The sequence below is a fragment of the Pristiophorus japonicus genome, chromosome 17, assembly GCF_044704955.1.
Source record: "Pristiophorus japonicus isolate sPriJap1 chromosome 17, sPriJap1.hap1, whole genome shotgun sequence".
NCBI classification, from domain to species: domain Eukaryota; kingdom Metazoa; phylum Chordata; class Chondrichthyes; family Pristiophoridae; genus Pristiophorus; species Pristiophorus japonicus.
The window spans coordinates 58,068,625-58,140,713 of NC_091993.1; the positions used below are offsets into that span (position 1 = coordinate 58,068,625).

Sequence of the window (72,089 nt, forward strand, 5' to 3'; positions counted from 1 at the left end):
TCCCTCTATACCCACTCCCTCTATACCCCACTCCCTCTATACACCACTCCCCCTGTACCCTACTCTCTCTGTACCCCACTTCCCGTATACCCACTCCCTCTTTACCCCACTCCCCCTATACCCACTCACTCTATACCCCACTCACTCTATACCCACTCCCCATATACCCCACTCCCTCTATACCCCACTCCCCTAAACCCCACTTCCCCTATATCCCACTCCCCCTCTTTACCCCACTCCCCCTATACCCCACTCCCCTATACCCACCTCCCCTATAGCCTACTCCCCTATTGCCCACTCCCTCTATACCCCACTCCCCCTCCCCTATACCCCACCCCCTATACCCCACTCCCCCTATTCCCCACTTCCCATCCCCTATACTCCACTCCCCCTATATTCCACTCCCCCTATACCCCACTCCCCCTATACCCCACTCCCCCTATACACCACTCCCTCTATACTCCACTCCCCATATACCCCACTCCCCCTATACCCCACTCCCCATATACCCCACTCCCCATATTCCCCACTCCCCCTTTACACCACTCCACTATACCCCACTCCCTCTATACCCCACTCCCCCTCCCCTATACCCCACTCCTCTATACCTCACTCCCCCTATACGCCACTCCATCTATACCCCACTCCCCCAATACCCCACTCCCTCTATACCCTATACCGCCTATATCCCACTCCCCCTATACCCCACTACCCCTCCCCTATACCCACTCCTCTATACCCTGCTTCCCCTATACCCCACTCCCCCTATACCCCACTCCCCTAAACCCCACTTCCCCTATATCCCACTCCCCCCCCTTTACCCCACTCCCCCTATACCCCACTCCCCTATACCCACCTCCCCCTATAGCCCACTCCCCTATTGCAGACTCCCTCTATACCCCACTCCCCCTCCCCTATACCCCACCCCCTATACCCCACTCCCCCTATTCCCCACTTCCCACCCCCTATACTCCACTCCCCCTATATTCCACTCCCCCTATACCCCACTCCCCCTATACCCCACTCCCCCTATACACCACTCCCTCTATACTCCACTCCCCATATACCCCACTCCCCCTATACCCCACTCCCCATATACCCCACTCCCCATATTCCCCACTCCCCCTTTACACCACTCCCTCTATACCCCATTCCCTCTATACCCCACTCCCCCTATACCCACTCCTCTCTGCCCCACTCCTTCTCTACCCACTCCCTCTATAGCCACTCCGTCTATACCCTACTCTCTCTATACCCTACTCCCTCTGTACCCCACTCCCCCTATACACACTCACTCTATACCCCACTTCCCCTTCACTGGAGTTCAGAAGAATGAGAGGGGACCTCATAGAAACGTTTAAAATTCTGACGGGTTTAGACAGGTTAGATGCAGGAAGAATGTTCCCTATGTTGGGGAAGTCCAGAACCAGGGGTCACAGTCTAAGGATAAGGGGTAAGCCATTTAGGACCGAGATGAGGAGAAACTTCTTCACCCAGAGAGTGGTGAACCTGTGGAATTCTCTACCACAGAAAGTAGTTGAGGCCAATTCACTAAATATATTCAAAAGGGAGTTAGATGAAGTCTTTGCTGCTAGGGGGATCAAGGGATATGGCGAGAAAGCAGGAATGGGGTACTGAAGTTGCATGTTCAGCCATGAACTCATTGAATGGCGGTGCAGGCTAGAAGGGCCGAATGGCCTACTCCTGCACCTATTTTTTATGTTTCTATGTTTACCCACTCCCTCTATACCCTACTTCCTCTATACCCCACTCCCTCTATACCCACTCCCTCTATACCCTACTCCCTCTATACCACTCCCTCTAAACCCCACTCCCCTATCCCCACTCCCTCTATACCCCACTCTCTCTATACCCCACTCCCTCAATACCCACTCCCTCTATACCCCACTCCCCCTCTACCCACTCCCTCTATACCCCACTCCCCGTATACCCACTCCCTCTTTACCCCACTCCCCCTATACCCACTCACTCTATACCCCACTCACTCTATACCCACTCCCCATATACCCCACTCCCTCTATACCCCACTACCTCAATACCCACTCCCTCTATACCCGACTCCCCCTATACCAACTCCCTCTATACCCCACTCCCCCATACCCACTCACTCTATACCCCACTCCCCCTTTACCGACTCCCTCTCAACCCCACCCACTCCCTCTATACCCTACTCCCCCTATACCCCACTCCCCCTATACCCCACTCCCCCTATACCCCACTCTCTCTATACCCCACTCTCTCTATACCCACTCCCTCTATACCCCACTCCCTCGATACTCCACTCCCCCTATACCCCACTCCCTCTATACCTCACTCCCTCTATACCCACTCCCTCTATACCCTACTCCCTCTATACCCCACTCCCTCTATACCCCACTCCTTCTATACCCACTCCATCTAGACCCCACTCCCTCTATACCTATTCCCTCTATACCCCACTCCCCCTATACCCACTCCCTCTCTACACCATTCCCTGTGATCCAAAAGAAAAAAACACCACCCATCATTGTCCCGCCAGCTGCTCATAGGATAAGTGATGATATTAGGAAGGAAATAACGAAATAACGAAAGACTTGCACCTGCATAGTGTCTTGCAATACCTCAGGGCATCCCAAAGCCATTTACAGCCAATGAAATACATTTGAAGTGCAGTCAGTGTTGTAATGTAGTAAATGTGGCCGGCAATTTGCGCACAGCAAGCTCCCACAAACAGCAATGTGATAATGACCAGATAATCTGTTTTTTTGAGTAATGTTGATAAAGAGATAAATATTGTCCAGCGCACTGGATAGAATTCCCTTGCTCTTCTTCGAATAGTGCCATCGGTTCTTTTACACCCACCTGAGAGAGCAGACGGGGCCTCGGTTTAACGTCTCAGCTGAAAGACGGCACCTCCAACAGTGCAGCACTCCCTCAATACTGGCACTGGAGTGTCAGCCTATATGTTTGCTGAATTCTCTGGAGTGGGACTTGAATCCACGATCGTTAGTCAGAGGAAGGAGGGCTACCATTGAACCGTGCACAGCTGACACGTAGCCCACTACTTAGAAATTATTGTGGCTTCATCTAGTTTCTGAAAAATCAAACCCTTATCTTTCCAAACACAGATTGGCGCATCACATCAGAAAGACAACATGAGGATTAAACTATTTTGTAATGTCCATCTTGACTGAGCTATAGGTGCTTCCAATTTACAAGCAGGCGAGAGTTGTTTACGATCGTGTAGTAGTGAAGTGAGCTATGAATTGTGGCTGCTTTTGAGTATCACTGTCCCTGTTACTGTTGTAAACACACAGCAATTATCGGCACTCTTTGAAAAGAATCAATTTCCTTTACAGTTTCCATCTGGAGTTTTGTAAAAGCCATCTAGATTTGGAACCTCTTGAGGAAATAATCCTGTGCAGACTAAACAAAACAATCTTTTCAGAGTCAAATAGATGTTTACAAACTCAAGGCCCTGTGGCAGAGCAGTAGCAGCGAGCATTCTGGACCCACAGTGTCGTTCTGGCCCGCCAGGCAGACTTTATTTACCAGTTAAGTGGATCTGCTGAGTATTATGTATGTAAACTTTACTATTGTGTAAGACTTGCCACCATGAGACGCAACTGTGGGAGACCCAAGGATCACCTGCACACCCTGGGCAAGCAGGTATAAAAGGCAGTCTACCATGCTGCTTCCTCACTCTGGAGTTACATTAAAAAGACCAAGGTCACAACAGTTTGAGCTTACAGTATACAGTCTTGTGGAGTTATTCTCAACATTACAATTGGCGACGAGTAACAGATCACGAACGTTCACGCGGTTATGGTTGCCATTGATATTCGTGAGAGATTTGTTGAGGGTGATGATTGGGAAGCCTTCATTGAGCGTCTTGACCAGTACTTCACGGCCAATGAGCTGGGTACAGAAGATACCGCGGTCAAGCACAGGGTGATTCTCCTCACCGTTTGTGGGTTCTGGATCTATGGCCTCGTCAAAAATCTGCTAGCGACGACGAAACCAACGGACAAGACATGTGCAGAGTTGTGTACGCTGGTTCAGGAACACTTCAAGCCGAAGGAGAGCATCTTAATGGCCAGGTATCGCTTTTACACACACCATCGCTCCGAGGGCCAGAACGTGGCGAGCTATGTCGCCGACCTAAGACGCCTTGCAGGACCGTGCGAATTTGCTGGATTTTGGGGGAAATGTTGCGGGACTTTTTCGTGCTTGGAATCGGCCATGAGGTCATTCTTCGCAAACTGCTGTCTGCCGAATCCCCAGATCAGAGCAAGGCCATCACGATAGCTCAGGCTTTCATGTCCATGAACGATATCGCTAAGCAGACATTATTGCAGCATCGGAACTCACCGGCAAGTACTGTACATAAAATAACACCTTCAGCAGGCAGAACTGTACATGGCAGGGCCTACACACTTGCAGAGGCCAGACCTAGGATGACTCAGAGTCCGCCGTGGGGCATGAATGCGAATCCATTAACAGCATGTTGGCGCTGCGGGGGCCCATCAATGTCGATTCAAGCACTACGTGTGCAAGGGCTGTGGAACAATGGGGCACCTCCAGCAAATGTGCATATGTGCTGCAACTCACCACATGGCACAGTTGGCAGAAGATGACCAATCCGGCATGGATCACACTGAACGAGTAAGAGAGGAAACTCAACCCGAGGCTGAAGAGGAAGTGTGTGGGGTACACACCTTCACCACCAAAAGCCCTCTGATAATGTTGAAAGTCAAATTAAACGGCATTCCAGTTTCTATGGAATTGGACATGGGGGCGAGTCGGTCAATTATGAGCCAGAAGACTTTTGAGAAACTGTGGGGCAACAAGGCACAAAGGCCAAAACTAAGCCCGATCCACACCAAGCTGTGCACTTAAACCAAAGAGCTCATACCAGTCATTGGCAGCGCGGCAGTGAAGGTATCGTACGATGGAGCTGTGCATGATTTATCTCTATGGATTGTACCAGGCGATGGCCCAACGCTGCTCGGCAGAGGCTGGCTAGGAAAGATCCGATGGAACTGGGACGACATCAAAGCACTGTCTTCGGTGGATGATGCCTCATGCGCCCAAGTGCTAAACAAATTCCAGCTGTTAATCGAGCCAGGCATCGGCAACTTCACAGACGCCAAAGTGCAGATCCATCGAGTCCCTGATGCACGGTCCGTTCATCACAAGGCCTGAGCGGTTCCATATATGATGCGAGAGAAAGTCGAGATCGCGCTGGACAGACTTCAATGAGAGGGGATCATATCGGCAGTCTAGTTCAACGAGTGGGCCAGTCCGATTGTTCCGGTTTTGAAAAGCGATAGGACGGTCAGAATCTGCGGGGACTACAAGTTAATGATCAACCGAGTCTCGTTACAGGACCAGTATCTGCTACCCAAAGCGGATGGCCTGTTCGCAACACTAGCAGGGGGAAGTCGTTCACCAAGCTGGATCTAACCTCTGCTTACATGACACAGGAGCTGGCTGAACCTTCGAAAAAATTGACGTGCATTAACATGCACAAAGACTGTTCATATACCACAGGTGCCCTTTTGGGATTCGCTCAGCTGCGGCCATCTTCCAGAGGAACATGGAGAGTCTGCTGAAATCGGTCCTGCGCACCGTGGTGTTTCAAGACGACATCCTGATCACTGGTCGAAACAATTGCTCAACCTGGAAGAGGTTCCAAAGCGACTGGACAAAGTGGGACTCAGGCTGAAACACTCCAAGTGTGTTTTATTGGCGCCAGAGGTTGAATCTTTGGGAAGAAAGATTGCGGCGGACGGCATCAGACCCACGGACTCCAAGACGGAGGCCATCAAGAATGCATCCAGACCACAGAATGTGATGGAGCTGCGTTCGTTCCTGGAACTCCTCAACTATTTTGGTAAATTTCTACCGGGGTTGAGCACTTTGCTGGAACCTTTGCATTTATTGCTACACAAGGGTGACGACTGGGTTTGAGGTAAATCTCAAGAGACAGCCTTTAATAAGGCCAGAAACCTGCTATGTTCGAACAAGTTACTTGTATTGTATGACCCATGTCAACATTTAATACTACCTTGTGATGCATCTTCGTACGGGGTCAGTTGTGTGTTATAGCAAGCCAATGTGTCAGGCAAACTGAAACTGGTTGCATATGCATCCAGAAGTTTATCTAAGGCTGAAAGAGCCTACAGTATGGTTGAGAAAGAAGCATTAGCATGCGTATACGGGTTTAAGAAAATACACCAATACCTATTTGGACTCCGATTCGAGCTCGAAACCGACCACAAACCGTTAATTTCGCTGTTCTCAAAAAGCAAAGGTGTTAACACCAATGCTTCGTCCCGTATCCAAAGATGGGCACTAACATTATCTGCGTATGATTATGTAATCCACCACAGACCAGGCACTGAGAACTGTGCTGATGCCCTTAGTCGGCTACCATTGCCCACCACCGGGGTGGAAGTGGCACAACCCGCAAACTTGCTTCTTGTAATGGATGTTTTTGAGAGCGAGGGGTCACCTGTCACGGCTCGCCAGATCATACCTGGACTAACCAGGACCCTGTGCTATCACTAGTAAAAAGATGTGTCCTTAATGGAAGCTGGTCGGCTGTCCCCGGGGAAATGCAAGGTGAAATTAAGCCATTTTACCGACGCAAGGAAGAAATGTCCATCCAATCGGATTGTCTTCTATGGGGGAATCGCGTGGTTTTGCCAAAAAAGGACATGGAAACATTTTTACGCGACCTACACAGTACCCACCCAGACATAGTCACGATGAAGGCTATCGCCAGGTCACACGTTTGGTGGCCTGGTATTGACTCGGAATTGGAGTCATGCGTACACCAATGTAACACTTGCTCACAGTTGAGCAATGTACCAAGGGAGGCCCCACTGAGTCTGTGGTCATGGCCCTCCAAATCGTGGTCCAGGGTCCACGTAGATTTCGCTGGCCCCTTTCTAGGAAAGATGTTCCTTGTAGCAGTGGACGCTTACTCTAAATGGATTGAATGTATAATAATATCATCATGTACATCCACTGCTACCATTGAAAGCCTCTGGGCCATGTTTGCCACCCATGGTTTGCCCGACGTCCTTGTTAGTGACAATGGACCATGTTTCACCAGCTCGGAATTCAATGAGTTCATGACCCGCAATGGCATCAAACATGTCAGGTCTTCCCCGTTTAAGCCCGCATCCAATGGTCAAGTGGAACGGGCAGTCCAAACCATCAAGCAGAGCTTGAAACGCGTGACAGACGGTTCCCTATAGACCCGGTTATCTCGGATTCTGCTCAGCTACTGCACGCAGCCCCACTCGCTTACCGGGGTTCCCCAGCAGAATTGTTAATGAAGAGAGCACTCAAAACCAGGCTCTCCTTAGTCCACCCGGATCTCAATGATTATGTAGAAACCCGGTGTCACCGACATAACATATACCACGATCGCGCGGCTGTATCACGTGACATTGAAGTTAATGACCCCGTGTTTGTTCTTAATTACGGTCATGGTTCCAAATGTGTTGCTGGCACTGTGTTAGCTAAGGAGGGGAATAGAGTGTTTGTTGTCAAACTTTTGAACGGACAAACATGCAGAAAATACTTGGATCAGACCAAACTGCGGTTCACTGACAACCACGAACAGTTTAAAGAGAACATTACCATCAATGATCCACCCACACACACCCAACCAGCAATCGACCTTGCGGTCAACCACGAGGATGAACCCACCATGCCCGACAGTCCGATCAGACCAGCCGCGTTGCAGTGCAGCAATGATCCGACCGACTCACCCAGGCCAGGACTTTAACTCAGGCGATCAACCCGGGAACGCAGAGCCCCGGATCGCCTCAACTTGTAAATAACTTGTATCTAAGACTTTGGGGGGAGGGGTGGAGTGATGTTATGTATGAAAACTTTACTAGTGTGGAAGACTTGCCACCAGGGGGCACATCTGTGGGAGACCCAAGGGTCACCTGCACACCCCGAACTACCATGCTGCTTCCTCACTCTGGAATTACATTAAAAAGACCAAGGTCAACAGTTTGAGCTTACAGTATACAGTCTTATGGAATTATTCTGAACATAACACTGAGCATGCAATCAATTGTACCATTAACTGAGCAAACTCCCTGATAAAGTGCAACATCCCCACTGACACCTGGGAGTCCCTGGCCATAGACTGCCCTAAGTGCATGAAGTGCATCTGGGAGGGAGCTGAGCACCTCGAGTCTCGTCGCTGACAGCATGCAGAAAACAAGTGCAGGAGCGTGCGGCAAACCTGTCCCACCCACCCCTTTCCTCAACCACTGTCTGTCCGACATGTGACAGGGACTGTGGTTCTCGTATTGGACTGTTCAGCCACCTAAGGACTCATGTTAAGAGTGGAAGCAAGTCTTCCTCGATTGCGAGGGACTGCCTATGATGACGATGAGCTGAGCATGATTTCAGCAAGGAAATCTCCCCACTACCAGCGTCTCTCCACAGTTGCTCCTCCCGATCTCTGTAACCTTCTCCAGCCCTACAGCCCTCCAAGATCTCTGCGCCCCTCCAACTCTGGCCTCTCACATGCCCTGACTTCCTCCACTCCATATTGCTGGCCGTGCCTTCATCCATCTAGGTGCTAAGCTCTCGATTTCCCTCCCTTCAAAACCCTCCTTAAAACCTACCTTTGACCAACCTGTCCTAATGCCTCCTCCTTTGGCCTGGTGTCAATGTTTGTCTGATAACGCTCCTGTGAAGCACCTTGGATGTTTTACTAAGTTAAAGGCGCTATATAAATGCAAGCTGCTGTTGTTGGGAAACCCTCTTACTTCCATCGAATCATTTACCTGATGGAATGTGTTGGCGAGGTTCTCCCCACTGAATACAGTCCGTATGATTAATTGGTGCGATTGTCTCTGTCGTGGGGGTGATGGAGATGCTGCAAACACACCTGGCCTGATACAAACTGGGCCCTCATTGACTCTCTGCATCAGACAATGAAAGGATGACGTTACATGACCAATAATGACAAGGGCAGCAGGCTCATGGGAACACCATCACCTCCGAGTTACACACCATCCTGACTTGGAAATATATCAGCCGCTCCTGCATCGTCGCTGGGTCACAATCCTGGAACTCCCTCCCTAACAGCACTGTGGGAGCACCTTCACCTCACGGACTGCAGCGGTTCAAGAAGGCGGCTCACCACCACCTTCTCAAGGGCAATGGGGGATGGGCAATAAATACTGGCCTTGGCAGCGATGCCCACATCCCAAGAACTAATGTTTTAAAACATACTGAAGGTGAGTTCCTGGGGCCAAGAGTACCTGTGAGTGGGAATTTTTATTTTCTGTGGGCAGGAAGTCGTACACTGCTGCGGGACTTAAAGGCAAAGCTTGAGGCACTCATCCAATGTCTGTACGGAGTGGTGGTGTTGGAGAGTGCCCTGTTTGAAACACTATGACAAGAAGCGAGATGCAGTGCCGAGAATGAGTGAAGGCTTAGCGCATCTTGCAGCATTGTCACAGAAAGGTTACTGACCTCAGCAGGGCAGCAATACCACATTACTTTATAGTAACACTGAGCATGTAAGGTACATCGTCATACCTCTGCTTCCCATTAATGCCCTGACACATCGAGCACATTTTGCAGCAGCCATGTGCCTAAGCTTCTTCTCTCATCCCCTTTTAAATGCATTTTACCTTGTATCTAATGCAGCTGCATGATGCATGTAGAGGTAACCACACATGTCTATCCCTGCATTACTGTATGGTGGGTGTTAGGGTCATTGTATTATGGGTATTACAGTAGTTGTATTGTGGGTATGACAGGACTTGGTTAGACTGTACCCCTACATGATCCTCCTCCGTTTCATAATGCATTAGAACAGGCTGGTGTGTTGTGGTGGCGGGACAGACTCGAGGGGCTGAATGCCCTACTCCTGTTCCTCTGTTCCTAGAATAAACACTTCACTAGACTGCGGCTTAGGCCTCAAACTGTTAAGCAGAGAATGCTGTTACAGCATTCCCATCCCATTCCCCACTCCCAGCCACACTTACAGGTGTCAGCTGTGGCTCAGTGGGTAGCACACTCACCTTGAGGTTGGGGATGGCATCAAACAGGAAATTAGGGATGAGTGCAATAAGAGTTATCATGGGTGACTTTAATCTACATATAGATTGGGCTAAACAAACTGGTAGCAATACAGTGGAGGAGGATTTCCTGGAGTGTATAAGGGATGGTTTTCTTGACCAATAGTCGAGGAACCAACTAGAGATATGGCCATCCTAGACTGGGTGATGTGTAACGAGAGAGGATTAATTAGCAATCTTGTTGTGCGAGGCCCCTTGGGGAAGAGTGATCATAATATGGTAGAATTCTTTATTAAGATGGAGAGTGACACAGTTAATTCAGAGACTAGGTTCCTGAACTTGAGGAAAGGTAACTTCGATGGTATGAGACGTGAATTGGCTAGGACAGACTGACAAATGATACTTAAAGGGTGGACGGTGGCTAGGCAATGGCAAACATTTAAAGATCACATGGATGAACTTCAACAATTGTACTTCCCTGACTGGCATAAAAATAAAACGTGGAAGGTGGCTCAACTGTGGCTTACAAGGGAAATTAGGGATAGTGTTAAATCCAAGGAAGAGGCATATAAATTGGCCAAAAAATGCAGCAAACCTGAGGACTGGGAGAAATTTAGAATTCAGCAGAGGAGGACAAAGGGTTTAATTAGGAGGGGGAAAATAGAGTATGAGAGTAAGCTTGCAAGGAACATAAAAGTTTCTACAGATACGTGAAAAGAAAAAGATTAGTGAAGACAAATATGGGTCCCTTACAGTCAGAATCAGATGAATTTATAATGCGGAACAAAGAAATGTCAAACCAATTGAACAAATACTTTGGTTCTGTCGTCACTAAGGAAGACACAAATAACCTTCTGGAAACTCTAGGGGACCGAGGGTCTAGTGAGAAGGAGGAACTAAAGGAAATCCTCATTAGTCAGCAAATTGTGTTAGGAAAATTGATGGGATTGAAGGCCGATAAATCCCCAGGGCCTGATAGTCTGCATCCCAGAGAACTTAAGGAAGTAGCCCTAGAAATAGTGGATGCTTTGGTGGTCATTTTCCAACATCCTATAGACTCTGGATCAGTTCCTATGGACTAGAGGGTAGCTAGTGCAACACCACTTTTTAAAAAAGGAGGGAGAGAGAAAACGGGTAATTATAGATCAGTTAGCCTGACATCAGTGGCATGGAAAATGATGGAATCAATTTTTAAAGATGAAATAGCAGTGCATTTGGAAAGCAGTGACAGGATCGGTCCAAGTCAGCATGTATTATGAAAGGAAAATCATGCTTGACAAATCTTCTAGAATTTTTTGAGGATGTAACTAGTAGAGTGGACAAGGGAGAACCAGTGGATGTGGTGTATTTAGACTTTCAAAAGGCTTTTGACAAGGTCCCACACAAGAGATTGGTGTGCAAAATTAAAGCACATGGTATTGGGGGTAATGTACTGATGCGGATAGAGAACTGGTTGGCAGACAGGAAGCAGAGAGTTGGGATTAACGGGTCCTTTTCAGAATGGCAGGCAGTGACTAGTGGGGAACCGCAAGGTTCAGTGCTGGGACCCCAGCTATTTACAATATACATTAATGATTTAGACGAAGGAATTGAATGTAATATCTCCAAGTTTGCAGATGATACGAAGCTGGGTGGCAGTGTGAGCTGTGAGGAGGATGCTAAGAGGCTGCAGGGGGACTTGGACAGGTTAGGTGAATGGGCAAATGCATGGCAGATGCTGCATAATGTAGATAAATGTGAGGTTATCCACTTTGGTGGTAAAAACAGAAAGGCAGATTATTACCTGAATGGTGACAGATTAGTAAAAGGGGAGGTGCAACGAGACCTGGGTGTCATGGTGCATCAGTCATTGAAAGTTGGCATGCTGGTACAGCAGGCAGTGAAGAAGGCAAATGGCATGTTGGCCTTCATAGCGAGGGGATTTGAGTATAGGAGCAGGGAGGTCTTACTGCAGTTGTACAGGGCCTTGGTGAGGCCACACCTTGAATATTATGTTCAGTTTTGGTCTTCTAATCTGAGGAAGGACATGCTTGCTATTGAGGGAGTGCAGCGAAGGTTCACCAGACTGATTCCTGGGATGGCAGGACTGACATATGAAGAAAGACTGGATCGACTAGGCTTCTATTCACTGAAATTTAGAAGAATGAGAGGGGATCTCATAGAAACATATAAAATTCTGACGGGATGGGACAGGTTAGATGCAGGAAGAATTTTCCAGATGTTGGGGAAGTCCAGAACCAGGGGTCACAGTCTAAGGATAAGGGGTAAGCCATGTAGGACTGAGATAAGGGGAAACTTCTTCACTCAGAGAATTGTGAACCTGTGGAATTCTCTACCACAGAAAGTTGTTGAGGCTAATTCATTAGGTATATTCAAAAGGGCGGTAGATGTGGCCCTTACGGCTAAAGGGATCAAGGGGTATGGAGAGAAAGCAGGAATGGGATACTGAAGTTGCATGATCAGTCATGATCATATTGAATGGTGGTGCAGGCTCGAAGGGCCAAATGGCCTACTCCTGCACCTATTTTCTATGTTTCTATGTTTCTAAAAGGTTGTGGGTTCAAGTTCCACTCCAGGGACTTGAGTACATAAACCTAGGCTGACACTCTAGTGCAGTGCTGAGGGAGCGCTGCACTGTCGGAGGGGCAGTGCTGAGGGAGCGCCGCATTGTCGATGGTGCTGTCTTTCGGATGAGATGTTAAACCGAGGCCCCGTCGGCCCTCTCAGGTGGACGCAAAAGATCCCATGACACTATTTCGGAGAAGAGTAGGGGGAGTTATCCCCGGTGTCCTGGGGACAATATTTACCCCTCAACCAACATAACAAAAACAGATTATCTGGACATTATCACATTGCTGTGTGTGGGAGCTTGCTGTGCACACATTGGCTACTGCGTTTCCCACATTACAACAGTGACTGCACTCCAAAAGTTCTTTATTGGCAGTAAAGTGGCTTTGAGAGGTCCGGTGGTCGTGAAAGGCGCTATATAAATGCAAGTCTTTCTTTCTTTACATCACTCCTGCTAGCTTTGGACAGGGAGACAGTGCAGGGAAATGCTGGAGCTAAAACTGGCCTCATGCCGTGGAGTTGGGGTTGCCAATTGGTTGTATTTCTGGAGGTTTCACCACATGACCTCCCATCTCGAACTGGCCCACCCGATAAAACAGCCTTCCCCATCTCCAAACAAAGTGGGTCAAACGTTAAATAACTATTGGCCAGGACACCGGGGAGCGCTCCCCTGCTCTTCCAATAGTGTCATAAGATCTTTGTCCATGTGAGAGGACAGGCAGCGTCTCGCTTTAATATCTGATCAAAAAGAAAGCCCCTCCGACAGTGCAGCACTTCCCCTCTGCCAGTGCAGTACTCCCTCAGTACTGCCCCTCTGACAGTGCAGCGCTCCCTCACTACTGCCCCTCCGACAGTGCGGCGCTCCCTCAGTACTGCCCCTCCGACAGTGCGGCGCTCCCTCAGTACTGCCCTTCCAACAGTGCGGCTCTCCCTCAGTACTGCCCCTCCGACAGTATGGAGCTCCCTCAGTATTGCCCCTCCGACAGTATGGAGCTCCCTCAGTATTGCCCCTCCGACAGTGCAGCACTCCCTCAGTACTGCCTCTCCGAAAGTGTGGCGCTCCCTCAGTACTGCCCCTCCGACAGTGCGGCGCTCCCCACTACTGCCCCTCCCTCAGTACTGCACCTCTAGCGCCTCGCAGATCATGATGTCATAAAGTGCTCCGTGCCCCGTTACCGCCCCGGGTGTGAAATTGCCTCCTGCCCCATCGCCGGGCGTGAACAACGGCAGCAAGGGGAGGCGTTGTCGGCTCGGCTGGCCGCTGGGGGAGCACTAATTAAAGGCAATGGTTTTCAGGTAGGCCAAACTTTATTATTGGCCCCAGTCTGGTGCCCGCTGAAAGTGTTTGCTGTTTATTGCTGCGCGATGTCCCAGCTCCCCCCAGTGTGAGAGTGTTGGGGGCTGTAATGGCAGTCGCACAGGTCGCCTGGCAACACAGAGCTTCCAACAGTGGGTTGTGCAGCATCACTGGTCCTGCCCTTTCAGCAAGGGACGCAGCCTCTGATACCGTTAGCAATGTGCTCCACATTGTTCCGTGTCTGCCGCTACCGCCCCGCTCTCCATCTTTAGCGCCCCCAACACAAGTGGTCCGCACTTGATTTAACGCCTCGCTCCCCTCCTGGAGCGCTAAAGCTGTATTTCCCGGCAGGGGAGAATCATTAACGTCTGGCACTACTATTTCTATATTTGAAAAAGTTAATGCCCCAACTGGGGTGCCCGGAATTTCTGACCCGAGATCTTATCAAAATATTTGGTCCATTTAGCTTCAGAACATCCAACGTATTGTGTTTCATTGTTGAGATTTTTTTGAGTGAAGTGAAGCCTCTTACATTTTCAATTCCCTGCACACAACTGACACCTTGTCCAAGGGTAGGAATCCGATGGGCAAAGCAGTTCCTATTCATTCCCTGTGTGTAAAAGTTCCGGTTTGAACCAGAACATGGAAAGATAAAATTTGAGCATGCTGCATTGCCCCGTAATCTCGATTTAGTGCTCAGCTCACGTAACGCAAGCAGTTAACTGCCAAGTTGCGCCCAAGGACAGGAGAACATTTCAGTCTTTGATATCTCCAGGATACAGTGTATCCCTGAGTGTAGTGTTCTCTTGGTGAGATTGAGGCCCTGATTCAATGATTACGATGGGGTGTGGTGTCGTAGCCAGCAATGATAATCCAAGCAGCATCCAGGTCCAACTATAACAATTCCCGGTGAACTTGCAAAGGGTTTATCTCAAAGATGGGTTTGCATTTCTTTCAGCTGAGCAAAGTCACAGAAGAAAAAATCCTCCAAGTGACTAATTTATGTGCACAATCTTGAAATCTGCCTCAAGCTCTCGGCAAGAGGTTGAACAAGGATTCTTCATTCCCAAGGGGTCATCCACTCCAAAATCTGAGTGGGCTCAGGCTTCTAAAAGCTCGTTAATACTTAGCCCAGGTCCCGGTGGTTATGGGAGGAACACAAGAATGATATAAATCTGGAATAAATCTCAGTGGAGTCAATATGCATTCTGAGCTCTCCACAACGATATTATTCCTTGCTTAAAAATAATCAAAGAAGGCTCCGAACTTCTGGGCATTTGAAGAATCTGCATAGGAAATGAGCAAGTAACAATTCCTTGAGGGCCCCAGCACTCTCTGCCCAATGCCCAGTGCTGTGGCTCATGTGATAACATGCTGACCTCGGAGTCATATGGTTGTGGGCTGGAGTTCCACTCGAGAGATTTGACCTCAAAAATCTAGTGCTGAGGGAGCGCTGCACTGTTGGAGGTGCTGCCTTTCAGATGTGACGTTAAACCGAGGTCCCGTCTGCTCTCGTAGGAGCACCACATAGGGGGGGTAGGGAAAGGTAAGAGTGGATGTTGCAAGTTGTTCTGACATCGGTCCACTGGTGCGACCTCAGTGAAACTTGCATTAATAAGGGCATCCCTGGCACCACAGGCGGCACGGTAAGCAGCTGGTGGAGCACGGCACCTTCCGCCTCCTTGAAACCGCCCGCAGACAATCTGCGCTCGGTGCTTTGTTCCTCCTGTGGGTCCAAGCCTTGCTGCTATGCAATGTTGTGCAGAGCACAGCACACCACAATCGTTCTGGGCACCCTGGCTGGTGCGTACTGAAGGGCGCCTTCAGATCTGTCCAGGCACCTGAAGCGCATCTTCAGCATGTTGCTGGCCTATTCAATCATACACCTGGGTGTCATTGGTCGGGTTTCTGGCAGGTGTCATCAGCCAAGTTTGACGTGTGGATCCCCTGGGCTAAATTTTCCATTATTTTTCCATGCATACACTTAACGTCCATTTTAACGCTGAAATGAGATGTAACGCTCATATATCGCCCATTTAGGCACAAGATGGAAAGTAACGGCCATTCCTCGGTCACTTATCGGCGAGCCGTTGCTAAGGACGGTGACACTTTATGGCAGAAGGTCAGCAAAATGCAACGCTAATGCCCATTTCAAATTGCTCGCGGTAACGCCCATTTTTTAAGATGGAAACTAGGGTGTTTGAGAATGGGCGACAAGCCGGCAATCTGAAAACCCATATTTGCCGTGCACGCCGGAAATAATGCCCATTTTTGGGCGATCGGCACAGAAGTGGAAAATCTAGCCCCTGTCTCCTAGCAACCATCTCTTAAGTGTGCTGGAAGGCTCAACGAGGCTGGGAAGCTTGGACTGCCACAAATGTATTGCGGCAACTCCCCGGGAATTTTGTGGGCATCCTTTTGTGGTTGGACACCAGCTGCACATTGATGGAGTGGAAGCCCTTGCGGTGGACGGCTATCCTGGGTGATGTGGGGAGTGCACGGATGTGCATGTGTGCAGTCGGTGAATCCCTCCACCTGTGGGAAGCCAGCCTGAGACACAAACCCGAGCACCCGCTCATTCTGTCGTCCAGCTCTCTTTGGAAGGTAGACAGCAAATGAGCGATAACTGCACAAACACTTGTTCCAGAGATCTACTATTCTCTTGGAAAAGAAGAACCCTCTAACATCTGGAGTGCATAAGGGATGGTTTTCTAGACCAATATGTCGAGGAATCAACTAGGGGGGAGGCCATCTTAGACTGGGTGTTGCGTAATGAGAGAGGATTAATTAGCAATCTCATTGTGCGAGGCCCCTTGGGGAAGAGTGACCATAATATGGTGGAATTCTGCATTAGGATGGAGAATGAAACAGTTAATTCAGAGACCATGGTCCAGAACTTAAAGAAGGATAACTTTGAAGGTATGAGGCGTGAATTGGCTAGGATAGATTGGCGAATGATACTTAAGGGGTTGACTGTGGATGGGCAATGGCAGACATTTAGAGACCGCATGGATGAACTACAACAATTGTACATTCCTGTCTGGCGTAAAAATAAAAAAGGGAAAGTGGCTCAACCGTGGCTATCAAGCGAAATCAGGGATAGTATTAAAGCCAAGGAAGTGGCATACAAATTGGCCAGAAATAGCAACGAACCCGGGGACTGGGAGAAATTTAGAATTCAGCAGAGGAGGACAAAGGGTTTGATTAGGGCAGGGAAAATGGAGTACGAGAAGAAGCTTGCAGGGAACATTAAGGCGGATTGCAAAAGTTTCTATAGGTATGTAAAGAGAAAAAGGTTAGTAAAGACAAACGTAGGTCCCCTGCAGTTAGAATCAGGGGAAGTCATAATGGGGAACAAAGAAATGGCAGACCAATTGAACAAGTACTTTGGTTCGGTATTCACTAAGGAGGACACAAACAACCTTCCGGATATAAAAGGGGTCAGAGGGTCTAGTAAGGAGGAGGAACTGAGGGAAATCTTTATTAGTCGGGAAATTGTGTTGGGGAAATTGATGGGATTGAAGGCCGATAAATCCCCAGGGCCTGATGGACTGCATCCCAGAGTACTTAAGGAGGTAGCCTTGGAAATAGCGGATGCATTGACAGTCATTTTCCAACATTCCACTGTCTCTGGATCAGTTCCTATCGAGTGGAGGGTAGCCAATGTAACCCCACTTTTTAAAAAAGGAGGGAGAGAGAAAACAGGGAATTATAGACCGGTCAGCCTGACCTCAGTAGTGGGTAAAATGATGGAATCAATTATTAAGGATGTCATAGCAGCGCATTTGGAAAAAGGTGACATGATAGGTCCAAGTCAGCATGGATTTGTGAAAGGGAAATCATGCTTGACAAATCTTCTGGAATTTTTTGAGGATGTTTCCAGTAAAGTGGACAAGGGAGAACCAGTTGATGTGGTATATTTGGACTTTCAGAAGGCTTTCGACAAGGTCGCACACAAGAGATTAATGTGCAAAGTTAAAGCACATGGGATTGGGGGTAGTGTGCTGACATAGATTGAGAACTGGTTGTCAGACAGGAAGCAAAGAGTAGGACTAAATGGGTACTTTTCAGAATGGCAGGCAGTGACTAGTGGGGTACCGCAAGGTTCTGTGCTGGGGCCCCAGCTGTTTACATTGTACATTAATGATTTAGATGAGGGGATTAAATGTAGTATCTCCAAATTTGCGGATGACACTAAGTTGGGTGGCAGTGTGAGCTGCGAGGAGGATGCTATGAGGCTGCAGAGTGATTTGGATAGGTTAGGTGAGTGGGCAAATGCATGGCAGATGAAGTATAGTGTGGATAAATGTGAGGTTATCCACTTTGGTGGTAAAAACAGAGAGACAGACTATTATCTGAATGGTGACAGATTAGGAAAAGGGGAGGTGCAGCGAGACCTGGGTGTCATGGTACATCAGTCATTGAAGGTTGGCATGCAGGTACAGCAGGCGGTTAAGAAAGCAAATGGCATGTTGGCCTTCATAGCGAGGGGATTTGAGTACAGGGGCAGGGCGGTGTTGCTACAGTTGTACAGGGCCTTGGTGAGGCCACACCTGGAGTATTGTGTACAGTTTTGGTCTCCTAACTTGAGGAAGGACATTCTTGCTATTGAGGGAGTGCAGCGAAGATTCACCAGACTGATTCCCGGGATGGTGGCACTGACCTATCAAGAAAGACTGGATCAACTGGGCTTGTATTCACTGGAGTTCAGAAGAATGAGAGGGGACCTCATAGAAACGTTTAAAATTCTGACGGGTTAGACAGGTTAGATGCAGGAAGAATGTTCCCAATGTTGGGGAAGTCCAGAACCAGGGGTCATAGTCTAAGGATAAAGGGTAAGCCATTTAGGACCGAGATGAGGAGAAACTTCTTCACCCAGAGAGTGGTGAACCTGTGGAATTCTCTACCACAGAAAGTAGTTGAGGCCAATTCACTAAAAATATTCAAAAGGGAGTTAGATGAAGTCCTTACTACTAGGGGGATCAAGGGGTATGGCGAGAAAGCAGGAAGGGGGTACTGAAGTTGCATGTTCAGCCATGAACTCATTGAATGGCGGTGCAGGCTAGAAGGGCTGAATGGCCTACTCCTGCACCTATTTTCTATGTTTCTATGTTTCTATCTAACTTAGTTCTAAGAACAACAGAACCTAGAAATAGGAGCAGGAGTCGGCCATTTGACCCCTCGACCCTGCTCCGCCATTCAATAAGATCATGGCTGATCCGATCATGGACTCAGCTTCACTTCCCTGCCCGCTTCCCATAACCACTTATCCCCTTATCGCTCAAAAATCTGTCCATCTCCGCCTTAAATTTATTCAAAGACCCTGCCTCCACAGCTCTCTAGGGCAGAGAATTCCACAGATTTACAACCCTCTGAGAGAAGAAATTCCTCCTCATCTCCGTATTAAATGGGCTGCCTCTTATTCTAAGCCTATGTCCCTATAAGCCTATAAGCCTAAAACTAGTTTTAGTTTCCCCCATCAGTGGAAATATCCTCTCTGCATCCACCTTGTCGAGCCCCCTCAGAATCTTATATGTTTCGATAAGATCACCTCTCATTCTTCTGAACTCCAATGAGTATAGGTCCAACCTACTCAACCTCTCTTCATAAGTCAACCCCTTCATCTCCGCAATCAACCTAGTGAACCTTCTCTGAACTGCCTCCAATTTAAGTATATCCTTCCTTTAATACGGAGACCAAAATTGTATGCAGTACTCAGGTGTAGCCTCACCAATACCCTGTACACCTTGAGTCTCATCGCCGAGAGCATGCAGAAAACAAGCGCAGGCAGCTGAAAGAGCGTGCGGCAAACCATTCCCACACACCCCTTCCCTCAACGACAATCTGCTCCACCTGTGACAGAGACTGTGGTTCTCATATTGGACTGTACAGCCATGAAAGAACTCACGTTAAGAGTGGAAACAAGTCTTCCATGATTCCAAGGGACTGCCTATGATGATGATGCTGATGACCCTGTAGAGTTGTAGCAGGACTTCTCTGCTTTTATACTCTATCCCCCTTGCAATAAAGGCCAACATTCCATTTGCCTTACTGATCACTTGCTGTACCTGCATACTAACTTTTTGTGTTTCATGAACAAGGACCCCAGATCCCTCTGTACTGCACCACTTTGCAATTTTTCTCCATTTAAATTATAATTTGCTTTTCTATTTTTTCTGCCTACATGGATAACCTCACATTTTCCCAGATTATACTCCATCTGCCAAATTTTTGTTCACTCACTCAGCCTGTCTATATCCCTTCGCAGATTTCTTGTGTCCTTCTCACAATTTGCTTTCCCATCCATCTTTGTATCATCAGCAAACTTGGCTACATTACACTCAGTCCCGTCATCAAGTCATTAATATAGATTGTAAATAGTTGAGGACCCAGCACCGATCCCTGCGGCACCCCACTAGTTACTGGTTGCCAACCAGAAAATGACCCATTTATCCTGGCTCTCTGTTTTCTGTTAGTTAGCCAATCCTCTATCCATGCTAATATATTACCCCCAACCCCGTGAGCTTTCATCTTGTGCAGTAACCTTTTATGTGGCACCTTATCGAATGCCTTCTGGAAATCCAAATGCACCACATCCACTGGTTCCCCCTTATCCACCCTGCTTGTTACATCCTCAAAGAACTCCAGCAATTTTGTCAAACATTATATCCCTTTAATAAAACCATGTTGGCTCTGCTTGATTGAATTATGCTTTTCCAAATGTCCCGCTACTGCTTCCTTAATAATGGACTCCAGCATTTTCCCAACGACAGATGTTAGGCTAACTGGTCTATAGTTTCCTGCTTTCTGTCTACCCTTGTGTAACTTTTCAGTATAGCCCCTGGTCCTTCCCAACCTATGTAATTAATCAGTGTGGACACAATCTAGTCCCTTCATTATTTTATTGATCAAATTGCCCATGGATTTGCGTTTATTTAAAGTATATACAGTTAGCTATTTAAGCCGACCTGGGTAGCTAAGATATTTACAGATTTATACACGTAAAACTAGAGATTGCACCATGCAGTGCTGGATGTGACTGGCTTGTGAATGAAGTTCATGTGCTGGAGGTGAAACACAATGTCCATTTGATCCAACAAGACCACTGTACCATGGCGCCCTCATGTGCTCGTGCCAGAAACAAATAATCGCTGGCGCAGCATTGGGCTATTTGCCCAGCAATTGCCCACGTAAGTCTTACGGTTGGTGCAAGCAAGCACAGGGCAATTTCTGGGCCTGGCCGGAATCCTCACAGAGTGTCATTTGTGACTTCAGAGCTGTTCCGAATTGGAATAGCGTTTGCTAAGATACAGAGCGCTGGAACTGGTGAGCATTGTCTCGGGATTCTGTCAGTAACTATTTTCTATGGAGGCGCGTGTCGTCCGTTCCGGGACCGCACTTTGGAACAACAGCGTTGGAGGCGTAGCACATGTACAGTGGCCGCTGGAAGGAGTCGAACGGAAGCAATCTTTAGGCCCCCTATATCAAAGAGTTTATCGGAGTTCTTTAAATCATGTTATGAGAGCGGGGAACAGGTTTGTGCCCCCGTTTGTAGCTCAGAGTCTGTGAGGGACGGAGGGAACGGCAGCAGATAAAGGGGCAACAACTTCTCCAAAACTGATCCCCACTCATTGCCAGGTCTGGGGGCTGGATAACCCCAGCCTGCTCAGCAAGTTTCACCACTTTATTCACTTCCCTATTTGAGCTCCGTTTGTTGTATGTTTAACAGCAGCATTGCAGCGGGAACGGGAAACTTCTGTCAAAGCTGCAATGAGACTTGGAAGAAGTTAAAGATTTTTAATGAACTTTTCACAAAAAATGAGTGTTATAAACGCTTTTCCTTCTAAGTTTCGAATATGATTTTGGAAGAAATGAGCAAATATCAATGTTCCCCTCATCTAAACAAGGGTTTGAAGTCCAAAAGCTTTTAAAGAGGCTCTGAATTGCTCATTGTGGTAGTTATAGGGTGGGTATATCTCGGGGGCACAAGGTGTCGGCCAGGGACAGGGCAGCACCTACTTTCACCAAGGGCCTAAATTATTATTTAAATGGAGAAAGATTGCAAAGTGCTGCAGTACAGCGGGACCTGGGGGTACTTGTGCATGAAACACAAAAGGTTAGTATGCAGGTACAGCAAGTGATCAGGAAGGCCAATGGAATCTTGGCCTTTATTGCAAAGGGGATGGAGTATAAAAGCAGGGAAGTCTTACTACAGCTGTACCATCATCATAGACGATCCCTCGAACGAGGATGACTTGCTTCCACAAGAGTTCACAGATGTTTCAATGAAGGACCTGATGTTCCAGTCCTGAACCCCAGTTGAAGGGGTGGAAGATGTCTGTTGCACATCAGCCACCACACGGGTTCGACAGAGCTCGGCCTTTATCCAGTGGCAAGGGTTAACCAGGACGACTGGAGACCTGTTCTGCTGCATGGACCTAGTGCGCACACATATCACAGTGTGGGCTGGCCCGTGCTGCCCCTGGACCCTCGGCTCTTCTGGGCTCTGTACCCTCATTCGCTGCACCTTCGCCCACGACGTTCCAGGGCCCGGCGCTCCAGCTCTATTTATAGCCCCGACCTGCGGTGGTGTTCTCACACAGGTTGGGGCGGCCCATGATTTTTTTTTTTTTTTAATTCGTAGCCAATCGTTCCAATTCTTTGTCAAATCACAAACGCCAGAGGTCACCTTGCACCTGTCAAGGATCACTCTGCGCCAATGCTCTTAGCCAAAAGGCCTAGAGCCACTGCACCGTTCCTGGAAGTACTGCAATACCAGGTTCGTGCCATGGAGGTGGATGGGTCAGGTCGCCCACACACCTCCGTGGAGGTGGATGGGTCAACCCTCCCCACCCACCTCCTGTTTCCAAAAATGCAAGCATATACCTTCCTGACCAGGGAGAAACCACCATGAGGTCATGGTGGCTGGTCAGAAACGGTACTACACTTGATCTTAGCCAAAAGGCCGATGATTTTTTTTATTTATTTTTTTTTTATTCGTGTCCAATCGTTATCCAATCGTTACAATTCTTTGTCAAACGCCAGAGGTCACCTTGGGCCCATTCAAGGATCACTCTGCGCCAATGCTCTTAGCCAAAAGGCCTAGAGCCACTGCACCGTTCCTGGAAGTACTGCAATACCAGGTTCGTGCCATGGAGGTGGATGGGTCAGGTCCCCCACACACCTCCGTGGAGGTGGATGGGTCAAGCCATCCCACCCACCTCCTGTTTACAAAAATGTAAGCATATACCTTCCTGACCAGGGAGAAACCACCCGGAGGTCATGGTGGCTGGTCAGGTTAGTTATGCAGATCTTAGCCAAAAGGCCGATGATTTTTTTTTTTAAATAAATTCGTAGCCAATCGTTTCCAATTCTTTGTCAAGTCACAAACGCCAGAGGTCACCCTGCACCAGTCAAGGATCACTCTGCGCCAATGCTCTTAGCCAAAAGGCCTAGAGCCACTGCACCGTTCCTGGAAGTACTGCAATACCAGGTTCGTGCCATGGAGGTGGATGGGTCAGGTCCCCCACACACCTCCGTGGAGGTGGATGGGTCACCAATCCCACCCACCTCCTGTTTACAAAAATGTAAGCATATACCTTCCTGACCAGGGAGAAACCACCCGGAAGTCATGGTGGCTGGTCAGGTTAGTTATGCAGATCTTAGCCAAAAGGATCCGAGAGAAGCGATCCAAAAGGCCGATGATGTTTCAGGAAGACCATTGCAACGCTGGAGGACCAACGTTTGGAGACGTCTCTGAAGACCAGCTATACAGGGTATTGGTGAAGCCACATCTGGAATATTGCGTGCAGTTTTAGTTTCCATTTTTATGAAAGGATATACTTGCTTTGGAAGCAGTTCACAGAAGGTTCACTCGGTTGATTCGGGAGATGAGGGGGTTGACTTATGAGGAAAAGTTGAGCAGGTTCGGCCTCTACTCATTGGAATTCAGAAAAATGAGAGGTGATCTTATCGAAACGTATAAGATTATGAGGGGGCTTGACAAGGTGGATGCAGAGAGGATGTTTCCACTGATGGGGGAGACTAGAACTAGAGGGCATGATCTTAGAATAAGCGGCCACCCATTTAAAACTGAGATGAGAAGAAATTTCTTCTCTCAGAGGGTTGTAAATCTGTGGAATTCTCTGCCTCGGAGAGCTGTGGAAGCTGGGACATTGAATAAATTTAAGACAGAAGTAACAGTTTCTTAAATGATAAGGGGATAAGAGGTTATGGGGAGCGGGCGGGGAAGTGGAGCTGAGTCCATGATCAGATCAGCCATGATCTTATTGAATGGTGGAGCAGGCTCGAGGGGCCGTATGGCCTGCTCCTGTTCCTATTTCTTATGTTCTTATGTTCCTGGAGATGTAATGGCTCAGTTTAAAGGCAAATCGAACTGGAAGCAAATGCATGCAAATACAAGGATGGACCAGTGTTCCACCCCAGCTCCTAGTAATGGAAAGAGAATTGTAAAACCAAGCTCCAAATTAAAGAAATTATCATTTATCCATGAAGAAACAGATTCAAAATGATCTTCAACTCATAAACGTGCTCCTGGTGGCCTTAGGAGTTTGCATTTGTCCCGATCAAAAACAACAACAACAACAGTACAAAGAAACTTTGCAAAGAACAAAAAAAGAATGGAGCCTTTTCAGAACAGAAGTCCGAGTCTTCAGCAGCAGAAAGAATTTACCCAAATAATGACCAAACTACAACATATTCTGAAACTAGTTCAGTAGAATGTTCTCTAACATCTGAAGCTTTGCTAAACCTCTTACCTTTGTTGGATTCAGAGCTGCTTGTGGACTCCTCCTGCTTTACCAGGACAGATAGTTGCTCTTCAGTAGAGCTATCCTGAGAGGCAGAAGAGCATACAACTTGTATGTTTCAAGAATATTGGTTCTATTGCAAAAATTCCACTCTTCTGGACAAGCAGCAAACATTAATGTGATTGCTCAGCCTTCAAACCTCTGTGATATTTTAGAGCAGACTGGAAATGTTACAAGAGAAGGGAGCTTCAACAGAGACCATGTGTCAGATGGAGCTGAGGTGCATGAGAGTTCTCGACCTGTTTCATTTACAGTTGCAGGTAAAACCGTCTATAAATTACAAGCGAGCTATGTGATCACTCTTGAACAGAAAAGGATACATGCAACTTCTCTCGCAATGAAACAGAAGAAACTAATGAATGAAGAACCATCAAGTAGACAGATAACAAAATGCAAGAAGAAAGTTAATTTTGCAGACCCACTGAAGATTGAATACATACCAGAATTTTGTCGGATAAAACCACTAAGCCCAGAGTTTCCCATTCAACTAGAAAAACAAGTGTTGCGACTGAAGGAACAAGATAAAGTACCAATTTACATAGAAATATAGAAACATAGAAATTAGGTGCAGGAGCAGGCCATTCGGCCCTTCGAACCTGCACCGCCATTCAATATGATCATGGCCGATCATTCAACCTCAGTACCCCTTTCCTGCTTTCTCTCCATACCACTTGATCCCTTTGGCCATAAGGGCCATATCTAACTCCCTTTTGAATATATCTAACAAACTGGCCTCAACAACTTTCTGCGGTAGAGAATTCCACAGATTAACCACTCTCTGAGTGAAGAAGTTTCTCCTCATCTCGGTCCTAAATGGCTTACCCTTTATTCTTAGACTGTGACTCCTGGCTCTGGAACTCCCCAGCAACGGGAACATTCTTCCTGTCTCTAACCTGTCCAATCCCGTCAGAATTTTATATGTTTCTATGAGATCCCCTCTCATTTTTCTAAACTCCAGTGGATACAAGCCCAGTTGATCCAGTCTCTCCTCATATGTCAGTCGTGCCATCCCAGGAATCAATCTGGTGAACCTTTGCTGTACTCCCTCAATAGCAAGAACATCCTTTCTCAGATTAGGGAACCAAAACTGAACACAATATTCCAGGTGTGGCCTCACCAAGGCTCTGTACAAATGTAGTAAGACTTCCCTGCTCCTATACTCAAATCCTCTAGCTATGAAGGCCAACATGCCATTTGCCTTCTTCACCGCCTGTTGTACCTGCATGCCAAACTTCAATGACTGATGTTCCATGACACCCAGGTCTCGTTGCCCCTCCACTTTTCCTAATGTGCCACCATTCAGATAATATTTTGTCTTCCTGTTTTTGCCGCCAAAGTGGATAATCTCACATTTATCCACATTATACTGCATCTACCATGCATTTGCCCACTCACCTAACCTGTCCAAATCATCCTCACAGCTCACACCGCCACCCAGCTTAATGTCATCTGCAAACTTGGCGATATTACATTCAATTCCTTCATCTAAATTATTGATGTATATTGTAAATAGCTGGAGTCCCAGCATTGAACCCTGCGGCACCCCACTGGTCACTGCCTGCCATTCTGAAAAGGACCCGTTTATTCTGACTCTCTGCTTCCTGTCTGCCAACCAGTTCTCTATCCACGTCAGTATATTACCCCCAATACCATGTGCCTTAATTTTGCACACCAATCTCTTGTGTGGGACCTTGTCAAAAGCCTTTTGAAAGTCCAAATACACCACATCCACTGGTTCTCCCTTGTCCACTCTACTAGTTACATTTGCAACATCATTCTTGCTCCTGTGTGTTATCAAGCATCTAAAGTTTGGCATTATGAACTTGTGCAGCCTTGGACAATGTTTGAAAATGCACCTACAGACATTATTATTGATTATCTAAATGATTGTGCCTGCTCAAGATTTTGAAAATGCTATATTGTATCTCAACTCTGGAATTTTTTTTTTTAAATGAATTGTCCAGTAAATGTTTAATTTAACCGTAGAATGGGGAAAAAGTACTTGTAGCTGCTTAATTTATGTATGGAATAAACTATGTCTAGTAAATGTTTATTTATGTAATGAAAATGTTTAAAAAATCCTTAATTTATACATGCAAAAGATGTCATTCTTAGATCAATGTTTGGCAAAAAATTATCTTCAAATTAAATATTGCAAAGATTTAAAACTTTCTAAGTGCTGGAGGTCCAGTCTGATGAAAATGAGGATGACAACTGGTTATAGATATTAATTTCTACAAATGTAATCTATTATGATGCCCTATACGATGATGTTATTTGGGTGCGAGGCGAAGAGAAACAGATAAACAAATTGGATCTCCCAAGAGTCCTTTTATATAACTTTTGTTTTCTCTGTATGTTGGTCACTTTACACCCAATTGAGTGTATAGGTCTGTTCAAGGTATTGCATTGCTATTAGAACACCACCGCAGGTCAGGGCTAGAAATAGAGCTGGAGCGCCGGGCCCTGGAACGTCGTGGGCGGAGGTGCGGCGAATTAGGGTTCGGGGCCCAGAAGAGCCGAGGGCCCAGGGGCAGCACGGACCAGCCCACACTGCAATATGTGTGCGCACTAGGTCCGTGCAGCAGAGCAGATCTCCAGTCGTCCTGGTTAACCCTTGCCACTGGATAAAGGCCTAACTCTGTCGAGCCTGTGTGGTGGCTGGTGTGCAACGGTAACCATGTGTTAAAAAAATCCACGCACAGACATCTTCCATCCCTGGAGTTCAGGACTGGAATATCGGGTCCTTCATTAAAACATCTGTGAACTCTTGTGGAAGCAAGTCATCCTCGTTCGAGGGACCGTCTATGATGATGATATCTAATTTGGGTAATGATGGGATGGCTATATCTAATTTGGGTATTCACAGGGTGGGTACCTCCAGGATGTAGTTCAGGACCTGGAATATTAGGTCCTTCATTGGAACACCTGTGAACTTATCCTTTTTTGGCGTGAAAGCAAGTCATCCTCGTTTCGAGCGACTGCCTATAATGATGATGATGATATCTAATTTGGGTATTCACAGGGTGGGTATATATCATTTGAAGCAGCGTTCGGTGGCCCAGCCCGGAAATCGGCGCAGTCCCGGCCTGCAAGACTATCAGCAGGCCGGGGCCATTGGAGGGAGCAGCATGCGGCGGCATACCACTGCAGGGAGCAGTGCATGCTGCTGCAGGAGGGCGATGGCTGACTGCAGTGCGGGCAGGTACAGCAGGAGTGGTGAGGTTGGGGCGAAGGAGCGGCAAGAGTTCATAGAGGGATATGATCAGGGCCCAGGAGATGCGCGAGTTCGGGGCCCAGGAGAGGCAAGGGCCCAGGGGCAGCATGGCCCATCTCACGCTGCGATATGTGTGCGTACTAGGTCCATGCAGCAGAGCTGGTCTCCAATCGTCTTGGTTAATCCTTGCCACTGGACCAAGACCTAGCTCTGTCAAAAGGAGGCAGAAAAAAAGCAGGAAACTATAGACCAGTTAGCCTAACATCTGTGGTTGGGAAAATATTGGAGTCCATTATTAAAGAAGCAGTAGCAGGACATTTGGAAAAGCAAAATTTGGTTAGGCAGAATCAGCATGGATTTATGAAAGGGAAATCATGTTTGACAAATTTGCTGGAGTTCTTTGAGGATGTAACGAACGGGTGGATAAAAGGGAACCAGTGGATGTGATGTATTTGGACTTCCACAAGGCATTTGACAAGGTGCTACATAAAAGGTTACTGCACAAGATAAAGTTCACGGGGTTGGGGGTTAAATGGATAGAGGATTTGCTAACTAACAGAGAACAGAGAGTGAGGATAAATGGTTCATTCTCTGGTTGGCAATCAGTAACTAGTGGGGTGCCGCAGGGATCGGTGCTGGGATCCCAACTATTTACAATCTATATTGGAAGAAGGGACTGAGTGTAACGTAGCCAAGTTTGCTGATGATACAAAGATGGGAGGAAAAGCAATATGTGAGGAGGACACAAAAAATCTGCAAAAGGACAAAAACAGGCTAAGTGAGTGAGCAAAAGTTTGGCAGATGGAGTATAATATGTTGGAAAGTGTGATGTCATGCACTTTGGCAGAAAAAAATCAAAGAGCAAGTTATTATTTAAATGGAGAAAGATTGCAAAGTTCCACAGTACAGCGGGACCTGGGGGTACTTGTGCATGAAATACAAAAGGATAGTATGCAGGTACAGCAGGTGATCAAGAAGGCCAATGGTATCTTGGCCTTTATTGCAAAGGGGATGGAGTATAAAAGCAGGGAAGTCTTACTATAGCTATACAAGGTATTGGTCAGGCCACACCTGGAATACTGCGTGCAGTTTTGGTTTCCATATTTACGAAAGGATATAGTTGCTTTGGAGGCAGTTCACAGAAGGTTCACAAGGTTGATTCCAGAGATGAGGGGGTTGACTTATGAGGAAAGGTTGAGTAGGTTGGGTCTCTACTCATTGGAATTCAGAAGAATGAGAGGTGATCTTATTGAAATGTATAAGATTATGAGGGGGCTTGAAAAGGCGGATGCAGAGAGGATGTTTCCACTGATGGGGGAGACTAGAACTAGAGGGCACGATCTTAGAATAAAACAGAGATGTGGAGAAATTTCTTCTCTCAGTGGGTTGTGAATCTGTGGAATTCACTGCCTCAGAGAGCTGTGGAAGCTGGGACATTGAATAAATTTAAGACAGAAGTAGACAGTTTCTTAAACGATAAGGGATTATGGGGAGCGGCCAGGGAAGTGGAGCTGAGTCCATGATCAGATCAGCCATCGTCTTATTAAATAGCGGAGCAGGCTCGAGGGGCCGTATGGCCTACTCCTGCTCACATTTCTTATGTTCTTATGTGTGATGGCTGGTGTGCAACGGCCACCACACGTTAAAAAAATCCACGCACAGGCATCTTCCAAACTTCAACATGGAGTTCAGGATCCGGAATATTAGGTCCTTCATTGAAACACCTGTGAACTCATCCATTTCTGGCCTGGAAGCAAGTCATCCTCGTTACGAGGGACTGCCTATGATGATATGATGATGGTGATGAATTGCTGAAAATGTTTTAAAATTGAAATTTCTCAGTCTTTGATTTTGAACGATTGACTGAAGTGAGTGGCTTTACACAAACATGCACACCACACTGGTGAGGAGGGCGAGGCAGGGGAGGATTTGTAGCAGTTACATATTACTTTTCATTGACTTTTTAAAAATATATCATTAAGCCATTTAGGAAGAGAACCAAAAAAGGGTAAAAGCACAAACCATGTTATTTTGTCTGTCGTTCTATAGTCCAAACAAGTCTCTGGTATAATGTCAATATAGATTTCCTCCTAAACGTTTAGTGCAGTGTTAATAGAAACAAGAGTTATGTAACAATGTATAAAAATTGCAAAATGCTACTTTAGAAGAAACAACAACAACTTATATTTATATAGCGGCTTTAACGTCCCAAGGTGCTTCACAGGACTATCATGAGATAAACATTTGACAGTGGCATAAGAAGAAATTAGCGCTGGTGACCAAAAGCTTGGTCAAAGAGGTTGGTTTTAGGGAGCGTCTTGAAGGAGAAGAGAGAGGTTGCAAGGCGGAGAGGTTTAGGGAGGGAGTTCCAGAGCTTGGGGCCCAGGCAACAGAAGGCACAGCCGCCGATGGTGGAGCGATTATAATCAGGGATGCTCAGGAGGGCAGAATTTGAGAAGCGCAGATATCTCGGGAGCGTTGTGAGGCTGGAGGAGATTATTGAGATAGGGAGGGATGAGGAGCATGGAGGGATTTGAAAATAAGAATAAGAATTTTGAAATCGAGGCATTGCTTAACCGGAAGCCAAAGGGGTGAGCGGGACTTGGTGCGTTAGGACATGGGGCAACTGCTAGTTTATGTAGGGTAGAATGCATTTTGGTAAATAAGGAGACTACTTACTCTTTGGAAAATAAGAGTCTAAATGGATCTAGGGGTATAGATTCACAAATCATTAAAAGAAGCAACGCAGGTTAAAAAAAACCCATAAAAGTGCAAATATAGCACTGGGCTCATTTCTCTAGGAATAGAATCCAGAGTGTTGGGGTAAAAAGAAGATTTCTCTTCTTCAAGATGGACCCCCTGATATAAGGAATCGACAGCCGCCCGTATCCCGCCCATATAGCGACCACAGAATCACTCAGGCCAAACCTCGGTTCAACCGCTTTTTATTCAAGCATGCAGAGGAAGAGTTCACGGATGAACCTTCTAAGAACAAAGGTTTCTACATCGACAGTTAATATTTTCTGAGGATTGTGACCCTCCTACAAAACATCCGATTGGCCTACTGCTTATCAGTGAAGTTACATTGATTCATTGACCCTCATCAGACTGACTCTGAGTGATTCCTGCTTGGTGCCAGATTTGAGGGCCTGGTCCTCGAACACTCTTTTCCTCAGGTGGCCGAAGGCTGCACTGGCGTACTGCAGGTGATGTTGAATCTCGTTGTCAATGCCTGCTCTTGTTGATAGGAGGCTCCCGAGGTATGGGAAATGGTCCACATTGTCCAGGGCCGCGCCGTGGATCTTGATGATTGGGGGGCAGTGCAGAGTGGCAAGGGCAGGCTGGTGGAGGACTTTTGTCATACAGATGTTTAGCGTAAGGCCCATGCTTTCATACGCCTCAGTAAATATGTCGACTATGTCCTGGAGTTCAGCCTCTGTATGTGCGCAGATGTAGGCATCATCCGCGTACTGCAGCTTGATGACAGAGGTTGGGGTGATCTTGGACCTGGCCTGGAGACGGCGAAGGTTGAACAGCTTCCCACTGGTTCTGTAGTTTAGTTCTACTCCAGCGGGGAGCTTGTTGACTGTGAGGTGGAACATTCCAGTGAAGAAGATTGAGAAGGTGGGCAGTGGAAACGTTACAAGGACACCCTCAAAACCTCCCTGAAAAAGTGCAACATCCTCACTGACACCTGGGAGTCCCTGGCCAAAGACTGCCCTAAGTGGAGGAAGTGCATCCAGGAGGGCGCTGAGCACCTCGAGTCTCATCGCCGAGAGCATGCAGAAAACAAGCGCAGGCAGCGGAAAGAGCTTGCGGTAAACCAGTCCCACCCACCCCTTCCCTCAATGACTATCTGTCCCACCTGTGACAGCGACTGTGGTTCTCGTATTGGACTGTTCAGCCTACCTAAGGACTCATTTTAAGAGCGGAAGCAAGTCTTCCTCGATTCAGAGGGACTGTCTATGATGATGATCCCCCCAACCTTTCCATCTTGCATCACCTGTCAGTTTTATGGACTGTGTTGTTCAGTGGTGTCACCTTTGCCTCAGTTTCTCATGACATGTTGATTAACCTTGTTTCCCAGGGTGCTGCCTCCTGATCCCTCTCCAAAGAATTCGAGTCAAAACTACCAATCAGTATTATAATCCATGTTCCCAGACAGCTTACTCTACTGTCTTTGGCAAGTGTTGTTCTGTACTGAATCTTCTGTCAGTCTGTGCTAGGGTTCAACGCATTTACCAGCAAGCTTTGCTTTTCAACTGTTCTCCATTTTAAATCCCATTTGTAAGTGAGTTTTATAAACAAGCTTTACATGCATATAAATGAATGTCTACTTCCACTTTGGTGACAGTATTTTATCCCCTTACAAGAAGCAGAGAAGTTATGTCAAACCTTTTCTGATTGTCTCAGGATTTGACATAGGTGGGGTGGCAATATACTGTACATATGTTGTTGTAAAAGTTGTTGTAAGATTTGTGCGTGGACAAAAAGACCACTTGCTCAGTACAGAAACAAATTAGAAGAGACATTAGCTGTGAGTACTGGGTATTTATTGCATTATTTCCGAGATTTGATCAGGCTCCACAATTGATGTTGTGGTCTCGCCTTGCTTTCACTGGCGAGATTCAGGAATACGAACTTACAAACTGTGTTGAAATATCACTCTCGTGAAGCGATTACCATATTAACAGGCAACCAGCTCAAGTTAAATGAGGAAGTCGGTGGGTTGGAGCCAGCTTTCTGTGTACTCGCATTCTTGTTGGATTTAAACCCCCACCCACTCCCAAACCAACGCACTCCTCCACTTCTCGGCCTTTTGGCTAAGATCAAGTGTAGTATCTGTTCTTATCAGTTTAATATCCCCTATGGGGACCTGATATTAAATAGTTTTTTGGACAGGGAGCTGGAACAGGGGCTTGCCTCGTCCACTCCATGCACCGACCTGGTATTGCAGTGTTTCCAGGAACGGTGCAACTTCGCCTCTCGGCCTTTTGGCTAAGATCAAATATATTGGCGCAAAGTGATCTTTGGCGTTAGAGTTGATCTGGAAAGAAATTGGATATAAAAAAAAACGCACTCCTCCAGGTTAAACACCTCCCCCCCCCAATTCTCAAAGTGTCAGAGCCTCTCTCGAATACGACTTTCCCTTCAGTAGATTTTATACCCCAGTATTGGGCTCTTTTGAGTTCATATGCAAGTCCAATTACAGTTTCAGAAGTATCAGACCCAGGATATATTATAACTAACAAAAAATGGTAAAACTTTGATTAATTCAGCACCTTCCATGACCTCAGGATGTCCCAAATGCAGTACTTTTTGAAGTGCAGTCACTGATATAATGCAGGAAACACAAACACCAGATAATCTGCTTTGGGTGTTAGTTGAGCGAGTTGGCCAGGACACTGGGAGAATTCCCCTTCTCTTTGTGGAATTGTGCCATGGGATCGTTTACAGCCCTTGAGAGGACAGACAGGTTTAACGTCTGAACGATTATTGGTCTGTTGTCTGTCATACTGAATTGGATGTTCATTTTTATGCTGGAATATTGAACTGTATGCATCATCACTCACATGCCTTCCCCCCCGCTTCACCCATGTCCGATGTCTGCCTCTGGAAACAATTCTCTCCGTCACTTACAATGGAATTTTCACATTCCCAACTGTGGAGCCTTTGGGCCTCCATTTGCGGCAGTAGTTTGGCAGCTTCGTCTTCTTGGGCAGTCCCTCAGAGTCGAGGATGACTTGCTTCCGCACTAAAAATAAGTTCTCAGGTGACTCCGATGAGTCCGATGCAGGACCTACAGTCTCTGTCACAGGTGGGGCAGATGGTTGTTGAAAGGACATTGGTTGAAGGGCCAGTTGGTTGGAGTGCTTGAGTTGTCGTGCACTCCGTCCGCTGTTTGCGTTTGGTCTCCACTTGCTCCCGGCGAAGAGACTCGAGGTGTTCGGCGCCTTCCCGGATTATTCTCTTCCACTTTGAGCAATCTTGCGCCAGGGATTCCCAGGTGTCAGTGGGGATGTTACATTTCTTCAAGTAGGCCTTGAAGGTGTCCATGAAGCATTTCCTCTGCCCACCTGGGACTTGTTTGCCATGTCGGAACTCCGAGTACAGTGCTTGCTTTGGGAGTCTTGTATTGGGCATGCGGACGATGTGGCCGGTCCATCGAGCATTGCCAATGCTTCGATGCTGAGGATGTTGGCCTGAGAGTTAACGGTGACGTTGGTGCACCTATCCTGCCAATGGATTTGCAGGGTCTTGTGGAGGCAGCGTTGGCGGTCTCCAGTGCTTTGAAGTGCCTGCTGTACATAGTCCATGTCTCCGAAGCATATAGGAGGGCGGGTATCACTACTGCTCTGCAGACCATGAGCTTTGTGACAGTTTTAAGGTTCTGGTCTTCAAACACTCTCTTCCTTAGGCAACCAAAGGCTGCACTGGTGCACTGAAGGCAGTGTTGGACTTCGTCATTGATGTCTGCCCTTGTTGACAGTAGGCTCCCGAGGAATGGGAAATGGTCCACGTTGTCCAAGGCCACATCATGGATTTTGATAACTGGGGACAATGCTGTGTCGACCTTTGTCTTATGGATGTTTAGTGTAAGGCCCATGCTCTCGTACGCTGCAGTTCGTCCTCCGAGTGTGCGCAAACGCAAGCGTCATCTGCATATTGTAATTTGATGACAGAGGATGGCACGACCTTGGATCTGGTCTGGAGGCGACCGAGGTTGAACGGTTTACTGTTTGTTCTATAGATTATCTCCACTCCAGTGGGAAGCTTACTGACATGTCGTATTGCAGCAAGGAAGATCGAGAAGAGCGTTGGTACAATGACGCAGCCTTGCTTCACCCCGGTCGGACATGAATTGGGTCTGTGGTGGATCCGTTGGTCAGGGTCACAGCTTGCATGTCATCATGACGCAAGCTTTTGAGGTCAGGTGAATTTGAAAAGGATGTTCCATAATCCTTAAGGTTGACAATGTGAGAGGCCTATGTCAGGTCAAAGAAGGCCATGTACAAGGGTTGGTGCTGTTCCCTGCATTTCTCTTGAATTTGTCGCTCAGTGAAGATCATGTCCATTGTGCCCCTTAGTGGACGGAATCCGCATTGCAACTCTGGGAGGAGCTCTTCAGCCACTGGGAGAAGGCAGTTGAGGAGGAATCTTGCGATGACTTTCCCTGTGGCCGACAGCAGGGAGATTCCTCTGAAGTTACCGCAATCGAACTTGTCTCCTTTCTTGAAGACAGTCACGATTACGGCATCTCTGAGATCTCCTGGCATGCTCTCCTCCTTCCAAATAAGATAAATTAATTCATGTATTTGTGCCAATAGTGCTTCTCCACCATGTTTTAGTGCTTCGGCGGGGATTCCATCTGCTCCTGAGGCCTTTGTCAAATGGCTTTTTCTCCCTTGTGCTGGGGTTGTGCTGAGATGGTGGCGGGTGGCATGCTGTGGGATGGAGTCGAGGATGCTCACGTCGAAGACAGAGTCTCGGTTAAGGAGATCCTCGAAGTGCTCCTTCTAGCGGGCAATGACTGCCTCTCTGTCCTTGATGAGAACTTCTCCGTTCTTGGCCGGCAATGGGGTAGGGCCCTGGGTGCTTGGGCTTGGCGCTTGGTGCTTTGGCTCAATCACACCTTTGGATGCTGTTGTCCCCAGTAAAACCCTCACTCCCTCTCTCCCACCCTGACCGTTACCCTGGTATGGCCCCCATCTTTGCTCCCTTATGGGGCTTAAACGTATATGGCACACAACTGGTTTAGCCATTCATTGCTAGATCTGGCTGGACCATATAAAGCAATATCAGGTCCCGCCCTTCTCTGTCAAAATTGCCCTTATTTGCAAAAGGTTGATTGCTGGTGAGAATTTGTTTCTGCTGTGTTTGGTTTCTCAGTCCCTCCCTCCTGCACCCGTTTTAATTACCATCAGTCTTCTGGTACACATCCTCAGCTGACCTTGGTTAAGGAAGTTCAACATCTGAGCATCAGTGAGGCACTTGGCAACGTATCATGCTGCAGATGGAACGTCAATGATAAAGTAACACAAAATCCACAAAGCATATGTTACTTTAATTAGATAGCGGCTGGTGATACTTTGGCCTGTGTCGGTGGAATATATCACTTTCATCGAATTATACAGCATAGCAAGAGCCCACATAGCACATCGTGCCTGTGTTGGCTCTTTGACAGAGCAATCCAATTAGCCCCACCCTTGTCCTTGCCCCAGAGCCCTGCAATTTTTTCCTTTTCAAGTATTTATACAATTCTCTTTTGCATGTTATGATTGAATTTGCTTCCACCGCTATTTCAGGCTCTGCATTCCAGATCCCAACTCACTGCGTAAAAACATTCTCCTCTTCCCTCTTCTTTTGCTAATGATCTTAAATCTGTATCCTCTGGTTACCGACCCTCCTTCCAGTGGAAAATCAAATCTGCCACCAAGCTCATGATCTACAGGGCTGTAGTGATACCCACCCTCCTGCATGGCTCAGAGACGTGGACCATGTACAGTAGACACCTCAAGTCGCTGGAGAAATACCACCAACGATGTCTCCGCAAAATCCTGCAAATCCACTGAGAGGACAGACGCACCAACGTTAGTGTCCTTGACCAGGCCAACATACCCAGCATTGAAGCGCTGACCACACTCGAACAGCTCCGTTGGATGGGCCACATTGTCCGCATGCCCAACACGAGACTCCCAAAGCAAGCACTCTACTCGGAACTCCTACATGGCAAGCGAGCTCCAGGTGGGCAGAGGAAATGTTTCAAGGACACCCTCAAAGCCTCCTTGATAAAGTGCAACATCCCCACCGACACCTGGGAGTCCCTGGCCAAAGACTGCCCTAAGTGGAGGAAGTGCATCCGGGAGGGCGCTGAGCACCTCGAGTCTCGTCGCCGAGAGCGTGCAGAAAACAAGCGCAGGCAGCGGAAGGAGCGTGCGGCAAACCAGTCCCACCCACGCTTTTCTCAACTGTTGTCTGTCCCACCTGTGACAGAGACTGTAATTCCCGTATTGGACTGTACAGTCATCTGAGAACTCACTTTTAGAGTGGAAGCAAGTCTTCCTCGATCTCGAGGGACTGCCTATGATGATGGTGATGAGTTGAAATGGTTTCTCTTTATTTACTTGATCAAAATCTATCAATCGCCCCTTAACCTGCTCTGCTCTATGGGGAACAACCCCAGTGTCTCTGGTCGCCACACATACCTGAAGCCTCTTATCCCTGGGATTGACAGATTTGTTTAAGCAGTGTGGAAGTAGTAGAAGTAACTAACATCATCATTCACTAGTCCAAAAAGCCTGAAAGGTGTAAATTGAGAGTAGTGTCTGGATATTAACTCTCCCCCACGATTTGAGCCACTTCAGAAGCATGGGGTGGGAAGGGTGTGAGACAGGAATTAAACATTGTCTGAAAAGTGACATGGTATTGGATATAGTGAAACGATGGTGGAATGGACAAAATAGTGGCCAATAAAATGAAATGGCTGTGGCTCAGTGGGTAACACACTTGCCTCTGAGTCTGAAGGTTGTGGGTTCTAGTCCCACCCCAGAGACTTGAATGCAAAAATCTAGGGAGGTGCCATCTTTTGAATGAGACATTAAACCGAGGCCCCGTCTGCTTTCTCGGGTGGATGGAAAAGATCCCATGGCACTATTTCGAAGAAGAGCAGGGGAGTTATCCCCGGTGTCCTGGGGCCAATATTTATTCCTCAATCAACATCACAAAAAAACAGATTATCTGGTTATTATCACATTGCTGTGTGTGGGAGCTTGCTGCACACAAATTGGCTGTGCGTTTCCCACGTTACAACAGTGACTCCACTCCAAAAAGTTCTTCATAGGCTGCAAAGCACTTTGAGACGTCCGGTGGTCATGAAAGGCGCTATATAAATGCAAGTCTTTCTTTCTTAAATGTGAGGCTTAGGTGCCTGCTGTAGGTACTAGCTGGCCCAAGTGCCCATTGTTTAATGTATGAATGTCGGTCGGCTATTACACTCCTGTGGGCATCGTGACAAGGTTTTATCATCTTCTCAGCCAGTGTGTGGGAGGGGGAGGTCACAGGATAACCACCAGAAGTAGGGATCCTGTCCCACGTTGGGCACTGCAGCTACCGACTAAGGCAGTGGGGGCTGGGCAAGGTGAATTTATCCAACAGGCTCCAGCTCCTCCTGTCGGAGCAGCTCCTGCTTCAATCCAGGTGTACAATAGCAATCCCACAATAGCAGCTGCACCAGCTCAGTAACTGGCCGTGCATCTCCACCGGCCCTTCACATTCCCCCGTGATACCTTTGCCGTGCAAGTATGACGCTCTCTCCTACTTCTTAATCTATTTGCTGGCTGCATAGTTCTTGGTCCATGTTCTCACCGTATTTACAGTCAGAACATGAGAATTAGGCCCCTCGAGCTTGCACTGCCATTCAATAAGATCATGACTGATCTTCGGCCTCAATTACCACTTTCCCATCCTGTCCCCATATCCCTTGATTTCCTTAATATCCAAAAATCTATCGATCTCGGTCTTGAATATACTCAACGACTGAGCCTTCACAGCCCTCTAGGGTAGAGAATTCCAAAGATTCACCCCCTCCGAGTGAAAAAATTCCTCCTCATCTCAGTCTTAAATGACCGACCCCTTATTCTAGGACTGTGACCCCTGGTTCTAGACTCCTCAGTCAGGCTTAATAACATCGCAGTCAACTATATAATGGAGCACACGAGACTGGGCCGGTGATCGGACTGGTTTGGAACGTGAAACTTTTAACAAAGTGCCTGAACGTATGATCTGGGCCTTGTGGTCTCCGATGGAATGGTTTTGATCGGGATTTTGATGGGCTGCTGTTCCTGTGCAGTCTATGTTCACCAGCAGTGGGGAAGGGGCTTGATATCGGGGACCATTGTTCGGTTGCTCCTGCATTAACTGTGCTGCTCGATCAGGGATGCGCCATGTCACTGTACAGTCAGATCACTTGGGCCGCGAAGGTTCATGAACCCTGTCAGCTGGAGGGGCTGGAGGACACTAACCGCTGTGTATGGACATTTCCTGTCACACTGCACATGGTAAGTCGCAGAATATCGTCACTCCTGTCGGTCTGCTGTTCTCGTATTCCTTTCTCAATTTTTCCCTCTTCTGCTTCCTTCTCTCTTTCTCTTCTTCTCTCCTCTTAGAGTCACTGAATTACACACCACATAAGGAGGCCATTCAGGCCATCGTGCCCATGCCGGCTCTCTGAAAGAGATTCCCACTTGCATGCTCTTTCCCCGTCGTCCTGCACATTTTTCCTTTTCCAGTATTTATCCAATTTCCATCTGAGAGTTATTATTGAATCTGCGCCCGCCTGCCTGTCAGGCCGTGCATTCCAGAGGTGGTGCAGTCTACAGCCGGGCCTCCCAGGCCCAGGGCTGTCCGAGGGCGTCCTGCAAGGCCAGCTGTAGTCTCCCACACCGACACTCGGAGAGGAGGGAGGATGGCAGGCGAGGAGAGGTGAGGGGAACATAGGGGAGGGGAGGCGAGGAGAGGGGAGGGGAGGGAATGGGAGGGGAGGGGAGGCGAGGGGAGGGGAGGGGAGGAGAGGGGTGGGGAGGGCAGATGAGGGGAGGGGAGGCGAGGAGGAGGAGGGGAGGGGTGGCAAGGGAAGGCGAGGGGAGGGGAGGGGAGTCATACAACACGGCATGTAAAAACAATTCTTCTCAACTCCCCCTGGATTTTTGCTCTTTTCTCCTTTTCAGCTACCTTCTCCCTCTCCATCTCTGTCTCCCTCTCCCTCTCACTCTCTCTCTCTCTCCCCTCTCCTCTGCTCTGCTCGCCACTCCACTCTCCCCCTCTCTTTGCTCCTCTCATGTCTCTTGTCACCTTCCTTCCACCCTCTCTTCTATCCCTGTTCCTCCTCTACTCCCCCTCTTCCCTTTTCCTCTCCTCCACTCTGTACGACTCCCCTCTCCTCCCCTCACTTGTCCTCCCCTCGCCTCCCCTCCCCTGCCCTCTCCTCCCCTCCCCTCCCCTGACCTCCTCTCCCCTCCCCTCCCCTCCCCTGACCTCCCCTCCGCTGGCCTCCCCTCTTCTCCCCTCTCCTCCCCTCCCCTCTCCTGACCTCCCCTCCCCTGGCCTCCCCTCCCCTGCCCTCCCCTCCTCTCCCCTCCCCTTCTCTCCCCTGACCTCCCCTCCGCTGGCCTCCCCTCCTCTCCCCTCCCCTCGCCTCCCCTGCCATCCCCTCTCCTCCCCTCCCCTGTCATCCTCTCTCCTCTCCGAGTGTCCATGTGGGAGACTACAGCTGGCCTTGCAGGACGCCCTCGCCCAGCTCTGGGCCTGGACGGCCCGGACGTAAACTGCACCACCTCAGGCTGGGCGGGGGCAGTCTGGGCTGGCTGGGTGACTGGCAGCGACACGTGCAATGGCGGAGTGGCAGTGGTGGGATCAGAAATGCTGCCATCCTGAGAGAGGACAGCAGGGTCCAGCTCCACTGACCCAGTGCCACTCCCCGGGGCAGCACCTGAACATCCCCACAGATTGCTGGCCTGCTGCGACACTGTGAATGACCCCATTGATGGTAGTAGACCCAGCCACAATGGCAGCAGTCAGAGCTCACGGGGCATCCAGCTGAGACTGCATTACATTGTGTCGCTTGTGCCTGTGCTGTAATGGAAGCTGAAAGATCGCCCATCACACCCGGTGTGGTGTATGTAGCACACAAATCACTGACTCCACACGGTCTGGTGTAAATCTAACTGCTGTGACCTTCGTCCTTTATTGTTCAGCTCCAGAGTGCCTCTCAGGTGTGGTGGTCAGCCTTTTATAGTGCCTGTTGCAGGTACTTCCAGGTTTCCCACCACAGCGCCCTCTGTGGTGTGGCATAGTGCTTACATTACATTTAAGGTACTGGGACGATACACACATCATTACATAACATCACCTTCCCCCCCCCCCCCCACCAGGATGCAGGACGACGATACATACATCAATACATAACACCCGGCATCAGGTCTGAGTCCTCACGGTCTCTCTGTGTGTAATGTGTTTGCTTCGTGGGTTCTTTAATTAAGAACTAGTTGGTTTATTAACAAAGGTTTAACAACCACACGACACATTACCAGTTCATCCATCAAGCTCACAACCACCTCTCCCATCGTGGATCCCCCAAACCCAACTGGCTGGGGTTTTATTGAGTCTTGTGAACATCACGTGACTGGCTAAGCCATTCCCAACTCAACAGCTCTCCAAACCTATGAGCATCCTCACCAGGGGCATACATTACATGGGAGTCTACCATCCTTTGCAGACTAGAAATGACGTGTGTAGAGCCTTGTGCAATGTTGGAGGTGGTCTCCTCCACGCTCCTGACCATTGGCGAGAGGCTCTCGGGCACCCTTACCATTGCACTTATCATCTCCATGTGCATGCCCATCACTCTTCTTATAACTGCTTCCCTGTCGAGATCCTCATCCGAGTCCTGTGCAGCAGAACCCATGTGCGAACTCACCCTGCGGGGAGCTGGTCCCCGAGCTACCCTTTCTCCAGGCCTTGCTGCAGCCCACTAGGCCCCAGTGCCTCACCCTGTGCAGATCCCGCTGCTACACTCGCCTCTAAAGATCGTGTAGTGCCAGAGTCTGAGCTGGTGTCTGCGGGTGAGACATGCAGTGACGCTGTGTATTCCTCCTCCTCTTCTCTCCCCTCACTCTCTACCGTACCCTCAGGGACAGGCTGCCCACGTGCTTGCTGATTATCGGAAAGAATAAAGGCAAAAGGATGGGGTTAAGGTGAGGGGAGGGGGCAGGGAGGGTGAAGTGCATGCTTACAGCATAATTAGCTGGAAATTGCGAAACGCGTGTGGGGTGAGGGCGAAGTGGGCTGTGAGAAGAAGGAATAGGGATGAACTGTTGTCCCCGAGGTGGTTAATGTCGCCAGTGGCCACGGTGCCCACTACCTGGTGCCCAATAATGTGCAGCCCTCGATTCCCCAGCGCAGACAGTGGTTGGCTGTCAGCTTATCCCCCGCCTGTGCGCTCCTGCTCCCTCCTGTTGTGAGCCACCTTGGCCTGCAAGAGAAAGGAAAGTGTGTGAGTGAGTGTGGAGCAACGTGTCTGGGTGATGTGCCTGCCATAGTTGAATAGCTATTATTGTGTGTAAAGTCCTGTCCCCTCAGTACAGATTCACAAGAGGCATGTAGTGAAGTCAAGGTCACTCTAGACCTGCACCTTTCTTTCACAGCCCTGGAATGCTGCACTTACCTGAGACCTGTCCTTATATACCTGTCTCTTGCAAGTGCACCCCTGGTGGTAAGATATGCTGGTGGTTACAGGTCATATCTTATTACAGTCATGTATAGCATGTTAGGATACAGTTATATATAATAATGTAAGGTACATGACATCGTGTGCAAGGTGTGAGTGTCGGTAGGCAGAGATTGTTGGTGGGCGAGTGCTGGGGGTGTGGTGCTTTGGGCAGTGTGCGAAGATTGTGGTGCAGATGAAGGTATGTATCATTTGTTGAAGCCTTTACTCACCCTGACCACCCGAATGAGGTCATTACATTTTTTCCTGCAATGTGTCCTAGGGACTACAAGCCCGAGACGTGCTGCGCCACCTCTCCACACATGGTGCGGGAGACTCCTGACACTGGCTGGGTAGATCACCGCCCTCCAGCGCTCCACAGCGAACTCTAACGCCTCCAGCACTTGATCGCAGAATCTGCGAGCTCTCTCCCTGGGGCATGGACCTGGCATGAGCACACCTGGTTCAGTGCTCCTGTTCCTACTCCTGCTCCTGCTCCCGCTCCCTGCTCCCTGCTCCCTGCTCCCGCTCCCACTCCTGCCCCTGCTTCTGTTCCCGCTCCTGCTCCCGGCTCCTGCTCCTGCTCCTGCTCCCGCTCCCACTCCCACTCCCGCTCCTGCTCCCGCTCCTGCTCCCGCTCCTGCTCCCGCTCCCTGCTCCTGCTCCTGCTCCCACTCCTGCTCCTGCTCCCGCTCCAGCTCTTGCTCCCACTCCTGCTCCCGGCTCCTGTTCCGCTCCTGCTCCCGCTCCCTGCTCCTGTTCTGCTCCTGCTCCCGATCCCGCTCCTGCTCCCGCTTCCATTTGCTGAGGCAGCTGCACAGCCAACAATGTTGAGAATGAAGTTCTGCAGCATCAATGAACCTCCTCTTTAGTTTGTGAATGAAGTCTGTGACAATGATGAGTTGTGATTAGGCGGCCCCGCTAATGGTCCACCCTTTAAGGGTAACACCAATGAGCTTGGCTTTTAAGACTCGATTTAGGATCATTTTATTGAGCAGTGAAGATGAATTTTCCGTGTAGTCTAAAGCATTTGCGCCTGGTGCTAATTCTCCAACTTTTCACTGACACCGCGTGTCCCTGGGCTATAACAAATTTATAACCACAATATCAGGAAGTTATGATGAACCTGTATAAACATAGAAAATAGGTGCAGGAGCAGGCCATTCAGCCCTTCTAGCCTGCACCGCCATTCAATAAGTTCATGGCTGAACATGAAACTTCAGTACCCCCTTCCTGCTTTCACGCCATACCCCTTGATCCCCCGAGTAGTAAGGACTTCATCTAACTCCCTTTTGAATATATTTAGTGAATTGGCCTCAACTACTTTCTGTGGTAGAGAGTTCCACAGGTTCACCACTCTCTGGGTGAAGAAGTTTCTCCTCATCTCGGTCCTAAATGGCTTACCCCTTATCCTTAGACTGTGATCCCTGGTTCTGGACTTCCCCAACATTGGGAACATTCTTCCTGCATCCAACCTGTCCAAACCCGTCAGAATTTTAAACGTTTCTATGAGGTCCCCTCTCACTCTTCTGAACTCCAGTGAATACAAGCCCAGTTGATCCAGTCTTTCTTGATAGTTCAGTCCCACCATCCCGGGAATCAGTCTGGTGAATCTTCGCTGCACTCCCTCAATAGCAAGAATGTCCTTCCTCAAGTTAGGAGACCAAAACTGTACACAATACTCCAGGTGTGGCCTCACCAAGGCCCTGTACAACTGTAGCAACACCTCCCTGCCCCTGTACTCAAATCCCCTCACTATGAAGGCCAACATGCCATTTGCTTTCTTAACCGCCTGCTGTACCTGCATGCCAACCTTCAATGACTGATGTACCATGACACCCAGGTCTCGTTGCACCTTCCCTTTTCCTAATCTGTCACCATTCAGATAATAGTCTGTCTCTCTGTTTTTACCACCAAAGTGGATAACCTCACATTTATCCACATAATACTTCATCTGCCACGCATTTGCCCACTCACCTAACCTATCCAAGTCACTCTGCAGCCTCATAGCATCCTCCTCGCAGCTCACACTGCCACCCAATTTAGTGTCATCCGCAAATTTGGAGATACTACATTTAATCCCCTCGTCTAAATCATTAATGTACAATGTAAACAGCTGGGGCCCCAGCACAGAACCTTGCGGTACCCCACTAGTCACTGCCTGCCATTCTGAAAAGTACCCATTTACTCCTACTCTTTGCTTCCTGTCTGACAACCAGTTCTCAATCCACGTCAGCACACTACCCCCAATCCCATGTGCTTTAACTTTGCACATTAATCTCCTGTGTGGGACCTTGTCGAAAGCCTTCTGACAGTCCAAATATACCACATCAACTGGTTCTCCTTTGTCCACTTTACTGGAAACATCCTCAAAAAATTCCAGAAGACTTGTCAAGCATGATCTCCCCTTCACAAATCCATGCTGACTTGAACCTATCATGTCACCATTTTCCAAATGCGCTGCTATGACATCCTTAATAATTGATTCTATCATTTTACCCACTACTGAGGTCAGGCTGACCGGTCTATAATTCCCTGCTTTCTCTCTCCCTCCTTTTTTAAAAAGTGGGGTTACATTGGCTACCCTCCACTCGATAGTAACTGATCCAGAGTCAATGGAATGTTGGAAAATGACTGTCAATGCATCCGCTATTTCCAAGGCCACCTCCTTAAGTACTCTGGGATGCAGTCCATCAGGCCCTGGGGATTTATCGGCCTTCAATCCCATCAATTTCCCCAACACAATTTCCCGACTAATAAAGATTTCCCTCAGTTCCTCCTCCTTACTAGATCCTCTGACCCCTTTTATATCCGGAAGGTTGTTTGTGTCCTCCTTAGTAAATACTGAACCAAAGTACTTGTTCAATTGGTCTGCCATTTCTTTGTTCCCCGTTATGACTTCCCCTGATTCTGACTGCAGGGGACCTATGTTTGTCTTTACTAACCTTTTTCTCTTTACATACCTATAGAAACTTTTGCAATCCGCCTTAATGTTCCCTGCAAGCTTCTTCTCGTACTTCATTTTCCCTGCCCTAATCAAACCCTTTGTCCTCCTCTGCTGAGTTCTAAATTTCTCCTAGTCCCCAGGTTCGCTGCTATTTCTGGCCAATTTGTATGCCACTTCCTTGGCTTTAATACTATCCCTGATTTCCCTTGATAGCCACGGTTGAGCCACCTTCCCTTTTTTATTTTTACGCCAGACAGGAATGTACAATTGTTGTAATTCATCCATGCGGTCTCTAAATGTCTGCCATTGCCCATCCACAGTCAACCCCTTAAGTATCATTCGCCAATCTATCTTAGCCAATTCACGCCTCATACCTTCAAAGTTACCCTTCTTTAACTTCTGGACCATGGTCCCTGAATTAACTGTTTCATTCTCCATCCTAATGCAGAATTCCATCATATTATGGTCACTCTTCCCCAAGGGGCCTCGCACAATGAGATTGTTAATTAATCCTCTCTCATTACACAACACCCAGTCTAAGATGGCCTCCCCCCTAGTTGGTTCCTCGACATATTGGTCTAGAAAACCATCCCTTATGCACTCCAGGAAATCCTCCTCCACCGTATTGCTTCCAGTTTGGCTAGCCCAATCTATGTGCATATTAAAGTCACCCATTATAACTGCTGCACCTTTATTGCATGCACTCCTAATTTCCTGTTTGATGCCCTCCCCAACATCACTACTACTGTTTGGAGGTCTGTACACAACTCCCACTAACGTTTTTTGCCCTTAATAGTGTTCTGCAGCTCTATCCATATAGATTCCACATCATCCAAGCTAATGTCTTTCCTAACTATTGCATTAATCTCCTCTTTAACCAGCAATGCTACCCCACCTCCTTTTCCTTTTATTCTATCCTTCCTGAATGTTGAATACCCCTGGATGATGAGTTCCCAGCCCTGATCATCCTGGAGCCACGTCTCCATAATCCCAATCACATCATATTTGTTAACATCTATTTGCACAGTTAATTCATCCACTTTATTGCGGATACTCCTTGCATTAAGACACAAAGCCTTCAGGCTTGCTTTTTTAACACCCTTTGTCCTTTTCGAATTTTGCTGTACAGTGGCCCTTTTTGTTCTTTGCCTTGGGTTTCTCTGCCCTCCACTTTTCCTCATCTCCTTTCTGTCTTTTGCTTTTGCCTCATTTTTGTCTCCCTCTGTCTCCCTAGTTCGGCCCCAGCTGGAGTATTGTGTCCAATTCTGGGCACCGCACTTTAGGAAGGACATGAAGGCTTTGGAGAGGGTGCAGGAGATTTACTCGAATGAGATAACTACCAGGGATGAGAGGATACAGTTACGTGGATAGACTGGAGAAGCTGGGATTCTTCTCCCTGTGACAGAGACTGTGGTTTCCATATTGGACTGTTCAGCCACCTAAGGACTCATTTTTAGAGTGGAAGCAAGTGTTCCTCGATTCCGAGGGACTGCCTATGATGATGATGATCTCTCACATGACATTTAATACTGGGTACATCGCCTCACCAGCAGAGCCTCACAGGTAAGTCCCGGAGAGGGCAGTGGGGCAGGGGCGCGACTGAGAGCTGCAGTCGCTTCCAAGAGTGGGGTGAAGGTGGGAGCAGCATTCCTCAACCACACACGGCAAAACTGAACTTTAGTTTGTGACTGATGAAGAATCTTGAGCAGGGCCGGCTGATACTGTACAGCACAGAAGGAGGCCATTCGGCCCATCCAGTCTGCTCTGTCGAAGGCACTCCCACTCCCCCGCTCTTTCCCCATACCCTTGCAATGTTTCCTCCTTCAAATATTTATATCCAATTCCCCTTTGAAGGCTGCTAGTGAATCTGTATCCACCACCCTATCAGGCCGTGCGTTCCAAATCCTCACCACTCGTTGCATAAAACCGTTTTCCCTCGTGTTGCCTCTGGTTCTTTGGCCAATCACCCTAAACTCTTGTTGAGGGAAGGGGTGGGTGGGACAGGTTTGCCGCATGCTCTTTCCGCTGCCTGCGCTTGTTTTCTGCATGCTCTCGGCGACGAGACTCGAGGTGCTCAGCGCCCTCCCGGATGCACTTCCTCCACTTAGGGCGGTCTTTGGCCAGACTACCAGGTGTCGGTGGGGATGTTGCACTTTATCAGGGAGGCTTTGAGGGTGTTCTTGTAACATTTCCGCTGCTCACCTTTGGCTCATTTGCCGTAAAGGAGTTCCGAGTAGAGCGCTTGCTTTGGGAGTCTCGTGTCTGGCATGTGAACAATGTGGCCTGCCCAGCGGAACTGATCAAGTGTGGTCAGTGCTTCAATGCTGGGGATGTTGGCCGAGGACGCCAATATTGGTGCGTCTGTCCTCCCAGGGGATTTGTAGGACCTTCGGGCAGCTAGGGAAGGGTCATTAATACCTGCCTTCCCAGTTTCCCATATCCCAAGAACAAATATACAAGAAAACAATGGAGGATAACATAACCCATATCACAATACTCACTCACACTATAGGGCTGCACTAACGTCACTAAGATTCATATCTTCAATGTTCCACAGCAAATTTAAGGATAGTTTTTGAAAATGAATCTATTTTATATCTCAGAGAAATCTACACATCTGTACAACTGTTGGTTTGCGCCTGGCCAGTTTGAATGAGAAGAAAGGACTTGCATTTCTATAGTGCCTTTCACAACCTCCGAACGTCCCAATGCGCTTTACAGCCAATGATGCATTTTTGAAGCGTAGTCACTGTTGTAATGCAGGAAATGCGACAGGCAATTTGTGCACAGCAAGCTCCCACAAACAGCAATGAAATAATGACCATATCATCTATTTTTTAGTGATATTGTTTAAAGGCTAAATATTGTCCAGGAAATAGGGCAGAGCTCCCCTGCTCTCTGTCAAAATAGTGCCACAGGTTCTTTTACATCCACTTCACAGTGCAGAAGGAGCTTGGGTTTAACGTCTCATCTGAAAGACGGCACCTCTGACAGTGCAGCATCCCTCAGTACTGCACTGGAGTGTCAGTTTGGGTTATGTACTCAAGTCAACGGAGAGAGACTTGAACCCACAACTGTCATGTATTTCACACTACTGTACATAACTGTATCCTACCATGCTATACATGACTGTAACTAGAGATGATCTGTAACCACTAGTTTACTGGGTACTTTTCAGAATGGCAGGCAGTGACGAGTGGGGTACCGCAAGGTTCTGTGCTGGGGCCCCAGCTGTTTACACTACATTAATGATTTAGATGAGGGGATTAAATGTAGTATCTCCAAATTTGCGGATGACACTAAGTTGGGTGGCAGTGTGAGCTGCGAGGAGGATGCTATGAGGCTGCAGAGTGACTTGGATAGATTAGGTGAGTAGGCAAATGCATGGCAGATGAAGTATAATGTGGATAAATGTGAGGTTATCCATTTTGGTTGTAAAAACAGAGAGACAGACTATTATCTGAATGGTGACAGATTAGGAAAAGGGGAGGTGCAATGAGACCTGGGTGTCATGGTACATCAGTCATTGAAGGTTGGCATGCTGGTACAGCAGGCGCTTAAGAAGGCAAATGGCATGTTGGCTTTCATAGCGAGGGGATTTGAGTACAGGGGCAGGGAGGTGTTACTACAGTTGTACAGGGTCTTGGTGAGGCCACACCTGGAGTATTGTGTACAGTTTTGGTCTCCTAACTTGAGGAAGGACATTCTTGCTATTGAGGGAGTGCAGCGAAGGTTCACCAGACTGATTCCCGGGATAGCGGGACTGACATATCAAGAAAGACTGGATCAACTGGGCTTGTATTCACTGGAGTTCAGAAGAATGAGAGGGGATCTCATAGAAACGTTTAAAATTCTGATGGGTTTATAGACAGGTTAGATGCGGGAAGAATGTTCCCAATGTTGGGGAAGTCCAGAACCGGGGGTCACAGTCTAAGGATAAGGGGTAAGCCATTTAGGACCGAGATGAGGAGAAACTTCTTCACCCAGAGACTGGTGAACCTGTGGAATTCTCTACCACAGAAAGTTGTTGAGGCCAATTCACTAAATATATTCAAAAAGGAGTTAGATGTAGTCCTTACTACTAGGGGGATCAAGTGGTATGGCGAGAAAGCAGGAATGGGGTACTAAAGTTGCCTGTTCAGCCATGAACTCATTGAATGGCAGTGCAGGCTTGAAGGGCCGAATGGCCTACACCTGCACCAATTTCTATGTTTCTATGTTTACCACCAGGGTTGCACTTGCAGGAGACACTGCATACCTGTCCCACACAGGTATATAAGGACAGGTCTCAGGCAAGTGTGGCATTCGAGAGCTGTGAAATAAAGGTGCAGGTGCTGAGTGACCTTGACTTCAGCATGTGCCTCGTGTGAGTCTGTACTGCAGGGTGAGGACTTTACAGTGGCGACGAGTTACGGGATTACAGAATCCACAGAATGGCGACCAACGGCTCAGATGAAAAATACAATGCTGGAGATAATTGGGAGGACTTTATATAAAGGCTCCAGCAAAGCTTCGTAACCAAAGACTGGTTAGGCGACGATAAGGCAGACAAGAGAAGAGCCCATCTCTTGACCAGCTGTGGCTCGAAAACATACGCCTTAATGAAGGACCTGCTGGCACCCGAGAAACCAGCAAGCAAATCGTTTGAAGAGTTCAGCACACTGGTGAGAGACCACCTGAAGCCAGCGAGAAGCCTACACATGGCCAGACACAGGTTCTACAATTACAGACGCTGTGTGGGCCAGAGCATACCCGACTTCCTGGCGGAACTTCGGAGGTTGGCTAGTTTATGTGAGTTCTCCGATGAACTAAGGAGAGAAGTACTGAGAGACTTTTTTATTGAAGGAATAGGCCACGCAGGCATATTCCGAAAGCTCATAGAGACCAAGAACTTGACCCTAGAGGCAGCAGCACTGGTTGCACAGACATTCTTGGCAGGACAAGAAGAAACGAGGTTGATCTGCACTGCGGGTATGACAACTAACGAAACTTCGGAACAAGGGGTTCACAGCATGAAACAAGCCGTTACCCCCACACACAGACAAAACCGGGAGAACAGGCTCTCAACAGCAGGCAGTGGTGCCAGAAGCCATCAAGGGCCATAGGAACGGCCGTTCACACCTCATCAACCCACAATGCGAGCAATCAACTACAAACTGTGAGAAGCTCAAGAGAGATCAGCCAGACACAGCTCATCCTTTGGATACAATGGAAGCGGTCTGTGCTGGAGATGTGGGGGAAGGCACTCCTCAAGAGGGTGTAGATTTCAGCATGCTGTTTGCAGAAACTGCGACTATACAGGGCATCTGGCCCGCATGTGCAGAAAAATGGCAGCTCGGCTGGTATACGAATCGGAAGGGTCGGAAAGCGGACCAGAAGATGGTAGGGACAGTACCCGGGACACCGATGTACAGCGGGTCAACATGATCAATGGCCACTGCTCCTGCAACAAGACGCCTCCAATAATGATGAGGGTCCTACTCAACGGGATACCTGTCAACATGGAGCTGGATACGAGAGTGAGTCAATCTCTCATGAGCGCTCAACAATTTGAACAGCTGTGGCCACACAAAAGAGACAGACCAAAGCTCACAAGTGTCGACACCAAACTAAGGACCTATACCAAAGAAATCGTCCCAGTCCTTGGCAGTCACACACAAAGGGACAGTGAACCGACTTCCCCTGTGGATTGTCCCCAGAGATCTCCCAGCATTGCTGGGGAGAAGCTGGCTGACAAATCTAAATTGGAAATGGGATGATGTTCACGCCATGTCGTCAGAGGAACGGACCTCCTGCTCAACAGTTTTAAGTCGATTTGAACATCTCTTTCAGCCAGGTGTGGGCACCTTCAAAGGGGCTAAAGTCAAAATCTACATCACACAGGACGCTAGACCGGTCCATCACAAGACTAGAGCTGTGCCCTATGTGATGAGGGAAAAGATTGAACATGAACTCGACAGGCTTCTGCGGGAAGGCATTATATCACCTGTGGAATTTAGTGACTGGGCAAGTCCCATCGTCCCAGTCATGAAGCCTGATGGATCCGCACGAATCTGTGGGGACTACAAATCTACCATAAACAGAGTCTCCCTACAGGACCAGTACCCACTGCTCAGAGCGGAGGACTTATTTGCCACATTGGCTGGAGGAAAACTTTTCTCAAAATTAGATCTCACATCTGCGTATATGACGCAAGAATTGACCGACGAGTCTAAGCTACTCACCACCATCAACATACATCGAGGCCTTTTCATGTACAATCGATGCCCGTTCGGCATCAGGTCGGCAGCTGCTATATTCCAGTGCAACATGGAGAGTCTGCTCAAGTCCATCCCGGGGACGGTTGTATTTCAAGACGACATACTTATCACGGGCAGGGACACTGACTCCCATCTCCGTAATTTGGAGGAAGTACTAAAGCGGTTGGATCGGGTAGGCCTAAGAGTTAAGAAACCAAGTGCTTGTTTCTCGCGCCCGAGGTTGAATTTTTGGGCAGAAGGATTGCCGCTGATGGAATCCGCCCAACAGAGTACAAAACCGAAGCAATTCGCCTGGCACCCAGGCCCCGGAATGTCTCAGAACTGCGCGTCTTTCTTGGGCTACTCAATTACTTTGGGAACTTTATGCAGAACTTAAGCACGCTGCTGGAGCCTCTCCACGTGCTACTCAGAAAGGGGTACGATTGGTTTTGGGGGGACGCCTAGGAACGTGCCTTCAATAAGGCACTCAACCTTCTGTGTTCCAACAGTGTTTTGGCTTTCTTTGATCCAGGTAAAAAGCTAGTTCTCACATGCAATGCGTCAGCGTATAGGGTCGGGTGCGTTTTGCAACATGTCAATAGTGCGGGCAAATTACAACCCATAGCTTATGCTTCCAGGTCACTTTCGCGGGCGGAGCGCGGGTATGGAATGGTAGAGAAGGAGGCGCTCGCATGTGTGAACGGTGTCAAAAAGATGCACCAATACCTTTTCGGGGCCAAGTTCGCGTTAGAAACCGACCACAAGCCCCTCACGTCCCTCCTATCTGAGAGCAAGGCAATAAACGGCAAAGCCTCAGCGCGCATTCAACGGTGGGCACTCATGCTGGCCTCTTACGATTACACCATAAGGCACAGACCCGGCACAGACAACTGTGCAAACGCACTTAGCAGGCTATCCCTGGCGACCACAGAAGGGTCTGACGAACAGGACTGTGAGATAGTCATGGCAATCAATGCCTTTGAGTCCACACGTTCGCCCATGACGGCTCGCCAAATCAGAGCCTGGATGACCAGCGACCCCATGTTATCCCTAGTAAAAAGATGTGTCTTAACTGGTGACTGGGGAGAGGCTCGCGATGCCTGCCCCGAGGAGATCAAACCTTTCCATAGGCGCATGCATGAGCTGTCACTACAAGCAGACTGCCTGAAGTGGGGCAGCCGAGTAGTTATGCCTCTGCGAGGCAGAGAGGCAACTGTCCGGGAGCTCCACCGCGAACACCCGGAGATCATTCTCATGAAGGCCATGGCCAGATCCCACGTCTGGTGGCCTGGCATTGATGCAGACTTGGAGCTCTGCGTCCGACGGTGCACCATTTGTGCCCAACTCAGTAATGACCCCAGGGAGGCCACCCTGAGCCCCTGGCCCTGGCCCACCAAACCGTGGTCGTGGGTGCAGATAAACTATGCAAGCCCATTCATGGGCAAAATGTTCTTCGTAGTTGTCGATGCATTTTCAAAGTGGATCGAATGCACCATTTTAAACTCGAGCACCACCTCCACCACTGTGGAGAGCCTTGGAACCATGTTCGCAACGCACGGCATTCCTGACATATTAGTCAGTGACAATGGTCCGTGCTTCACCAGCGCAGAATTCCAAGATTTTATGAGTGACCACGGCATAAATCACGTTAGGACGGCACCGTTCAAGCCGGCCTCCAATGGCCAGGCGGAGCGAGCAGTGCAGATCATTAAACAAGGCATGCTCAAAATCCAAGGTCCCACGCTGCAGGGTCGCCTGTCGCGACTGCTGCTGGCGTACAGATCTCGTCCGCATTCATTGACTGGAGTTCCCCCCCGCGCAACTATTGATGAAACAGACCTTAAAGACAAGGCTCTCATTAATCCTCCCAGGCATGCATGAAATCGTTGAGGCAAAGCGCCGTAAGCTAACTGAGTACCATGACCAAAATTCGAGGGGGAGGTGGAATGAGATAGGGGACAAAGTGTTTGTGCTAAACTATGGCAGGGGTCCCAAATGGCTTGCAGGGATAGTTACAGGCAAGGAAGAAAACAAGCTACTGGTGGTACAAATGGACACTGGCCAAACTTGCCAGAGGCATGTAGACCAAGTCAAAAGTAGATTTACCAACAACACTGCTGAACCAGAAGCAGACTATAATGTGGAACTCACACCACACCTGGTGGGCAGACAGAGGTAACAACCTGAGGAAAGGGCAATCATAACAGACAGCCCAGGCAAGACACCAACAATCATACTGAACGAAACAGACAGCCCAGGTGAGTTACTAGCAATCACACCGAAAGAAAAACAAGCACCAAGGCAAACAACTGAACCACAACTAAGACGCTCCACGAGAGAGCATAGACCACCTGAGAGACTGAACCTATCAAGACAATAAGACCTTGGGGGAGGGTGATGTCATGTATCTCACACTATTGTACATAACTGTATCTTACGATGCTATACATGACTGTAACTAGAGATGACCTGTAATCACTAGCTTACCTTACCACCAGGGGTGCACTTGCGGGAGACACTGGATACCTGTCCCAGACAGGTTTATAAGGACAGGTCTCAGGTAAGTGTGCCATTCGAGAACTGTGTAATAAAGGTGCAGGTCCTGAGTGACCTTGACTTCAGCATGTGCCTCGTGTGAGTCTGTACTGAGGGGACAGGACTTTACAACAACCGTCTAAGTCTGAGGTGAGAGTGCTGCCCACTGAGCCAAGGCTGACACCCGAGTAGTGTAGTCTTGTTGTTGATCTGCAATTTAAAGAAGCTTCTAATCTGCTAGCTCCATGACTCAGCGTGTAAATGCACCATGTGCTATGCCAGTCAGTCACAGTTATTGTCCATAATACTGACCACCTCCACTTCTTTCCCAACCCAGTGCCATTATTCACTGTGTGATCTTACCTATGAAGGTATGGGAACTTGACCATGATGCTGGCTGGGGGGGCGGTGATTCACTGCCAGCCGCGGAGATGTATCACAGCGGGATAACCTCGGGGAGGGGCGAGGACAATATGAGACAATCATAGGCAGCCCTGAAATAAAAAAGACGAGGAATCCTTTCCTTTACATCCTCCAGTTAGAACACGGAGTAAAATATGAAGAACGCTGTTTACTGTTAATTCAGTTTTAGATCCTTAATTTATGTTGAGTCTTTTCCAGGGTTCTAATCCCACAATATGGTGTGGCTGCTATTATATGAAAACCCATGCACAATTCATGGAATGTCAACTATTTCCCCCCCCCCACCGTTTTCTCCACCAGAAGTGAAAGAATTTGCTCCTTCCAATATGTTTGTTGACTTGCCCTCCAGTATCGAGCTCACATCGTCCTTTTGTTTCGAACTCATTAAATTGATAAAAGGACCTGATGTTCTGTGGAGTCAGGAACAGTATCAATCGGGGCCTGAGAGGCGTCCTGCGGTGCTGGGTGAGCGGGTCGGGCTGGGAATGGGCTGAGGAACACACAGTTCGATAACGTGAGGGGTACCATCATCCTCAGGCACCAATCCAAGATGGCACGGCTTGGCAAAGACCGATGACTTCTTCACAGATTCACTGTCTTCCCCAAAAAGTCCTTTAGAGGCAAGTTTCACATGAGTCGCTGCTTCAGCTATATCCGCTGGTGTCAGCCGTGGCTCAGTGGGTAGCACTTTTGCCTCTGAGTCAGAAGGTTGTGGGTTCAAATCCCGCTCCAGAGCCTTGAGCACATAACCCAGGCTGACACTCCCAATGCAGTGCTGAGGGAGCGCTGCACTGTCTGAGGTTCTGTCTTTCAGATGAAATGTGTGGCCCTCTCATCTGGACATAAAAGATCCTATGTCATAATTTGAAGAAGAGCAGGGAAGTTATTCCCCTGATGCTCTGGCCAATATTTAGCCCCCAACCAATATCACTAAAACAGTTTATCTGGTTGTTATCATGTTGCTGTTTGTGGGAGCTTGCTGAGCGCAAATGATCTACCATGTTTCCCACATTACAACAGTGACTACCCTTCAAAATGTACTTCATTGGCGGCAATGCACTTTAGATCGTTCTAAGGTCTCAAAAGGCATCAGAGAAATTGAAATTCTTTCTTCAATGAGGGCTGAACTTTTAAAGCTCTAAGTGTTTAATGCCCCAGTGATTAGAGTGTGTGTCCGATCTGGCTGCAATCCGCTCTGGTTCACTCGAGACAACTGACCGGGATCACTTTACCAAGTACTGAGAACAGCTTGGTCGTATGTAGCAAGCGCGGCTCCACATAAGACCAGCGAGCATACAAGGAGCTGACTGCAGGACGGTGGAAATGGAAACAATTACCAAAAAGAAGCTAAACAAGGAGCAGTCTCTGTTTATTTTCGCTGGTGTTTCCGGAACATTTTCTGTTCCCTTTCATTGAAAGACCATTTGTACTGGGAAATAGAAGTGTAATCGCACACTAAAATCACCATCAGGGACTGCCAGGCTATGTTCCCGCTAATTTATTTTTGGGCGCTCGCCCCCTTTAATGGGCTGTGCAAACTTCCGCGCTGGACTTTTATTTGCATTGAACAGCGGCCAGCGGCCTGTGTTGGATCTCGAGACTGCAGTGTGGCCACATTGCTCTCAGGTCACAGGTTAGATATAGTGAACACATTCTCTGCACGTCCACAAGCTTACCACAGGATAGGTGAAGCATAGAGCCCTCCACACACTGTCCCATCGAGCACTCCAAACGAGTATATCACTGGTCAGATACAGAGTAAAGCTCTCGCTACACTGTCTCATCAAACGCTCCCAGGGCAGGTACAGTACGGGGTTAGATACAGAGTAAAGCTCCCTCTACACTGTCCCATCAAACACTCCCAGGGCAGGTACAGCACGGGGTTAGATACAGAGTAAAGCTCACTCTGCACTGTCCCAACAAACACTCCCAGGGCAGGTACAGCATGGATTAGATACAGAGTAAAGCTCCCTCTACACTGTCCCATGAAACACTCCCAGGGCAGGTGCAGCACGGGGTTCAATACAGAGTAAAGCTGCCTCTACACTGTCCCATCAAACACTCCCAGGGTAGGTACAGCACGGGTTAGATACAGAGTAAAACTGCCTCTACACTGTCCCATCAAACACTTTCGGGGCTGGTACAACATGGGTTTGCTGGAGAGTAAAGCTCCCTTTATACCGTCCAAGCAAGCACTCCCAGGGCAGGTACAGCATGGGTTAGATACAGAGTAAAGCTCCCTCTGCACTATCCAGCTCCCTCTGCACTATCCTGTAGGGTGTTCGTTTTCCACTCTACTTTGATTCATGGACCTCGGGAATTACAGGAAGGACTCCACGTAACGCAAAATTTAGGCTTAAACCCAACTGTTAGTTTATTACACAAAAAAGCAACTAAAAATTACAGAACAAGACTTCTTATAGATTGATGGAAGACATACAATCACCCATCCAGCCAGTTGCTGCTGCTGACTGTAGGCCGTGGAGCGAGGGACGATGGTGAGTTCTGGCTGCTCTTCGAGATTGGCTCTTGTTAGCTCCATGCCTTCTCTGCTTGCCTGCCTTCTTGCTTCTGTTATCGTCTTAATATATATTCATTTGATTATACAAGTCTCATGCTGGGCTGCTTCCAGTTAATGTGTTTGGATGGGTTCATTGGCTGTAATGATGGGTTTGGATGGCTCTGAGCCATATAGGAGGGCGGGTATCACTACTGCCTTGTAGACCATAAGCTTGGTGCCAGATTTGAGGGCCTGATCTTCGAACACTCTCTTCCTCAGGCGACCGAAGGCTGTGCTGGCACACTGGAGGCTGTGTTGAACCTCATCGTTGATGTCTGCCCTTGTTGATAATAGGCTCCCGAGGTATGGAAAGTGGTCCACGTTGTCCAGGGCCGCGCCATGGATCTTGATGACTATGGGGCAGTGCTGTGTGGCGAGGTCAGGTTGGTGGAGGACCTTTGTCTTACGGATGTTTAGTGTAAGGCCTATGCTTTCGTACGCCTCTGTGAAGATGTTAACGATGACTTGGAGTTCAGCCTCTGAATGCGCGCAGACGCATGCGTTGTCTGCGTACTGTAGCTCAATGACATATACAGTATATACCATATACAGTCAACATCTCAAATTGCTGGAGAAATACCACCAATGATATCTCCGCAAGATCCTGCAAATCCCCTGGGACAACATCAGTGTTCTCAATCAAGCTAACATCCCTAGCATTGAAGCATTGACCATACTCGACCAGCTCTGCTGGGTGAGCCACATTGTTCACATGCCCGCCACAAGACTCCCAAAGCAAGCGCTCTACTCAGAATTCCTACAATGCAAGCGAGTCCCAGGGGGGCAGAGGAAACATTTCAAGGACACCTTCAAAAACGCCTTGATAAAGTGCAACATCCCCACCGGTACCTGGGAATCCTTGGCCCAAGACTGTCCTAAGTGGAGGAACTGCATCCGGGAGGGCGCTGAGCACCTCGAGTCTCGTCACCGAGAGCATGCAGAAATCAAGCACAGACAGCGGAAAGAGCGTGCGGCAAACCAGTCCCACCCACCCTTTCCTTCAACCACTGTCTGTCCCACCTGTGACAGAGACTGTAATTCCAGTTTTGGACTGTTCAGCCACCTGAGAACTCACTTTTAGAGTGGAGGCAAGTCTTCCTCGATTTTGAGGGACTTCCTATGATGATGGATGGCCACAATTCACTCCTCATTATTTGTTACCTTCACCACTAATTTGTGTACAGAATCGGCAGGGCAAAAGATAACTCCTTACCTTTTGTGCCCCGTTATCCAAAAATGCATGCCTTGTGGGATCCTTTGTTGTCCTGGGTTTTCGCAGACTTGTAGTCTCCATAGGGAACTGGTTTTTCCCCTCTGGCCAATCAATCCAGGGGTTTCTCGGCTTGATTGTATCAAACCCTTTGTCTCGATGTTAATCGGGTCTTGCTCCTGACCACAGAAATCGCATTAATCAGTTATGAGTCACCACCTGCCCCAGGCTGGAGCTCTTTATCCCGTCCAACAGTCCTACAGGTTTTCTCTTAAACCATTTCAGTTCATGGCCTCTTGCTGTGCCCTGATCACGAAATGTGTAAACCCTTACACTTCCCCCTTTATAAACTCAGTTATAAACTCAGAGACATTACTCGAGGTGGTTTCTTGTTTTCTCTGAGCCTTTTTGAGTGTATTGCAGTCTTCAGTCAAATCTCCATATTATATACTTTTTACAACAAAACGTTTCGCCTTAATCCATCTGACTTCAGTTTATACTTTTACAAACACTTTGGCCTCAGTTCATTTTAATAACCCTTCAAGATTCCCTTCCTTCGTCTTTTGCTTTAATTTACAGGACAAGACGAATTGATACAACAATATTACCAACTATACAATTACTAATGAGTGTGATACGAGAGGGATCTCAATATTGTGTCCCATATCCCATCTTGGAGGGGCAATCATTTCCCGATTTTCTCCCTTACTTTTTTGTTCTTTTGGTGTAACGTGTAATAATGTTTGTGGGACAGCTCGATGTTCTTTAATAGTTCAGTCAAATGTTTGGGTAACGGCGGGATATCGAATCCAAAACGCGATAATGTATTCCTGGAGGTTCGGTAAAGTACCGTTGACTATGATACTTCTGTGTTTTTGGCCTGAGATAGGAATTATTCTTTCTTGTGCTACTGGTGTCTCTACCTGGGGTGTGAAACAAAAGGTGGAATCTGTCACTGGACACCAAGAGTCCAGGTGTATTCTATACCGACTCTCGCTGGTGGTGACACAGTATGTCCCGTCTCCCTTGTACGCAACCTGTGGCGAGACATGGTCTTGAGCCGTCACTTCCATGATGCAACTTATAGGCTGCCCGTCCTCGTACTTGCACCCACATACCGGCCAGTCGAAAGGATTCAGATGATAGGGGCACAATGTGTACCTCCTCTCTGGCATCCCTCCAGACTAGCACCGGTTATTGAGTCTCCCAATTTTACCACATACTGCGGGGTTTTATGATGCCTCACATGTACCCGTTCCAAATTACCCCAATGTTTTCCACCTGGTATACCTGTACGGGTTGTTGTGACTGATCCATCACCGGTATTCAAAGCACTATCCCCATTATAGACTGTTTACTCTGACCACAGTTGACCGGGACTGGGTACGCTTCGGAGGCTGACCGTAGCTGGCACGAATTCAGGAGGTTGTTGTAGACACTTAAAGCTTTTAGATGCTTGTTACTGACCCAAGATGGTATTTGGCCTTGTTTTAAATCCTCAAAATTGCTGCGTCTTTCATTTAACAACCATAACACACACATCATTCTGAGTGTCATGTATTCAACCAGCATTGTAACCCATGTATAATCTGACCTAAGTTGTACACTGTGAGAACAATGACCACCAGGTGGTGAACTCCTAACCTGGACCTTCAGGTATAAAAGGGGAAGCTCCACCCACTTCCTGCACTTGAGTGCGAAGGAATAAAGGACAGGTCACAGATTGACCTCTCAAGCATGGGCCTCGTGTGCATTTATACTGTATCGTAAGGACGTATCACTGAGCAGCTTGATTTGACATGTTTCTACCCTCCTTGATTAAAACATTGATGGTCTGAGCGTGTGTCTCCACTCAGCTACCATCTCCTTCAAATGGATTGTCATTGCCTGATCCTCCTGTAGTTCGTGACCCTCTATGTCACTACCCTCCCCAGTATTTTCTTTAACTGGTCCCTTAAGGTATTCACTTGGACTTGCAACTGCGCGTTGTCCACGCTATTGACCAGTGATGCCCCAGTATTAAATGCCGTAGCCACATCATTCATCAGTAAAGTATCGTCTCCCCTGGCCTGTCTGGCTGTTGCTTATCGGTCTGTACGCTTCCCCCTGACTTTTGTGTCCGTAATTCTTCTGATAGAATTGCTTAAACATTTCTCTTAACAATTGCTCATATAACTTTTCCGTTTCTGACGGGCACCACCGGGGTAATTGTAACTCTGTTAAATTCAGAATAACCGATGCTACTTCATAATATACAGAATGATACAACATTTTCCCTGTTGGGATTAACGCCAGCTCGTTCTTAGGTCCGGGTGTTAGGACGGGACATGGAATTTCTTGGTTTGGAACCTCCAGCATTTTAGGGAGAGGTTTTAATCTGCTCGCGATCAGCTCGGTTGCATTGACCTGTTTTTGGAGGGTTCAAGGTCATACAGGAATCAAAACCCTGCGTCCAATTCATGCCTGACCCAGAATCCTGCCATTGCTGTTTAAAAACAATCGCCACACCTCCCCTGCACTTGTAGCTAGATCCAACCAGGCAGACATAAATCCCCTGTTCCTCATTCCATCACTTTTCCCAACACAATTTCTTTTGTTCCTGTGATCCGCCTGTTTGAGCTATTACCCAGTTGCCCCCATTCTTTGGATGCATTAACTTTTCCCCTGTCTACTTTCCGTAATCACCACCAACCTCCCATGGGGGCACTCCCTTTACATTCCAGACAAACTCGTCTACCCTTTCTCACCTGTACCTTCCTGGTCACGATGTTTACCCTGGGGCAGGACACTGATACCTCCCCAAGTTTACCCTCGGTTTGTCTGGAGTATTGGGTCAAATTTGACCTTAACCACCCTGGCCAACTCCCAGTGTGCCCATGGGCGTTTGTGCCTTTGTTGCTCCGTATCGCTCCCCCTTGAGTTACGGTGGGGCTAGTTCCTCCCATACACCCATATGTAAGGAATGTCTTGGTGTCTCACCGATCTCCCCATCCTGCGATAATCAGGGCCATCCACAGGCCTATCCACAGCATCCATCTCATCTCGTATCCCCAGCTAACAAGGGAAATTAAGGATAGTGTTAAAACCAAGGAAGAGGCATATAAATTGGCAAAAAAAAGCAACAAACCTGAGGACCGGGAGAAATTTAGAATTCAACAGAGGAGGACAAAGGGTTTAATTAAGAGGGGAAAAATAGAGTACGAGAGGAAGCTTGCAGGGAACATAAAAACTGACTGCAAAAGCTTCTATAAATATGTGAAGAGAAAAAGATTAATGAAGACAAACATAGGTCCCTTGCAGTCCGATTCAGGTGAATTTATAATGGGGAACAAAGAAATGGCAGACCAATTGAACAAATACTTTGGTTCTGTTTTCACAAAGGAAGACACAAATAACCTTCCGAATGTACTACGGGTCAATGGGTCTAGTGAGAAGGAGGAACTGAAGGATATCGTTATTAGGTGGGAAATTGTGTTAGGGAAATTGATAAGATTGAAGGCTGATAAATCCCCATGGTCTGATAGTCTGCATTCCAGAGTACTTAAGGAAGTGGCCCTAGAAATAGTGGATGCATTGGTGATAATTTTCCAACAGTCTATCGACTCTGGATCAGTTCCTATGGACTGAAAGGTAGCTAATATAACACCACTTTTTAAAAAAGGAGAGAGAGAGAAAACGGGTAATTATAGACCAGTTAGCCTGACATCAGCAGTGGGGAAAATGTTGAAATCAATCATTAAGGACGAAATAGTAGCGCATTTGGAAAGCAGTGACAGGATCGGTCCAAGTCAGCATGGATTTATGAAAGGGAAATCATGCTTGACAAATCTTCTGGAATTTTTTGAGGATGTAACTAGTAGAGTGGACAAGGGAGAACCAGTGGATGTGGTGTATTTGGACTTTCAAAAGGCTTTTGACAAGGTCTCGCACAAGAGATTGGTGTGCAAAATCAAAGCACATGGTATTGGGGGTAATGTACTGACGTGGATAGAGAACTGGTTGGCAGACAGGAAGCAGAGCGTCCGGATAAATGGGTCCTTTTCAGAATGGCAGGCAGTGACTAGTGGGGTACCGCAGGGTTCAGTGCTGGTACCCCAGCTATTTACAATATACATTAACGATTTAGATGAAGTAATTGAATGTAATATCTCCAAGTTTGCGGATGACACTAAGCTGGGTGGTGGTGTGAGCTGTGAGGAGGATGCTAACAGGCTGCTGGGTGACTTGGACAGGTTAGGTGAGTGGGCAAATGCATGGCAGATGCAGTATAATGTGGATAAATGTGAGGTTATCCATTTTGGGGGCAAAAACATGAAGGCAGTATATTATCTGAATGGCTGCAGATTAGGAAAAGGGGAGGTGCAACAAGACCTGGGTGTCATGGTTCATCAGTCATTGAAAGCTGGCATGCAGGTACAGCAGACAGTGAAGAAGGCAAATGGTATGTTGGCCTTCATAGCTTGGGGATTTGAGTATAGGAGCAGGGAGGTCTTACTGCAGTTGTACAGGGCCTTGGTGAGGCCTCACCTTGAATATTGTGTTCAGTTTTGGTCTCCTAAACTGAGGAAGGACATTCTTGCTATTGAGGGAGTGCAGCGAAGGTTCACCAGACTGATTCCAGGGATCGTTGGACTGTCATATGAGGAGAGACTGGATCAACTGGGCCTTTATTCACTGGAGTTTAGAAGGATGAGAGGGGATCTCATAGAAATGTATAAGAGTCTGACAGGACTGGACAGGTTGGATACGGGAAGAATGTTCCCGATGTTGGGGAAGTCCAGAACCACGGGACATAGTCTTAGGTTAAAGGGTAGGCCATTTAGGACTGAGATGAGCAGAAATTCTTCACTCAGAGAGTTGTTAACCTGTGGAATTCCCTGCCACAGAGAATTGTTGATGCCAGTTCATTGGATATATTCAAGAGGGAGTTAGATATGGCCCTTACGGCTAAAGGGATCAAGGGGTATGGAGAGAAAGCAGTAAAGGGGTACTGAGGGAATGATTAGCCCTGATCTTATTGAATGGCGGTGCAGGCTCAAAGGCCTATTTTCTATGTTTATGTTTCTATGTTTCTATGTTTCTATGCCTCTTTTAAATCAGGCGGCAATGTTACTTCTTTGGGCCCCTCTCTGCCTGTTACAGCCATAATCTGTCCACAGTGATATGAATCCCAAGGTGTTCCTTCTCCTGCCCCTGTTTTGGCCAGTGTGCCAGTTGCTCCTACATAAACCAGGTTCGGGGCTGGCTGTGGTTCTCCTCGCTTCTCGACCTTCAGGTCTAACTGAGTAAGCAACAATGTCCAGTGAGCAATCCTGTACTGCTCACTGTCCCATCTTTCATTCTACCGTCCAGTAACATTTGTGTCGGGGTGTGACAAGTCAGTAAAGTTACTGTAGCTAACCCTGTGAGTGACCGAAAATGCTTTACTGCCCAAAAGGCTGCTAACAGATGTCGCTCACAGTTTTAAAAACTCTTTTCTACTTCGGTGAGACCCCGGGAGGTGTAGACCACCGGTCTCTGCTTGTCATGTCACTCCTGGAGTAAGACTGCACTCAAACTGTCCCCAGTCACTGCTACCTCCAGACTAAAGTCCTGGTCCCCATTTACTGCTCCCAACGCTGGTGCTGTCTGTAACACCTCTTTTAACCGAACGAAGGTTCCATGACCAACTCTCACTCCATTCCCACTCTACTCATCTCATAAGAAGCCTCAACAAAGGAGCTGCCATGGTTACATATCCCTCTATGAATTCCCTGCAGTAACCCGTCATTCCCAGGAAAGACCTTACTCCAGACACGTCCTAAGGAACAGGTAGTTCCTGGACTGTCTTTCTCTTCGCTCCATCTCTTGCTCTCTCTCCTGCCCTAATGGTCAAACCTAGAAACTGCACCTCCTCTTTGCCTATTTGAGCTTTCTTGGGATTTACTTTAAAACCTGCTTCTTTCAACAAATGCAGTAACTCACTCAATAATGGCCCGTGGTCCTCCGCACTTTCGGAGAATAACAACAGGCCATCCACATATTGGACCAACCGATCTGGTTGACGAGAACCTTTTAGTGCCTTGGCCATGCTCAGGTGAAAGATCGAGGGACTGTCGTGAAACCCTTGTGGAAGACATGTCCTCGTGTACTGCTGACTCTTAAAGGTGAAGGCAAATTTATACGGGTCCTCCCGTCTCAGGGGAATGGACCAAAACCTGTTTGAAATGTCAAGCACGGTGAAAGTTATAGTGGTCGCAGGGATACTCCCTATCAAATCTGCTACCACCGCCACCGTGGGTGCATAGGCTGGAATATTTTTATTCAGGACTCGGTAATCTACCGTGGCCCTCCATGAGTTATCGGGCTTCTTTACTGGCCATAGGGGAGAGTTTACATGTGTGGCTATGGTCTTCAACACACCTTGATCCACCAGGGAATTTATAGCAGTTTTCAAATCCCTTTCTGCTTCCCCGGGAAAATTATACTGTTTCTGGGGCCATGTCATCGGATCCCCATCTATCTTCACCTCTACCCCAGTTACTCTCCCACAATCATGCTTGTGCATTGCAAATGCATCCATATTCTCCCGTACTGAGTTGAGAAGGAATTTCTTCTCCCAGAGGGTTGTGAATCTGTGGAATTCTCTGCCCAAGGAAGCAGTTGAGGCTAGCTCATTGAATGTATTTGTTAGCGTTAGTGTTCTCTCAGAAGAATCACTCAACACTCAGAGTCGGTTCCAATGCTGATGCGGCTTTTATTACGCTCAGCGGGGAGGAAAAACTCAGGACCGTATCCAGGTTTCTCTCCACAGAACAAAGGGTTACATGCACCTTTATATGTTTCACAACAGTTACAAAACAGTTTACTACAGCTACACAGCCCATCACGGCTGGACACAAGCCAATCACAACGATTATAGATTACATATAGGTTCTTTTAACCCAATAGAATTCCCCTATTATCCCGGGAACCATATGTTCGGTTATTGTCAGCTTGGGCTGATCGATGACTTTATAGGTTCTCTCCCTAGTTCTTTCATCTGGGAGAAATAATTGGTTTATAACCTTGTTTACAGGAGATGGCTTCCTTCTTATCTCTGTCTTCCCGCATCCCAGGCATTCCTACAGTGGGCCTCACAGGGTTATTGCTTGGTCATTGAACGTTCAACAGTTCACAGCTTGACTACCTGATTTCCCATCATACCTGGGCAGCCATTTTATGTGTGTCCACTTTAAACTTATATGCGTTTAGATATATCTAGCAGGTGCCTAATGCCTAGTATTCTAGTATATTCTAAAAGTGCCTACCTCCTACAACAGTATTCAAATCACAGATCGATAGATTTTTAACCAATAAGGGAATTAAGGGTTATGGGGAGCGGGCAGGTAAGTGGAGCTGAGTCCACGGCCAGATCCGCCATGATCTTGTTGAATGGCGGAGCAGGCTCGAGGGGCTAGATGGCCTACTCCTGTTCCTAGTTCTTATGTTCTTATGTACATGCCTTTGATACCAGGCCGGAATGTTATCGACTAATCATTCCAGGTCATCACTCTCTTTCAGCTTCATCGTGCAGGTGCTGCCTTTGTCTGTACTGACGCTGGGAATCACTACGATCTCTCCCATCCTATCTGCATCAATTGCCCCCCATAGACAATTGTTTTTCATATTCACTATGGCGCGGTGTGCCAACATGTAGTCGACCCTGAGAACTCCCGAACCGGGCTGTTCCCACTTCATTAAAATTCATCCCCATTTCGTTATGTTAGGTCCTAACTCTATGGGTAAGGGTTTCGACACTGCCCCAGCCTGTACATACCCATAAAACCCGCCAGGGTAAATGGGACTCTGCTCGACCACGGGGAAGTGGTCGGATTCAGTGAGTGGATAACCGTGCTAGAGGCTCCTGTATCTACCAGATACCTTCCCCCTAACTGTTTCCATCTTCACATCCACACATGGCCTGCCCCAGTTATCATATATGGGCAGACACAGGTACACTGGCTGGGTGCAACATCACAGGGGGTGGGGGGGGGCGACGCACTTGGTTCCTTTTCTCCCACTGCAGCGTCCAGCTTTCCTCCACCCGTGCCCATAACCTGCTGTAATGTGGCCACTAAAACCTGTACTGGGTCGTCGGCTACCTGCTTCTGGCCTTTTCCTGCCTCAGCCCCTTCATACACTGGCTTCCCTCCTCTCGAGAGCAGACAATCCTTGCTCCAGTGTTCCAACCATCCACAGTTAAAACACTCGCCTTTAGATCGACCCGCATTACCTCCCTCTTGTCTCCATTCTCTCTTTGCCCTAACACCTCCTTTTACTTTGTGCACCTTCCCTTTTAGTTTCTCCTCCTCCCCTTGCCTGGACTTAAAAGCTAGAGTTAATCTCAGTAACCCTGCCTCTGTATTCTGGAGATGGTCTGGGTCAAACCATGCTTCGACATTTGCTCTGAGCCATGGCAAACTGTTAGCCATTACAGTTCTCAGCCAATGGTTTCTGGATTCCCCAATTAAGCCTGCCTTACCAGATTTCCTCCAGGGCCATCCAATAACGAGGCCACACTCTGTCTGTAAACATATCGGTTGATTCATTTACTTGTTGCCTAGTCTGTTCTACCTGCCAGAACGGACTACCCTGACTATACTCTAACGCTGTCATGATTTCCTCCTTTAAGCCCTATGGGGTTCCTCTACCTAACTTGGTGGCTGTCGACAAACTATGATAAAGCTTCCCTTCCAGCGAGAGCTGTGTTAGCTTCACTATCTCCTCCTCGCTGCAGTTATTGATACCCCCTATCTGCTCTATTTGAGCAAAATGAACAGAGGCATCCCCTCCTTGTTTTGACTTTACTATACCCGCCATCTCCTGCAGCTGAAGCGGTGTGTATGGGATCACATGGTCACTCTGTAATTGAGCTGGACCACCATTTGGTGGGGGTGGGCTGAATTTCTGCTGTCTCAAAGGACACATCGGTTTCGGGGGTCCCGGTGCCTCGGGAGCCGGCCGATACTCACTATACTCGGGCCCATCTGACTCTTTCCCCTCTGGGTCCCAATCTTCCTCCCCTCCCCCTGGTGCCATGAGACAAACCGTCCCTTTGGCCCCGTCTAACTCTGTCATTAGCTGGCGGATCTTTTCCTTACAAGGTCCGTGATCTGCCCTCTCGTAACCCTGTTTCTGTGCTACCTGGTAGGCTATCTTTATCTTTCTTAGCTGTTCTTCTGCCTCTCTGGCTCTCTCTATTTGCCTGTCACTCTGCTCGATGTGAGCTTGCTGCTGCCTTTAGCACTCGCTCACCTGGCCTTGCACATATTCTGGGTGATTACGCCCCATTTCTTCTTCACTACTTTGGTCCTGCCTTTCTTTACTCAAATCTTCCGTTAACCGCGTCCTTATTGCTTATATCACCTTTTAATTCCCTACTCTCATCCTCCAGCTGCCCTACCCTTTCCCTTAACAGTTGTGTCTGTTTCTGCAGGCACATGAGCCAAACCGCCTTCTCTTTGGATCCTTTGTGGTTACTACTGACTGTCCACTCTGCCGCTACCGTAGTCTCCATGGACTTTCTACGACTGCTCTTAGCCGCGGGCTCTGCCGCGTTTTGCTGCGGTGAGTCCATTTCCAGTATCTCTGGCTGAGAAATTTTTCCCGACTACCTTGTTCTCCCCTGAGACCACCTCGCAGTGAGCTGTGGTTCTTGTTACTATGGCTTCTCTCTTTGGCTACCCTAGTCGACCCGAGACTACTCCAGCGTGTCAGAGACTGTTTATCTCTTCTGGTTGCCCTAGCCACCCTTGAGATTACCTTACCCTTCTCTGTTTCACTGTGACTGCCCCAGTTAGCCCGAGATTACTCCAGTTTATCCGAGACTTTCCTCCGGTTGCCCTGGCCATCCATGAGATTACCACTGGCCTCCCTGAGACCCCTTCACAGCCTACCTGCGATTATTTTTCTCGTGGCTATCCGAGTCAGCCCAAGCTCTTCGGCTACCCTAGTCACCCTTGAGATTGTTTCGGCCTCCCTGAGACCACTTCGCAGCCTACCTGCGATACTTTCTCTGTGGCTACCCTAGTCAACCCGGGATTACTACAGCCTACCCAAAACTATATCCCTCATCTGGTTGCCCCAGCTGCCCTTGAGTTTGCTTCTTTTCTCCGACTACATTAGCCGACCTGAGACTTAAGCGAGCCTCCGCAGCGTTCCTTGCCCTTGATTTGTGTCCGTAAGCCTATTCCAAACTCCGAGGTCCTGCCGCGGACGCCATTTGTGTAGGGTGTTCGTTTGCCCACTCTACTTTGATGCCTAGACCTCGAGAATTACAGGAAGGACTCCACGTAATGCAAAGTTTAGGCTTAAACCGAACTGTTAGTTTATTACACAAAAAACAACTAAAAATTACAGACTTCTTAGAGATTGATGGAAGACATACAATCACCTATCCAGCCAGTTGCTGCTGTTGTCTGTAGGCCCGTGGAGCGAGAGAAGATGGTGAGTTCCAGCACCTCTTCGAGCTTGGCTCTTGTTAGCTCTGTGTCTTCTCTGCTTGCCTGCCCTCTTGCTTCCGTTAGCTCCTTAATATATATTCATTTGATTATACAAGTCTCATGCTGGGATACTTCCAGTTAATGTGTTTGGATGAGTTTGATGGCTGTAATGATGGGCTTGTAGGCCACAATTCACACCTCATTATCTGCTGCATTCACCATTAATCTGTGCACAGAATTGGCAGGGCAAAAGATAAATCCTTATCTCTTGTGCCTCTACATCCAAAAATGCACACCTTGTGGGATCGGTTGTGCTCCTGGATTTTCGCAGACTTGTAGTCTCCATAGGGAACTGGTTATTCCCCTCCGGCCAATTAGTCCAAGGGCTTCTCTGCTTGATTGTATCAAAACCCTTGATGTTAATCGGGTCTCACTCCTGACCGCAGAAATCGCATTAATCAGTTATGAGTCACCACCAGCCCCAGTCTGGTGCTTTTTCTCCTACCCAACAGTCCGACAGGTTTTCTCTTAAACCATTTCAGTTCATGACCTCTTGCTGTGCCCTGATCACGAAACATGTAAACTCTTACACTTCCCATCAAACACTCCCAGGGCAGGTACAGCACGGGGTTAGATATAGAGTAAAGCTCCCTCTACACTATCCCATCAAACACCCCCAGGGCAGGTACAGCACGGGGTTAGATACAAAGTAAAGCTCCCTCTACAGTGTCCCATCAAACACTACCAGCGCAGGTACAGCACAGGGTTAGATACAGAGTAAAGCTCCCTCTACACTGTCCCATCAAACACTCCCAGTGCAGGTACAGCACAGGGTTAGATACAGAGTAAAGCTCCCTCCACAATGTCCCATCAATAATTCCCAGGCTAGGTACAGCACGGGGTTAGATACAGAGTAAAGCTCCCTCTACACTTCCCATCAAACACTCCCGGGACAGGTACAGCATGGGTTAGATGCAGAGTAAAGCTCCCTCTACACTGTCCCATCAAACACTCCCAGGGGAGGTACAGCGCGGGGTTAGATACAGAGTAAAGCTCCCTCTACACTGTCCCATCAAACACTCCCAGGGCAGGTACAGCACAAGTTAGATACAGAGTAAAGCTCCCTCTACGCTATCCCATCAAACAGTCCCAGGGCGGGTACAGGGGGTTAGATACAAAGTAAAGCTCCCTCTACACTGTCCCATCAAACACTCCCAGTAATATGTCCTTACTATACAGTACAAATGCACACGAGGCCCATACTAGCGAGAAGGGCACCCTGTGAACAGTAACCTTTATTTGCCAACACTGAAGTGATGAAGCTGGGTGGAGCTTCCCCTTTTAGACCTGAAAGTCCAGGTTAGGAGTATCTTACACAAGTTCACCACCTAGTGGTCAGTGTTCTCACAGTGTACAACTTAGGTCAGTTTATATATGGGTTACAATGACAGTTGAATACATGACATCACCCCCCCCCCCCCCCCAAAGTCTTATTGGGATCACAGGTTAAGTCTCTCTGGTGGTTTACGCTCCCTTGTACAACGCCTGAGTTGGGGCTCCGGTTGTTGGGCGCTGGCCTGAGTGTCTGCTGTTTGCGGTGCCTCAGGCCTGTCTGGACTGCCCACAGTGACTGGGCTCTCCTCCACTTGGTTCCGGTGTTCGGTCACCTGTGGTGGAGTGAACTCTACATCGTGTTCTTCCTCTGCTTCTTCTATGGGGTTGCTGAACCTCCTTTTTGTTTGATCCACGTGTTTGCGGCAGATTTGTCCATTGGTAAGTTTAACTACCAGAATCCAATTCCCCTCTTTGGCAATCACAGTGCCTGCGAGCCATTTAGGCCCTGCAGCATAGTTGAGGACAAAGACAGGGTCATTGACATCAGTACATCGCGCCCTCGCATTCCTGTCATGGTAGTCACATTGTGACTGACGCCTGCTCTCAACAATTTCTTTCATAGTAGGGTGTATAAGGGATAACCTGGTTTTGAGCGCCCTTTTCATTAGCAGCACTGCCGGTGGGACCCCTGTGAGCGAGTATGGTCAGGATCTATTGGCCAACAGGACGCGTGATAAGCGGCTTTGTAGGGAACCCCCTTGGATTTTGAGCATCCCCTGTTTGATTATTCGCACTGCTCGTTCCACCTGGCTGTTTGAGGCTGGCTTGAACAGTGCCGTTCTGACATGGTTGATGCCATTTCCTGCCATTAAGTCCTGGAATTCAATGCTTGTAAAGCATGGGCCATTGTCGCTGACCAAGACATCTGGTAGACCATGGGTGGCGAACATTGCCCGTAGACTTTCTACCGTGGCAGAGGATGTGCTTTAATTGAGAATGTCACACTTGATCCATTTGGAGTAGGCGTCTACTACAACCAAAAACATTTTTCCCATGAAAGGACCTACGTAGTCCACATGGATGCGTGACCATGGCGTGGCGGGCCAGGACCAGGGGCTAAGGGGGGCTTCCCTGGGTGCGTTGCCCAGCTGAGCACACGTGTTGCACCTGCGAACACAAAGTTCCAGGTCTGCATCTATCCCTGGCCACCAAACGTGTGACCTGGCAATTGCCTTCAACATGACAATGCCCGGGTGCTCAGTGTGGAGTTCTCAGATGAACACCTCTCTGCCCATCTGGGGTATGACTACTCGGTTTCCCCATACTAGGCATTCGGCCTGAATCGAGAGCTCATCTTTGCGCCCGTATGTGGCTGCCCAGTCCCCATTCAGAACACATTTCTTGAATAAAGACAGTAGCGGGTCTCTATTTGTCTAGACTTTGATCTGATAGGCTGTCACAGGTGAGCCTTCGCTTTCGAAAGCTTCAACAGCCATGACCATCTCAGCAGCATGAGTGTGTGCCCACCTCTGTATGCGGGCCTATGCATTTGCATTTATGGCCTTGTTGTCGGCCAAAAGGGACGTTAGGGGTTTGTGATCTGTCTCCAGCTCAAATTTCCTACCAAACAGGTACTGGTGCATTTTTTTTAGTGCATATACACATGCGAGCGCTTCCTTTTCTACCATCCCGTCGTGTAAGGTTCGAAAATCCACGACCGCATTTGAAACACCGTAAGGACAAGAAAACTAACATGGGATCGTTCCATACACTAAACTAACATTTTTGGCCAAGTAAAAAGGCTGGGAAAACGTGTGGCGGATACAGACATTGTGGAGTCTGGCTCACAAGCGAGACTGAGGCACTGGCCAATGGGGGAAAACTGCATTCTGGCAGGCCAATCAGGGGTCGAGTCAGGCCTGATGTGGGGAAATCTTAAACCAATAAGGACTCCCCGTCCCAGTTTGAAAATGACTTCCCCCCCCCCCAAATCAAACTACGAATGTCGGCCATTATCTACCTAATTAATATGGACAATAGCTCTGAATCAAAACTATGAATCACTGCAGGAATGGCCCACTGTCTCCCAGGACTATAACAAAGGACCCACAGACTTTCAGGCACCTATGTGCA

The 72,089-nt window shown here is 48.1% G+C and overlaps 2 pseudogenes; one reads left to right on the forward strand and one right to left on the reverse strand.

Moving 5' to 3' along the window:
* Positions 1-22,677: 22,677 nt before the first annotated feature.
* Positions 22,678-22,910, reverse strand: LOC139228454 (U2 spliceosomal RNA; annotated as a pseudogene).
* Positions 22,911-32,784: 9,874 nt separating this feature from the next.
* Positions 32,785-32,963, forward strand: LOC139228427 (U2 spliceosomal RNA; annotated as a pseudogene).
* Positions 32,964-72,089: the final 39,126 nt, after the last annotated feature.